This window comes from Juglans microcarpa x Juglans regia, chromosome 5S, assembly GCF_004785595.1.
Source record: "Juglans microcarpa x Juglans regia isolate MS1-56 chromosome 5S, Jm3101_v1.0, whole genome shotgun sequence".
NCBI lineage: Eukaryota > Viridiplantae > Streptophyta > Magnoliopsida > Fagales > Juglandaceae > Juglans > Juglans microcarpa x Juglans regia.
The window spans coordinates 30,180,280-30,251,552 of NC_054603.1; the positions used below are offsets into that span (position 1 = coordinate 30,180,280).

The 71,273-nt window shown below is 36.8% G+C and overlaps 6 protein-coding genes and 1 long non-coding RNA gene across 14 annotated transcripts in view; 2 read left to right on the top strand and 5 right to left on the bottom strand.

Moving 5' to 3' along the window:
• LOC121268322 (probable envelope ADP,ATP carrier protein, chloroplastic) overlaps window positions 1-2,097 on the bottom strand; it is a 4,686-nt gene extending 2,589 nt beyond the window's left edge. The window contains exons 1-3 of the mRNA XM_041172540.1: window positions 1,575-2,097; window positions 1,306-1,362; window positions 53-115 (exon numbers count right to left, since the gene is read on the bottom strand). Of these exons, the coding sequence (XP_041028474.1) occupies window positions 53-115; window positions 1,306-1,362; window positions 1,575-1,928 (474 nt within the window). The 5' untranslated portion in view covers window positions 1,929-2,097. The remainder of the gene's footprint in view (window positions 1-52; window positions 116-1,305; window positions 1,363-1,574) is intronic.
• Window positions 2,098-12,638: 10,541 nt separating this feature from the next.
• Window positions 12,639-12,980, bottom strand: LOC121267296 (ribosome-recycling factor-like). The gene has a single exon (XM_041171142.1). The coding sequence runs from the start codon at window positions 12,978-12,980 to the stop codon at window positions 12,639-12,641; it is 342 nt and encodes a 113-aa protein (XP_041027076.1).
• Window positions 12,981-24,786: 11,806 nt separating this feature from the next.
• Window positions 24,787-29,446, bottom strand: LOC121268023 (vacuolar cation/proton exchanger 3-like). 2 transcript variants are annotated; one of them, XM_041172125.1, is made up of 12 exons: window positions 28,995-29,446; window positions 28,237-28,304; window positions 28,061-28,089; window positions 27,044-27,240; window positions 26,690-26,902; window positions 26,393-26,524; window positions 26,186-26,302; window positions 26,038-26,091; window positions 25,809-25,925; window positions 25,438-25,528; window positions 25,284-25,348; window positions 24,787-25,169 (listed from the first exon to the last, which is right to left on the bottom strand). In XM_041172125.1, the coding sequence occupies exons 1-11, from the start codon at window positions 29,283-29,285 to the stop codon at window positions 25,287-25,289; spliced, it is 1,371 nt and encodes a 456-aa protein (XP_041028059.1). In that variant the 5' UTR covers window positions 29,286-29,446; the 3' UTR covers window positions 24,787-25,169; window positions 25,284-25,286. The 2 variants fall into 2 exon arrangements, with proteins under 2 accessions (XP_041028059.1, XP_041028058.1); XM_041172124.1 differs by having other exon boundaries at window positions 26,393-26,527.
• A 6,605-nt stretch (window positions 29,447-36,051) lies between these two features.
• Window positions 36,052-38,378, top strand: LOC121266736. Its single transcript, XR_005940903.1, has 2 exons — window positions 36,052-36,230; window positions 37,534-38,378. It is a non-coding gene; the product is annotated as an uncharacterized LOC121266736 (long non-coding RNA).
• A 3,171-nt stretch (window positions 38,379-41,549) lies between these two features.
• Window positions 41,550-44,943, bottom strand: LOC121268442 (protein-lysine methyltransferase METTL21C). 4 transcript variants are annotated; one of them, XM_041172726.1, is made up of 7 exons: window positions 44,764-44,943; window positions 44,605-44,666; window positions 44,239-44,372; window positions 43,512-43,657; window positions 43,256-43,327; window positions 42,216-42,320; window positions 41,550-42,124 (listed from the first exon to the last, which is right to left on the bottom strand). In XM_041172726.1, the coding sequence occupies exons 1-7, from the start codon at window positions 44,822-44,824 to the stop codon at window positions 41,949-41,951; spliced, it is 756 nt and encodes a 251-aa protein (XP_041028660.1). In that variant the 5' UTR covers window positions 44,825-44,943; the 3' UTR covers window positions 41,550-41,948. The 4 variants fall into 4 exon arrangements, with proteins under 4 accessions (XP_041028660.1, XP_041028659.1, XP_041028657.1 ...); XM_041172725.1 differs by having other exon boundaries at window positions 42,213-42,320; XM_041172723.1 differs by having other exon boundaries at window positions 41,550-42,130; window positions 44,764-44,941.
• A 1,213-nt stretch (window positions 44,944-46,156) lies between these two features.
• Window positions 46,157-51,603, bottom strand: LOC121268017 (LIMR family protein At5g01460-like). Of its 4 annotated transcripts, none has more exons than XR_005941101.1 (16): window positions 51,080-51,603; window positions 50,881-50,966; window positions 50,409-50,521; window positions 50,103-50,213; window positions 49,666-49,764; window positions 49,426-49,548; window positions 49,147-49,209; window positions 49,007-49,071; window positions 48,636-48,745; window positions 48,431-48,545; window positions 48,270-48,335; window positions 47,840-47,950; window positions 46,862-46,928; window positions 46,710-46,758; window positions 46,516-46,590; window positions 46,157-46,407 (listed from the first exon to the last, which is right to left on the bottom strand). XR_005941101.1 is itself a non-coding variant. In XM_041172118.1 (15 exons), exons 1-14 carry the CDS (start codon window positions 51,427-51,429, stop codon window positions 46,711-46,713), a joined length of 1,527 nt encoding a protein of 508 aa, XP_041028052.1. In that variant the 5' UTR covers window positions 51,430-51,603; the 3' UTR covers window positions 46,157-46,590; window position 46,710. The 4 variants fall into 4 exon arrangements, 2 of the variants coding, with proteins under 2 accessions (XP_041028052.1, XP_041028051.1); XR_005941102.1 differs by having other exon boundaries at window positions 46,516-46,614; XM_041172118.1 differs by having other exon boundaries at window positions 46,157-46,590.
• Window positions 51,604-63,638: 12,035 nt separating this feature from the next.
• The window catches only part of LOC121267921 (E3 ubiquitin-protein ligase APD2-like), an 11,876-nt gene continuing 4,241 nt past the window's right edge, over window positions 63,639-71,273 (top strand). The window contains 9 exon segments of the mRNA XM_041172023.1: window positions 63,639-63,793; window positions 63,919-64,208; window positions 64,431-64,445; window positions 64,448-64,513; window positions 64,516-64,535; window positions 64,625-64,750; window positions 64,893-64,986; window positions 70,470-70,544; window positions 70,629-70,711. Coding sequence (XP_041027957.1) covers window positions 63,920-64,208; window positions 64,431-64,445; window positions 64,448-64,513; window positions 64,516-64,535; window positions 64,625-64,750; window positions 64,893-64,986; window positions 70,470-70,544; window positions 70,629-70,711 — 768 coding nt within the window. The 5' untranslated portion in view covers window positions 63,639-63,793; window position 63,919.

Sequence of the window (71,273 nt, forward strand, 5' to 3'; positions counted from 1 at the left end):
AATTTATCAGAGAATATCTAAATCCGTACCAAGTACGGGAAACACTAAAAACCTGAGGGAGGTTGCCTTTCCAGTACCCTCTGATACCTTCTTCCTTCCCAATCAATGTAATGGCCTGCACTTTTGAGATAAGACAACATAAGAATATCAGATACAGAGTTTCAGAGGATGATAAACTATGAATCTCCAGCAAAATATACATATTATGTGCAAGTTTATCATACAATTTAATCATTTTCCCAAGAGATCATAACAAGAGTTGAACGTGAATCACACCGACGAAAAAAAAAAGCAGCATATATATGAACCGCTTTATTAGGCAGAAAGTGTTCTTCCAAATATTAAATTATCATAAACTTGCTCTTTCCTGGATGCTATCAGCATTAAAATCTGCTGTTATACGTTGTCTAAGAAATAACTAGAATCCACAAAAGGTCCAATTACTAGTGCCAGAGAAATAAAACGAAGTATTAAGCAAGGAGATAGTTAGATAGTTTAGTAAGCAAGATCTTCAATTGGTTGATAACAATGCTGCTCTTTTTTAAGGGAGTAAAACAAGAATGAGAGAAAATAAGAGACAGAGAGAGGATCCATCCCATGTGCAGTATTCAGCAAATGGCCAGCATATCCAACAGGTCTCATGATATCTATCATGGTTATATTATTAGAATAGAATCATATAACGAGAAACAAGACCAGCAACAGAGCTACCCCTTTTTTCTGGGAAAAAAAATCATTAACCGAACCAGCAATCCCTTATACCCTACCCATATGGTGTTTGCTTCGTTACCTTCTCTATCCAGCAATATGTAGAGCAGCCATTTCTTCAGGAGACCTTAGCAGTCACCATATATTTGAACAATTCCTAACTTGTAATCAGGTGTTATTTTTTGTATACTGCCTGTGTACTTGGGTGACTTACATGATTCAATAAAACTTTTTTTACTTGTAAAAAAAATTGAACAATTCATATTCGTGAAAATTTGCAGTTTCTGTGTTGGTTGAGCCACCTAACACACAACTCTACTTCAGTAAGCCCCTCTCTTAGTTTAAGTGGTACTTTGAGTCAACAGCTCATCCCAAGCCTGCACTTTGAGTCTTTGATTATCAAGCTGCACCTTGACGGGTGAATTCTATATTTTATTTTATTTTCTTGTGTCATATCAATGAAATCAGATGTTGCAATGGAAGAGAATGGAGAGAACATGCATCTAGACCACAACTTTGAATCAGATGCATGGAATCCCTGAAATTTGAAACGACTGCACGCAACAACCATGACATTCGAAACGAAATATCTCATACCTCGATGAAACCAATGGCTTTCTTCGAACTTTTTCCCCCAACTCGCACCCCATGAGTCTGCCACAAAATCACAGGTCGTTTTGAAGTACAGAGAAATTCCAATGGAACTAAAAGACACGTATTTTATGATTATTAAAGCCTATATGAAATATATATTTAGCAATCTCAACTAAAAACAGAATTTGTTATCCTGCATTTGAACAACAGTATACAACAAATTGAACAAAAAAGCACACAAACGACATGATAACAATAATCGATTAAATTACCTGCATAAGGAGCTTGATACGTTCGAGAGGAGCCGTAAAGGTCTTGGCGGCGGCGCCGGAGATGGCACCAGCGGTAAAGATCGCGGCTTCCTTGGGAACGTAAGCGGCTATAGCCAGCGGATGCTTTAGGAGCTGAGCCGGAGTCGGTTCGAACTCCCTTTGGTCTTTCTTTTCCGCCACCACAGAAACGCAGGCGAAATTAAACCGACTGCCAATGGCACCACTGCCAGAGCAGCTGAGCTGCGCGGTCTTCCATAGCGGTTCGTGGTCCGTGGTCTCGGCGAGACTGCACAGCGAATATCCGTTGAGGCTTGGAATTTTCCGGAAAACCACTACGGCTCTCTCTTCTCTCATGGTTTGGAACGGAAACTGAGATCTTGGGTAGGGGCAGAAAAGAGATAAGGCTCGACTGCGTGGTAGTTGCAGGGAAGGAGATAGTTGCAGCCTTGCAGGGAAGGAGATACGTTCGGCCTCGGCCGTTGGTGACCACAGCGGAAGACAGAAATTAAAAGGAGTAAATCTGTAAATTCATATTCTTACCTCAAGTGGTTAATAAATAACAATAATTCTATGGGCAACGGGGTGCGTCCCGACCGCAGCCTCGCGGATGACATGGTGCATGCCACGTCATTTGCCTTATTTTAATATATAAAAAAAAAAGAGCAAAAACCACAAAATCAAAGTAGGGATTGATTCTGGTCTTCGAGTCGACCCACGAAGTAGATTCAGGGAAATCCCATCCCCAAGAACACACAAGCCGTCGTCTTCCCTCCGCTCCGCTCCGCCCCGTCGTCTTCTTTGTCTTTGAAACCCACGTGGCAGTTGATCGTCTTTTCTCTATCGAAACCCCCATCCCAACGTCTTCATCTTCTCTCCATCAAAACCTCCAAGCGTCTTCGTCTTCGTCTTCTGCCATCGTCTTCGTCTTCTTCACTAAAGTCACCGCACGAAGTCCCTTCATCTTCTCCACATTCATTATCAAACCCACGAACCCACGAACACCCACGAAGCCCATTGGCCTTTTCCATGAACCCACGGAAATCCCCTCGTCTTCTCCATGAACCCACAACACCTATGAGCCCACGAAGCCCCTTCGTCTTCTCCACAAAATCCCCTCCAGATTCTCCACCTAGATCTAAAATCCTCCTTCGTCTTCATATTCTGTTGGTGCAAGGTAACCTAACTATTTTAGGTTGTTTCAATTGCTTTATTACTTGTGCTAACTTTGCATGTGACTTGCAATGCTAGTATATGTATGGTTTTGATCTTGATTCTAGTATGTATTTGTAGAATTTGGGTAATTTGGATTAGGAGCTGTCATATGTTTCATATATAATGTTAAAATTTCTTATGTTGGCTATATAAAATTTCTTATGTTAAAAGTGATCGAGAGTCCCCACTGATGATCAGTTCGAACATACTGTAATTTATTTATTTGGACCATGATTTTAGAATGATTCATAGAACATGTGCATTTTGATTAGTTTGTAAGCTTTTCAGTTTATTGGTTTAAAAGAGGATGAGAATGAAAGGCCAAAGTAACAAAGACAAACACATACATGCTTGTAGATTCTAGACCTAATTGCTTTATTACTTGTGCTAAGTTTGCATGTGACCTGCAATGCTAGTATATGTATGTATGGTTTTGATCTTGATTCTAGATTAGCTTGTAGCTTTTGATTCTGGTATATGTATGTATGGTTTTGATCTTGATTCCTTTCATATTTTTAGACTTGATTTAGTATTTGCTACTGAAATTAGGTGTTGTCATATGTTTCATAGATGACCATCATGGAGAGAGAGACTTGGGTCTGGGGAAGGTTGAGGAATTATTGTTGGTTTGTTTCTAAATTTTTTTTAGAACTGGAGTTGTTATGGGGTTGACCTGGTTGCATAGAAGCAATTTTTTGGGGCGTTCCTTTTTGGCCTTTTTTGTTTTGCCATGATCATGTGTCATTCAATACAATAAGATAGATTATTGGTTTCCTAAAACCATTAGTACCATACTGCCCACACCTGTAGAATGAGTCATATTGCCATACTAGTTCATTTAAAATAGGTTGAAGATTCTCTTGTGCAAATAATTTTTACAACTCAAGAGGAGATACACAAAATTTATAGATTTTGCAGTATTAATATTATCTAAATAATCCATGTTGGTTTTCAGATTTCTTATGTAACAAATTATAAAGTATCATGTTAGAATGTCATCATCATTAATGTCTTCCACATCGTTTGCAAAACGTACTTTGGGACAGCCATTTTGCTTCTATAAGGTCGAAGCTACATTGAGATACTCAAACACTATAAGAAATCTAGGATGACCCTTCTTAGGATGTCCAGAATATAACACAAAAGTAACTACATCATTTTTACATCTAACATTTTTAAATTATAGTTTAATATGTTGTATATCTATTTTTTTATGGGTATAGTAATTAATATGTTGTACATCTAACATTTTTTTTTTCATGTGGGCAGATAGTAATCAAGATTTTAAGGCCCAACTTCGAGAAAAAAATAATGAATTGTTAAGGAAGGAGAAAGAGCTCGATCAAATACTTGACGATGTTAAAAAGACGAAGACTGAACTCTGTAAGAGAGTGGATGAAATCGAGAAGAGAGAGATGGTGGTATCTAATAGAGAGATGGTGCTCTTGAAGCATGAAGCTGAAATAAGGCGTTTACACATAATATTTCTATGGCTGTACAAGAAACCGTAAAACCGACCGGGACCGACTCAGACCGGCCGCCGGAGCTCGGAACCGACTGAAACCGGCGTAGAACCGGTCGGCCGACGGTTGGATTTGGCCAAAACCGATGTCCAGCGGTTCGGTCTCGGTTTGATCCTGGACCGGATCGCTGAACCGACTGATACTTCAATTTTTTTTTTTAAATTATACATATATGAAACGACGCCATTTCACTTAAGTGAGTGAAACGGCGTCTTTTTGAGACTTAGTGTTTGAAAAAATATAGAGGAAATGACACCGTTTGGCTTAAAGCAAACGGCGCCGTTTCACTCTAGGGTTTAAACACATCACTCACCCTTCTTCTTCCTCGTTTCTTCTAATTCTTTTTGATTTCTCACAGCGCCGCCCCCACCTTTCTCTCAATCTCTCTCTCTCACGGCGCGAGGCGCACGCAGCCGTCTCTCTCTCGGTGTCTAATGGCACACCTAGTCGCAGCCACCTCTGTCGCCATCTCTCTCTCTCGCTCTCTCTCAAATCGCACCTCGCGGCTCGTGGCATCATCTCTCTCAAATCGTAGCCACCTTCGTCGCCACCGAAGATGCGAACGAACCGACAGGAGTTATGCCGAGACCGATGCAGACAGTTTTCTCCCCCTTCACCGGCCGGTTTCGGTCGAGATTCACACCATTTCAAGATGTCGGTTTTGGTTTTGGTTTTGGTTTTGGACCAAAACCAAAACCGAACCTTCGGTTTTCACCCCTAAATACTTTGGGTGTATTGGGCTTTTTCATTTGTAGTTGTGTGTTGGCTGGTAGTATGTAAGTAATTGCTGCCTAGTGTTTGTATCTAAGTATTGGACTCTGTATTTGATGTATGTATTAAGTTCTTAGATTATGCCCAAACTTGATGCTAACTTGTAAAATCTACTTCATTTTGGCCTTTGAGCAAATACTGACTGTAATATACACTAAACCATTTGTTTTTATACACTGAATCATTTGTATTAACGTGTTTGGCCTTTGAGCATGTATTTGGTGTATCCTTTTCAATTTGCATGTGTTTTTTGTGTTACTATGCTATCTTATCCTGGGTTGCTTTTACCAATTGATTATATTGTGAATGGATTAAATTAGATGGTTCTTCCTGGACTTCGTCTATGACCAGAGCTGGCATTGATGGTTTCTCCTACTTTTTGTCCATGGAAATTGTGTCCCTGCAAGTTTGCACCTAAAAAATAACAGAAAGTTAAACCCACCGAAGTTGGGTCCCGATAGTGTGTCGATGTTTTTTTTATTTATTTAATGATTAAGGAAGTATTTTTTAATGATATTATGAATTTTTTTAAAAAAACATTTAAAAATGTTAAAAAAATACATGTAAAAAAATCAGAAAAATAAAAAAGAAGAAATACACTTATCGGGACCCAAATTTGGGTCTCGAATCGGTGGCTGTAGCTTTACTCAAATAATAAATATTCTATCAGTTTATTATTATATATGATTTAAATGTTTATTTTTTATTATTTGTTAACAAATATGAGTTAAATGGTAAGATTTAATTTATAAGATTCAAGTTTTAAAATTTATATTTTAAATTAAATTATACTATATAAAAATTTTAGTAGATATATTCTACATATCGACTTGATAATAGAATTTTTCAACAAATATAATTATTGATTTGTAATGTTTCCTTCTCACTCTAAATGATAAAAAATAATCTTGGTAAAAACAATAAAGTTAAAAAAACCAATTCTTTGTAATTTTTTTCTTGAATTTTTTTATTTTTTATTTTATGTTTTATTAAAGTTCTTAACGTGAATATTTTTCTTTGTATTAAAAATAAATTATGTAAGACATATAAAGAAAGAGAGAGGATAAGAAAAATAAATAATAAATGTATTAATAAACAGGACAACATACATTAGGTAAGTATTGTAGCACATATGCAAATTGCATTTATTATATATGCTCTAATGGAGACACTATTTTGACATACTAGCTATTAGCCATTTTTTACAAAGGATATCAAAACTAGACACATGGAGTCTTCTCTCAACCGTTTTCTCTAAAAGCGATTGAAAGGAAGTTTGTTAGAGTCCGTTTATGATTCTGCTGAAGGAGAAGGGAGGAGTCATTGCTCGCTATTGTGGGCAAAGGTGGAGTCATGGAAAAAATGGCAAAGATCTGGGAACGATTAAAACTGAGTGAGGAAGAAAATATACCAATTGAAGTTAAATATAGTCAATCGGAGAAGTTAAAAAGAAAAAGGAAGAGGAGTGTAGTGGGGAAAGTCTGTTCAAAGAGGAAGATAGGAAAGGAAGTAGTCAGATCAACAATGGAGAAGCTTTGGAGGGTGGGGAAGCCAATGGAGTTTCAAGAAATTGGAGCTAATTGTTTTACCATCACGTTTGCAACAGAGTGCAATAAGGAGAAAGTAATGGGAGGTTGTCCATGGCTATTTGACAATTATTTGTTTGTGTTGAAGGAGTACGATGGTGAAATATAACCACATTTGATGGACTTTGATCATGACAGCTTCTGGGTCCAAATGTTAAATCTACAACTAAGTTGTATTGCACAGGGGATGGGAGAACATATTGGAGGTTCTATTGGGAGAGTTAAGGGGGTTGATGTTCAGGAGGATGGGTTGGCTTGGGGTCAATGTCTAAGGGTGAGTATACAATGTGATTTGAAGAAACCATTGGCTAGGGGGAGAACCACTGACGTGGAAGGGGAGAGAATATGGATTCCATTTCAATACGAAAAACTACCAAGGTTGTGTTTTCGATGTGGTAGAATTGTTCATGACAAGAAGGGGAGACTGAGAAACAGAGGATAAATGGTGGGGAATTCCAGTATTGTTCTTGATTGAGAGATGCGCCAATGAATCATAAATGGTTTGAGAAAATGGGAGAGCAGAAGAGCAGTGAAACTAGGAATGAGGATTCACAAGCTTCATTCACAGAATCAAAGGATAGGGATGAAGCATCTGGTGGTGGGGAAATGGAGAAGGTGGTAGAGGAGAGGAGTGTGGAAGGGGAGAAGGGAGGAGTGGTAGCTGAGATAGAGGTGGGGATGGAACTTTTAGATGAACTAGTTACAATTGAGGTTGGTGTGGATCAAATTAATTTCAGTCTCAAATCCAAAAGGAAATTCAATTGATACTAGTAGAGGTGGTTAGTGAGTATGAACTTAATCTATCTATGAGAGGTGATAGCTCAGAGGTGGTTATGAAGAAATCTCAAATTCATAAAAAAAGTCATCGGGAAGGGAAGAAAAGTAGTTGGAAAAGAAGAGCTTGAGGAAGGCCTGCATATATGCTGACTAATATTAATCCCATTTGTAAACGAGATTTTGGCAGTATGGAAGGGGCGAGAGTGGTGAAAGGTTCAGAAAAGAAAGCTAGAGTGGAGGTAGGGAAGTCTTTTGAGGAGGAAAGGCTAGTGGTGGTGGCTGCTCCACAGCCCCGTCTGGTATTATGAATCTTATCAGCTAGAACTGCCGAAGGCTTGGCAACCCTCGGAAGGTTCAAGACCTTTGCATAATGGCAAAGGATAAGAAGGCCAATATGATTTTCTTGATTGAAACTATGGTTAAAACTGGTAGATTAGAGAGTTTGAAGAGGAGATTGAGAATGGATGGTTGCTTTGTAGTAGATCCTATGGGAAGAAGGGGCGTTTGGCTTTGTTTTGGAGAAATAATGAGGAAGTGGTAATAAAAAATTATTCTAATTGGCATATTAATGTTGAGATTAGTAGAGAAGGGGAGGGTAGAAAATGGTTGTTTACTGGGTTTTCTAGGCATCCTGAGACAAGGAAAAGAAAGTTATCATGGGATTTATTACAAAGCCTGAAACCCAGAGAGCAAGAACCATGGTGTGTAGTAGGGGACTTTATTGAGATCCTCTCCCAAAATGAGAAAGTGGGGGGTAGACAAAGAGCTGAAACTCAACCAAGTCAATTCAGAGAGGTGCTAGAGAAAATTTTTTTGTATGATCTTGGCTGCTGCAGTGATTTTTTCACATGGAGTAATAGACATTCTGATCTCTCCTTTACAAAAGAGAGGTTATACAGGTGTGTGGCTAACAACAGATGAAGAGAATTGTTTATGGGAGTTAGAGTGGAGGGGCTGCTGCCAATAAGAAGTTCAAATCACTTACATGTTTTGATGTCAATGGGAGGGGTTGTTAGTAGACAGAGAAGTTGGCAGTATCCATTCAGATTTAAGGCAAGTTGGGTCAAGGAAGAAGATTGTGAGCTAAGGTTAAGGCAAGAATGGGTAGAAGGGCAGTCAATAAATGACCCTATGATGAGGGTTCAATCTCGACTGAAATCTTGTAGTGGGACTTTGGTGAGCTGTTTTAAAAGAAAAGATAAAGGGAGAGTGAATGAAATTGAGCAGTTAACAAAAAGAATTAAAGAAGTACATGAAGAGTTGGGACATCATAATGTGGAGGAGTTGAAGAGTTTGCAAAAAAAGGTACGCGATTTGATAGAACATGAGGATTTAATGTGGAAACAAAGGGCCAAAGGAATTTGTACAACTTAGGTGACATAAATACAACATTTTTCCATGAGTGTGCAAATCAAAGGAAAAAAAGAAATAAAATCCTTTCAGTTATAGATGGTAAGGTGAACGTGAGAGTAGAGCAGGATGGAGTTGCAAAGGCATTCAGAGAACATTTTGTTGAAGTGTACAGAAGTGCCAATCCAACAGCAGAAGTGATCAACAAGTGCTTAGGAGAAATGGAGAGAAGTGTAACTGGTGTAATGAATGATTCTTTGGAGAGTACTTTCATGAGGGAAGAAGTAAAGGTTGCTTTGAAGATGATAGTACCATTGAAGTCCCCAGGACCAGATAGGTTTGGGGCTTGCTTTTCCATTCCTTTTGGCATATTGTGGGTGATGATGTATGTGATGCAGTGCTACAGTTTCTCAATGGTGGAAGAATGGAACAAACCCTAAACCATACATCTATAACATTAATTCCAAAAGTGGCGGATCCTAAAACTTCAATGACTTTAGACCTATAAGCTTATGCAATGTTATGTATAAGCTTATAACAAAAACTCTTGCCAACAGATTGAAGAGAGTAATGAATTTGATAATTTCAAAGTGCCAGAGTGCTTTCATTCTAGGGAGATTAATCTCAGACAATGTAATTGCTGCTTATGAAGTGCTTCATTCTATGCAAATAAGGCAAAGGAGTAAAGGTGATAGTATGGACTTGAAGCTGGATATATCTAAGGCATACAAAAGAGTAGAGTGGGCTTACCTTGAGGCAGTGATGATAAAGCTAGGTTTTGGGGAAAGGAAGATTGGATTGATAATGAAATGCATTACCTCAGTTTCATACTTTGTATTGGTCAATGGCAAACCAGGTGACACTATTTTCCCTACAAGGGGATTAAGATAGGGAGATCCCTTGTCTCCTTATCTTTTCCTCTTGTGTGCTGAGGGTTTAAGTTCAATGCTTAATAAGGTTGAAAGTAAAGCAGAACTGAAAGGGGTCTCAGTGGCAAGATGAGGTATAAGGGTTACTCATTTACTCTTTGCAGATGACTGCACTATTTTTTGGAAGGCAAGCTGGTGGAGTGGAAAACGATAAGTGGCATACTTGAATTGTATGAAGAAGCCTCAGGCCAGAGTTTAAACAAGCACAAAACTACTGTCCTATTCAGCCCCAATGTCAAAGCCTCTATGAAAGAAGGAATAATAAAAGAGATGGGAGCAAGGTAGCAAAGTAACTGTGAAAAATATCTGGGTCTGCCAATTATGGTTGGAAAATCCAGATATAACTCTTTTAGAGTTATTAAAGATAGAGTGTGGAAGAAGATCAATAACTAGAAGAACCAATTTTTGTCAGCCTCGGGTAAGGAAGTGTTGTTAAAAGCTGTTACACAAGCCATTCCAACCTATTATATGAGTGTGTTTAAGCTTCCAAAAAAATTATGTAAGGAAATAGCAGCTCAGATGGCCAAATTGTGGTGGGGGCTTCAAGAAAGATGACAGTAAGATTCAATGGAGGAGCTGGGTCAAAATGAGAGCTCCTAAAAATGGAGAGGAGTTGGGGTTTCGAGAGATTGAAAGTTTCAATATAGATCTATTAGCCAAGCAATGCTGGAGAGTGTTGTCAAACCCTCAGTCTATGGTTGCCATGGTCCTTAAGAATAAATATTTCAAAAACTCCAAGATTTTGGATTCTGAACTGGGATATAGGCCATCAGTGATGTAGAGAAGCTTATGGGTCTCTTTGAATTTATTAAAAAAAGGGCTGGTATGGAGAGTGGGAGATGGGAAGAGCATTAATATATGGGGGGGAGGGGGATAAATGGATCCCAAAACCTTCTGCTTTCAAAATTCAAACTACAAGAACAATGCTAGCAGATGATGCAAAGGTGAAGGAACTTATTGATGTGAATACTGGAACTTGGAAAAAAGAGCTGGTCAAAGGAGTTTTGAATGAAGAAGAGGCAGAAATGGTGTGCAATCTACCTATAAGCTTATCTGGTCTGCTCGATAAGCAAATCTAGGCCCCCTATAGAAATGGACAGTTTAATGTCAAGAGTGCCTATCACATGGAGATGAGTAGAAAGAAAAGAGATAAATGAGAGGTATCTAAATGTGTTAAAGAAATATGGAAGGTATTGTGGAGTCTTAATATACCTGGTGTGGTTAAGATGTTCTTGTGGAAAGTACTAAATAATTGTACCCACAAAATAGAATCTGTCCTGCAGAAAAGTTGTGAAAGACCACCATCGTCCAATATGTAAAAAGCAGGAGGAAACATTATCTCATGCTCTGTGGAGCTGTAATGGAACTACTGATGTATGGGTAGATAATTCAAGTCCTGTTAAAAAATGGTCATCTAGTGAGAGGAATATGCCGAAATTATGGGCATGCTAAATTAAATTGAGAAGGGCTGGAGCTAATGGCAGTAATACTGAGGAGAATTTGGTTTAAGCGAAATGCTTTTTTTTTTTAAAAAAATAAATTCGAAGGGCTTGATGTGATCTTCAAACAAGCAGCTGCTAGTCTGGCAAAATTTCAGCAAGCTCAACAAAAAAAAAAAGCAGAAACCAAGAGGATGGAGTTCGAGCAAAGAGAATATGCAGATGGAAAGCTCCTATAGAAGGCCATGTTAAGGTGAATTGGGATGCTACACTAAAACAAAAAGAGAGCAGGATGGAGATTGGTGTTGTGATAAGGGATAATCAAGGAGAAGTCTTGGCCTCATTGTGCAGTCATAAAAGTTATGTGAATGACCCTCTAGTTGCTAAATTACAGGCTCTGTGGCGAACTATGAAGCTTTGTGCAGAACTAAATTTTTCAAAGGTGTTATTTGAAGGTGATGCGCTGAATGTGGTGAAGGCAGTTAATAGTGTTGAGTTAAGCTGGGAGTGATATGGTAAGATGGTTGAAGACATAAAAGGGGCTCTGAGGAACAAATCGAATTGGCAAGTTATACATGCATATAGAGAATGTAATAGTTTAGCTCATTTTCTTGCTAAACTTTTCTTCAATGTAAATGAGGAGAGAATTTGGATAGAAGAAGGTCCTGAAAGATTACAGTATCAATTCTGCTATCTACAACCGCCATTGCGAAACCGTGGGTAACCGGATGATGTAGTTCTGACAATTTGTATTTTTAAAGAAAAAAAAGTCGAGAAGACATTAGACTAGAAGAAAGAAAGAAGGAAGAAGGATTGAGATCTCAAAATAAGAAAGGACTGTGTGATTCATCGGCTTGAAATCAAGAACATTGTACAACATCCAAAGAAACTATAGTCAAAGGAAAATTAAATTCTCAAGAAAAGCGTTCTGCAGAGAAAGCGATCGAGCAAAGGGTGCAAATCATGGAGGGCGTAGATGACAGAGGGATAGAGATGGTGTTGGACTCCAAAGACATGCAGAAACAGAGCAAAGCCTTTGACAAGCTCACTGATCGCGTCGAAGATCGCCAGCTCGACTCCACTCATGTCCAAGAGGCAATGGTGTCAATTGCGGCATCAATAGAAGCGGATTGGAAAGCAACGAGATTGAGAGAGAAAGAACTGGCTTCTGTTAAGATTAGCGCAGCTGATTTTTTTATTATTATTTTTTTTAACGCCATACGAATTATTGCCAATTGCCTTTAGAATATTTTTCAAAATATAAGCGAAATTCTTCACATTAAAAAAAATTTCTACTGGATTTTTGTATTGAAACTACCATCTAAATGCAAACTATGACAAATGCGGCTTTCGAAAAAAAACTCACTTTATCAAGGAATTCAATCACCCAAAATTTTTTTATACCAAAGGGCTTCATTAAGTTGAGAGTTCCAAAAGCTGTGTAATCTTGCAGAAATGTAGAAGGTTAGACCACCTCTCAGCCTCCAGTGATCTCTTTTTCCTCCGACTTGCACATATCTTCTGCGGACTTGACAAATTTTTTGGTCAACTCATCAACCTCTTTCTCTAATTTCTTCAAATCATCCTTGGGGGCATGTGAATATAATTTCTTTAATGTATCAATTGCATTTTGGCAAGCCCTTCTTATACTTTGCCTGGCATCTTCACAAGACTTGGTAATTGCCTTACATACAGCTTGTACATGCTCTTTCGTCAATAGTGGAATTATTGCAATCAGCCGCTCACTGTCCACTTTGGGACTTAAGCCTAATGAAGATGCAACAATCGCGCTCTCTCCTCGTGGATGAACGCATCCCATTTATTTTTGCATAAGAGTTGCTTGTCATATAAACCAAGCTAGGATTTCCTTGGAATGCCATCGTTTCGGATCATCACCATTTAATGGATGATATTTCTGTCTCCATGGCTCTAGATTCGAGTTAGAACAAGAAGAAGAAGATGCGAAGACGAAGCTGCGAAGATGAAGGACTCTGTTTGGGAGGGAGGATTGAAGGATGCGGAAGAAACAGCATAGGGAGGTTCGTGCGGGTCTGTGGCAAGGGGAAAGAGAAAATGAAAGAGTGGGGAGAAGGAAAAAAAAATCTGAAGGGGAGAGAGAGTGTGTGTGTGTGTGTCTGAAACTAGAGAAAATTGAGAAGGAAGATAGATGTTCGTTGATGGCTGGGGGAAAGAGAAAATGAAAGAGTGGGGAGAAGGAAAAAAAATCTAAAGGAGAGAATGAGAACGAAACGAGAGTGAAAAAAAATAATATTTTTTATGTAACCGGTTACACAGGGGTTACTCCAACCGGTTGCAAGTAGAGTTTTTCTTACAGTATTATGTACAAAAAGATAAAATGTAATTGTTGAAGAGGAATGAAAGTAGTACACTTCGGTTTGATTTAAAAAAAAAAAAAAAAAAAAAAGCTGTTAGCCATTTTGCATTAAAAAAAAGTCTAAAATGTATGAAGTTATAGTATTTTTTTTTTTTAAAATTTTATTCTTATAAGTCAAGCTCATGACCAAATTACATTTCACCTTTAAGAACAACTCATTTATTTATTTTTAAACAAGTTTTATATTATTCTCGGTTTACTTAATTTTGATGAAACGAATTATTTCTATTATATTTTATTATTTGCGATTGTTTATAAACTAACTTTAGATATTTTTGGAAGGAACTTTAGATATTTTTGTATAAATACAGACACATTTATAATATATATATATATATATATATATTTTATAAAATTGACCACATTTCATTCATAAAAGAGAACATACAAATTTGACTTAAAAAATCAGTTACATACGTTAATAGCTCATCAGCACACTTCCGTGGCTGATATGGTCTAGTCCAGACGACAGATCACTAAAGACCTAAGTCTAAAGGATCTGTCGTGCACATCTCTATCCCCGACAGAGTAATAGTAACCAAGTGACAAAACCCATACCCCGACTACGCGGAGTAGAGTGCACCAACTCCATACACTGCCTAAGCGGAGAGGGGACATCACACCGTTCGGACCAAGGTCTGAAGGGACAAAATTTTTGAATTTTTTTATTTTTCAAAAAAAGAAAAACAGGGCACGAAATAAAATACAATGGAGAAACCACTGTAACAATAGAAAAGTACAATGCTCCACGCGGCTACGGTGGCGCGTGCAGTACACGCGCCACCCTAGGAGAAACCGCCGACCGATCTTGGAGGTTCCGGCCTCACAAACCCCAATGGCGCCACGCATGACGATGACAGAGGGCCTCCTGGCGTCACGACAGAGCCACTCGCCAAACGTCTCCGATATCTTTTGGCCGCGCATGCCAGCAACTCGCCACTCCGATTGGCGCCGCCTTCAGAAGTCTTGAAGATCGGCGACTGGGCAATGCCATGGAGAGGCGTGTGCTGATCTATAGTGGCCAGACATCCAAGATCCGCGATTCTCCCTTATTTAGCCTTCAAACACAACAAACACAAAAAAACGAAGCACTACACAAAGGGGATGGTGGGGGAGGGAGGGAGTGGGAAGAAGCCGAAGCTCCCACCCCCTCGAGACATAATTGTAATGAGGGTTTAGAGGGAGACGAGTTCGAGAGAGAGATGGGTTCCATATAGATATTATATATATATATATATATATATATATATATATAACAATCATTATATTTATAGGGTAGCCTATGACTATAATTAATATATACACATAATAAAGAATTAGATTCTATACGAGGGAATGATTTAGACATATACTTATTTCTCACCAATAATACACAAAATAATGTTATTTATTTCTCATATAATAAGTACTATAGGGCCTATATTGCAATTGTGCCGCCACTTTATTAAAAATATGTTTAATTTTATATAAAGAGAAATGCTACTTATCATCTCCACATTGCATATCAATATGTGATTTGTTATTTTTATCCTTATATTTAAACACGTATATCTATACATCAATATGTGTGTGTTTAAATAGAATGACAAAAATGACAAATCATACGTTAGTGTGTAATGTAGGGGATGATAAGTAAAAATTTTCTTTATATAAATATTTTTCCTTTAAGATAAAGTTATAAAATAGTTATCAAAAAGTTATAAATTTACCATTTATATATATGTTCGCCTGTAAAAAAGTTATAAAAGACATCTCTTGCTTGTGCAAGACTCCAAAAACAAATTGGTGCCTTAGCTCCGTTTGAATATTTCAAATATTTCAATATATTTGTGAATAGTAACAAAATAGTTTAAACTAAGATCTTTTATTGAGTTTTAAAAAATGAGAGAGAAAAAATTAAATAAAAATATTATAAAGTTGAAAAATTATTTGAATATAACTTTTTAATATTATTTTTATTTTAGAATTTGAAAAAGTTGTAATAATATAATTTTGTATTTTTTTTAGGAGTTTAGGAAAATTGTAATAATTAGGTAATGATTTGATGAAAAGTTTGAGATTTGAATTAAAAATATTTAGTATTTGAGTGATGTTTGGGAAGACAATATTTGAGAATATCTGAGAATACTTAAGAGGATTTGTATTGCCAAACAGACCCTTATTCTCTCTCTCTCTCTCTCTCTCTCTCTCTCTCTCTCTCTCTCTCTCTCTTTATGGGAAATTGACATTATTCATTCATCATAGAAAAGTTACACCTATGACTGGATACATACAAAGAAATTCTCATATCACAAGCCAACTACCCTCTACGGACAAAACGTCCAAGAGATGATTTTTTTTTTTTTTTTTAAACTAAACAAAAGGAAACAACAATGAAAGTAGAAAAATAGATATGAAAATGACGAAATACAGTATAGATATACTCTAGTAGACTTCGAAATTAGCCATAAAAGTTAGATCTAAATGATATGATCTGGTGATCCGCCATTATCTTCCCAAAGATCGGCCTAGGAAGCATCTTGTGTTGCTCGTGCCTCACAAGAGGTGCCGGAGAACTGTAAATCTGTCTTTTCAACCTTGAAGGAAACAAAATAAAATAATAAAAGAAGAGAAAGGAGGGAAGTAGAGGGAGAAGAGGGAATGACGGATGGAGATAGGAGGGAAAGAGAGAGGGAAAGGAAGAGAAATGAGGGATGGAGAAAAGAAAGAAGGAGAAGGGGAAGGAGAAATGAGAAGGAGGAGGAAGGCTTCCTCCTCTATTTGGTAACAAACTTATAAAAGAAAAGAGTAATATGATTGATATATTACAAATTATTACATAGATTTGGGAACCCATGTATCAGCTAGCTATATTGAAACTTAAAATAAAAAACCAAGTAAAACCAATATATACTTACATTGGTGATATGCCACCCATTACATGACCGTAGTATGATTTTTGTATTAGAATTTGTAATAAGTTTAACACTTTTAACCTATAATTTGTAGGACTTTAATGAAGCAATAAAGCTTTACTATATATGTTCATAATATTATTGCCTTTGGCTAACCTTGATATTATTATCTATAGTATTATACTACTAGTGCGTACAAACCTAATTAATATGTTGTCCTCATTATGTAGTAAGGCTTGACAAAGGTGTTATTATATCATGGTGGATCTCTATCTAGATGACATATAACTTATCACAACAACAAAAATAATTTTTTGGGACGATTTTTTTAGACGAAATAAAAATCATCCCAAAAAATGACCTTTAGGGACAAAATTTAAATTTCGTTCCTAAATATTGACAAATTCATTTATCATTCAAACAATCAATATTACGTCCAAACGAGATATTTAGGAAAAAAATTACATCCCCAATAAATCTATCATTTGAACACGTACTAAAACCCTCGATCATAAAAGAAATAAACATTCGAATGTATATTAGTTAGAGTCGAATGGAAAATTGGTGGGATAAGTTAATAAGTTTAGCAGGAAATTGCCTTACCATTCGAACGATTTATTTTAGTGTTCGAACATAAAGGATTTTTTCTTCGACCGATTTATATTTCATTCGACTGACTGGTTTTGATACAGAAGATGTTGTCTTGAATAATATTAAAGTTCAAACATGGATAGTAAATGCTTGATCGGTACTAGTACCTATTCAAACAACTAATATATAGTTCGAACGAAAAATATAGAGGGATCGATGAACAAATCTTTAGTGGGAGTGGAAGGTCTGTTCAAAGGCTTCTATAGTATGTTCGAACATGACTAGAATTTGTATTTATTTTAATGTCAAAACAATAAATTAATTACGGATAAATATTTGATTTATATTAAGAAATAGGAATTAAAGAATATGTAGAATAAAAACTAATAATTAGTTTAGAAAAGGAAAAGACAGATGGACATTAAAAAGCTCGATTATTAGAGAAAAATAAAAGCAAATAAATGAGATAGAAGTGATGCTTAATGATAGCAATTATGCAATGGTACAATGATTAAATTAGTTTTAAAACATATCAAGTAATGCCCATACAAAAAACTATGAAAGTGCAAATATAACAAGGCAATATGTGCCTAAATCTTTAACCACCGTCTAGGCTGCTACTAGGTGTTTCTCGACCTATGTTAGCCAAGTCAAGAATGTCACCTGAGTTGCCTGCACATCTCGACTCAACTTTATAAAGATGCTAGTAATCTAGGTACGTACGTCATTCTCTGACACTCCGGATCTCTGTACACACTGCATCATCACCTCAATTGTGTATGCGCGGAGCTCTGCACGCACTATGTCTGCAATCTCCTCATAAATAGTAATGCGTGTTGCCCCCTGTGTAGAGGCCTCACCCGATACCCCATGCCCTATCTGGTGTGCCTCTTCCTGAATCTCGACTGTCTCCTTAGTGGGGGCACGATATCTTTTATTGGAGTGTCCCTTGTTGCATGACAATGTGGAGGAGTTGATTGGCCCAATCAGCTCCCAGACACACTCACCAACATCTACTTGGATCTATGTGGCTAATAAAAATCGTGTGATTAGGACCTCAAAGGGCTAGATGTCGATCGTAATATAATGGAACTCTAATCAAATCCTAGCAAAGATATAACTCACTAAGTTGATAGGCTCCCCATGAGCGACGTGTACTATAAATTGTGCCCAATCCATGCCAACCTCAGTCTTGTGTTGCCAAGGATCGATATTGTTGGCGATGATTAAGTTCATTATCTTGAAAAAATATGATAAATCATCTTGTCTGATGCTTTACATCTCATCATAGGGAGGAGCATCTGAACTCACAACATGTTGTCGAATCTCATGGTCAAGGAAGCCATCTAGCCCATCTACATCAGTGCCGTTGTCCTCAGTCATTTCCCCATTACCCTCAACTGTAGACTCCATTGGCAGCACGTTCGAATAAGCAGTGGGCAATCAAGGAATACCAAGAAATTCGGCGACTGCGTCCATTAAAAATGTTACGAATACATCCCGAATGGAGATCGTGTATGCTTGATTATCTGGCTATCCCCATCAACCTCTATATAAAACTTAGATACAATGTCAATATAGGAGACGATATTGTTCGTTCCTTCATCATTCTAGTCAATGATTGGTGAAGACAGTTGCAAGGAACCGTTCCTCCTAGCAAAGATCCTGAAAGTCCCCCAATTACTAACTGTTTTGTGTGTAAGCATTTCGATCAAGTCATAATCCGTTCAATCAAAATAGAAAATGATCATTATCGTTCGAACATAAACTTAATTGTTCGAACGGGCCATAAGCAGTTGAACATATGTTCTAACAGATCATTGTTTATATTATAGAACATAATTAACTTGAAAAAAAGTAATACTTAAAAAAAATACATTTATATTAAAAGGCAAAAGAAGAATTTTACTATTTTATTTGATTTTAAAAACTATAACGCAATTATAAATATAATTCAAATAAAAAAACTTATCTCTTTAGGTGTTATTCATCTTTAATTGTTTGCATGTATTGTTGGTGATAATTTCATATATTGTATGATGCATCGAATAAAACTTTAGACCTGTTCAGGAGTTATCAACCCACGTTGGTTGATAACTCTTGAATTGTCCAAAGCAGATAATTTGAAATTGTAAGATCATTGTTGCAAACTTATCAACTGTGTCTATTCCTATTAGACATTGTGATTTTGGTAGAATCATCGCATATTGTTCTTCAATTATGCAATTAAGTTGATGGTGCATACAAGTTACTCGTCAATGCACTCAATGAAACGAGCATATTTGAATAACTATAAGGAGATATTGCAGAAATTTCATTAGACGTGACTAACAATAGTTGATAGGTTAGTGAGTATGATCTTACAATCTCGAATGAGATAGTACTAACTACCTGATGAAACGTAGAAATTACACAATGGATAAGTATATGCTTACTTGTTGATGCACATGCGACAGTTTGTAATAAGGTTTTAGGCATGGATAAAAGTTGGATGTAAGTTAGAGATCAATTAGGTATAGATTACAACATATATGGTGAAAGTGTTAAGAAATTCTTAGAGTTTGCACACAGTACAATTGATACTGATGGGCAAATTAGATGCTCGTGTAAAAAATGTAAGAATTTATGATCTCGTGGGATAAACTTGGTGGGCGAGCATCCTTTTGTCAATGGTATTGACTAAGGTTATACAAATTGGGTTTTACAAGGTGAACCATATCCAATATTCGAGTCTTCGCATGAAGAAGAAGACATCGATGAAGATGCTCTGCCAGAGATTGATGGTTTACAATAAGATATGGAGTGAGTGCTAGGTGGCATTAGTGCGAGAATTTTTATGGATAAAGGTGCTACAGACACATCAACTGCAAATGATGTGGGGCATAACACTTTTGCACGCTTGTGGAAGAATTCACAATGTGAGCTATATCCAAAATGTAGAAAGCATAGCAAATTATCATTTACAGTTATACTTCATATAAAATTCATGTGCTGATTATCTATTAAAGTTGTTACTTGAGCTATTTAAATAAGCATTTCCATAAACAATGTTTTGCCTAGTAACTTCTATGAAATTAAGCAATTGAAGCGAGACCTTGGGTTTGATTATAATATAACACATGGATGCAAAAATAATTGTGTGCTATTTTAGTGAGATAATAAGCATATATTGACAATGAATGACATACATTATGTTCCAAGTACTTCTATGGAGTTGACATCAGATTTGATCGGCCGGAAATAAACTTTGATATCGACTAAGCAAAACAAATAAATCAGTTTTTTTTGTGTTTTTCCAACATGAACGCGCTTGGTGTAGAGCGTGGTTATGCTTTATGTGAAAGAGAGTTTGAAAAAATTGAGTGGTATATGTTAAACAATTGTCATTGGATAGAGAGATATTTGAAGTAAGTTGTCATTATTTATTAATTAATATTGCAATCTCCATAAAAATGTAAGATTATAAATTATTTAGTAATTTTTAATTTCAATGATCATATTAACATGCTCAAAGAACAAGGAGTAATTGATATAAACTATAAATATGAAGAAGAGTTTCCAAAATGGTTTGAATAATGGATGATGATATTACAGATGCTATTTTTGAGTTATGACATTTATATTATGATGGTTTACTTTTTTTTTTTTTTTTAATGTTTATGCTCTCTTTATGATGTAGGTTGTAGAAATGAAGGCTTGTAGTCCGAAAGATATCTCGATTTGTATGCATTGGTGCGTGGACCATTGAGACGTGAAGTTTGATATTCTGCATGTATTTATTAAAAAATAAGTATTACACAATGGATCGAGAACATTATAAAAAAAATACAAAATAGTGGTGTTCTATTCGAAAAAAGTCATAAGGGAGAAAATATTGATTTCTATAGGGTTATTGTTGTTGTAATTTGCTTGAGATATTTGGGAGAGCTTATAGTATATATGTTTAAGTGTGATTGGTGGGATTTAAGCAATCATTGAATGAAAGTGTACGATGATGAATATTTCTTGAGTATGAATACATCGCAAAAATGATATGATGATGATTCTTTTGTTTTGGGTTCTCAAGTATTTCAAGTATTCTACTTAGATGGACCTGAGTTAGGAAATCAATGGCGAGCCGTACAAAAGTATTTTTCAAGAAATATATATGATTTCATCCCATAGAGGGAGGGACGAGGCAAAGAAGAAGATGATCCCTATACTCAATAAGCATACCAATAGAGTCAACCTGTCTTTAACATATTTGTGGATTTGTGCCAGTATGAGATGATTCATTTACATAGGCAAGATATTGAGACTGAAATTGTTGATACGACAGTTGAGAAAAATGTTAACTCATTTAAAATATCTACAGATAAGGAGGGAAATGGTCAACTGAAACTCATACGTATGACTAATGTGTTTTGTGTTCACATGACACTTTATGACAAATCTTTTATGTGATATATGTATCAATACTTTTAAATCATGTCATCCAAGAGGAAAGAAGTTCGCATCCCATCTCCATTCATTACTAGCTCTCCGACTGACTCACTACTGAAGATAAACTTTTCAAAACAAGGTAAAATATTGATAATAATTTTGTTTCAATTAAGTTAAATCATACATATTAAATATTTTTTAAGTATCTCATTTCATTCGTTTCTACTATAAATATGATTTTATTTAAAGCTAACTGTATAATTTCGTCAAGAGTGAGGAACTACTAGAGGCATTATACTATAAAAATATCGTAAAATTAGTAAGATTAAGGTTAACATCTATGATGAACATATTGAAGGTGAATGAGAACCAACATCTTGGCTTGCTTCACATGTGTGCTCTTATATAAACGTATGCACCTTTGGCTACGAGTTCATGTAACAAAATCCCCCAAGATGTCAGAGGCCTTATTAAGAAGTGTTGTTTGGTAATGTTTATTTGATTTATCATATTATTTAATGTGTAGGCAAAATATAGAATATGCAAATGATTTGTTCATATATATATTTTTCCAAAAATGACTTCGAACTTAATTTTGGTTGGAGAAATAAGCGTAAGACTATTGATGAGCTTATGTATAATATATTCCACAAATATAAGTTGAGATGTTATGAGCATTACAATTGAGAAGAGCGAGACACACCAACATTCTTTTTAGAATGTCTCTCTTTCGATTGGGAAAAATTTTATGACATGTTTAAGGATTTTGCATGTAAAGTAAATGATTTGTTTTACGGGTCATTTTTTAAAATTTCCTCTTATTAATATTTACAAATTATTTTCAAGAGCAAAATTCTAAATAAAACAAATATATCAAACTTGAAGATTCATTATCAGGCAGGGTCAAGATCTTTCAATCGAATCTCTAAGAAACTGGTAATGCTATTTTATATAATGAGTTGCTCAAGTTTGTTTTTTGTTGTATTCTAATGAGTTTATGTCTATAAAATATATGTCTTGTAGAAAAAATCAGATAACAGTTATGGTTTGAAAAAATTATGTTGCATCACATACTAATCATAATGTAGAGTGGACTCGTCCCAATACTCATGAAAATTATGAAAGTGTTATTATCTGTTTTAATTAAACATATTTGTATATTTGTGACAATATTAATTCATTTTCTTATTTGTAAGAAAAAATAGTTGTCTTGCGTGCTGAATTTACATCTGATCAAAATTGTTAAACAAATGATGTTGACATTTTTACAAAAAATTTTGATCCACGTTCAGGATATTTGAGAGGTTTGGGTTGTCAAGTCTTTAGCTCGTCCCCATCATCTAAGAATGCCTCCAACACTTCTAGAACTTTAGAAGAAACGAGTCTTAAGATTGAGGAATTGAGAACAAAGTAGCATAAGTTAGAGGCTCAAGTGGCACAACAAGCAAACATAGAGATACGATTGAAATAACAAGAACATCAACAAGAGGAGTTCAAGAGAGATGCAACTTCAAATGAAAATACTTATGTAACAATTTAGGCATCCAAGCAACTGATTTAATTTATAAGTATTTTACATCTGTTTATGTGTGATGAACATTGTTTTTTTTTTTTTTTTTTTGGTTTGCACTTATGAGACTACTTTTTATATTTATTGCACAAATTCTAATGCATTTTTAAAGATATTATGTATGTCTATATTTGGTTTTTATTGGGTTAAAAAAACTCCTACTATTTGAATAACTAGCAACTGTTTGAACATATAGTCAATCTAATCATTTGAACGGTTACAAAAAACATTTGAACATAATCTGTAATCAACATTCGAACAACAATCGGACATAATGAACTCCATGCTCGAATAATAAGCATTCGAATGCTTTCTAACGAAATCAAACATTACATCAACGTTCAAACGTCTTCTCCTAGTAACACGTTCAGACGTATAATAATTCAATCGAACAATTAACGTAATGCATTCAAACATAGTTGTATGGTCGACCGTACAACTTAACGTTCGAACTTTTTTTCGAGTCAATATGTTCGACCGAATTTATTTCGATCGACCACTTAACCCAATGCGTTTGAACATACTTCTACGATTGGACGTAAAGATTTGGCCATTCGAACGCTATTGAATAGTTTTGTTTAATTTTGTCCTAAAAAATATTTTGAGACAACCTTGTGATGATTTTTTTTTCATCCCAAAAGACCTCTTTTGTTGTAGTGAATATGTTGGAAGAGAGGCAAAGGAGGCCAATATACTAGTAACTAGAATGTGATGATCTACGTTGAAGATGCCATTACAAGATTATAAGCTTATCAGGATTGTTCTTTTTAAGTTTGTTGGAGAGGGATGAGGAGCTATCATCTACCAAGAATGATGCATAAATATTTAAGATGTTATTAAGGATCACCATAGAGGAAGGAGAATCCATAGCAACGTAGCATATTCACATAGAATTTTTCTAAGTAATGTGTTGAACCGCACATTCATAATCAGATTACTTTTACCGTACCTATAATAGTTAAGGTTGTTGATTTTTAAGAAAATTCACCATTTTTTCCTTTAAAATGATCGTGTAATAGAAGTGAATAACATGGCTTCCTTGCGACGTTTTGAGTTTGAGTTGCACACATGATATATGTCATTCTTACTCGAGCTATTATAGATTTAATTTAACATCTAGGGAGTTGATGTAATTGTACATCCAATTTGGCAACTAGAACACTTGTCCATATAGTTTTGGTGTGAATGTGGCAAACATGCCAACCCTCGTAAGTTTATGATACGAAGATCATATGCGAATTGGATTAGAGGTAAATAATTTTTTGATTCATATTGCAACAGGTTATATATAATGGTATGATAAAAATTTCAAATAAATGTAAATAAGAGAGTGTAACTTATTTAAGGCAACATCAGGTTAGGATTAGTTGGAGATTAGTAAATCAAATATTTACTTAATGGGCTTCGAGATTTTGGCCCACCGAAGTCCACCAATGGACTTTTGATTTCGATAAACAATTGACCCAAAATGCTCATTACAACCATTGACCCAAAATTTTAAGGGTGGTTTTGGATGGAGGCAGGAAGGGGAGAAGGGCTGGCCAGCGGCTTGAGCGAGGGGAGAGTTAGAGAGAGAGAGAGAGTGGGCAACGATGACAGAGAGGGAAAGAGAGAAACAGAGAGCGATAGAGATAGAGGGAAGGGAGAGAGTGAGAGATGAGCAGAGGGGGAGAATTTACTTTAAATAACCCTAGCATGCACGTGTAAAACTAGCTAGCATATGGAGAAAACTGTGAAACATAAAACTCATGGATTGAAAACCCAAACAACAACAATTTTCATTTATTGGTATGTTACTGATCATGGACAAGAGTACTGAAACAATCCAACTTTTGAACTATATGCCACCATGCACTCTGTTGGCATTTATATGAACAAAACTCTTGTAAAAACTAAAAAGACATTAATCTTGAGATCATATGCATGCAAGATCACCATGTATTGCCAATTGTCATCAATTAGCAAGCTGGTTCATCAGTTTTGGTAATCATGCAACATGCATATAAAATCCATCTCAACTTTAGGCGCATGAACCCACGATCAAAAATCCTGAATTGTTGTTGCTTTTTGATTGACGAATATTGAGTGCATACTTGTTGGGGATGATCAGTGACCCCAGCCGGAAAAGGTGCGCGCCTGCATTCAAATTTCTTAGGCAAGTTTCTTTACAATTATCTATAATTATATATGTTACATGTGGTTGAACTAATTATGCATGTAATATTTGTGAAAAAATAAAATTGAAATTACTTGTTAAGCGCTGAAGACTGCTTCTGTTGTCATCCTAACTCCTGGGATGATGATATTTGCTTGGTCTGGGGGTTAAAAATTAAGATTTAGATACGAATTATGGGGAATACATGACTAAATAACCTAAAACAACGGACGTTTTGTGAGTACTTACTAAGTGGTGTTTTGGATACGAAGAAGCAGGCTGCAATGACAATATAGAATAAGAGGAGAACCAATCCTTTAAGGTAGTGAGAAGTCCCATCCTACAAAATTGGGAGTGAAAAAGACTTCAATTTGAATGAAGTACAATAATATTTAATTAAGAGGAAGCTTATGCAAGAATAAATAACTGAGTAATGCTATATACAGTTGTGGAATACGCAAGTGCCGTGCAGTCGCTTCGAAAAATAGTAATATTTACTAGTAAAAACTTAATTTTTTTATGTGGGTTCTGTATTTATTTATTTTTTTTTAAAGTGATTACGCGGCGCTTGCCTACTCATGACTGCAATTATCATTTCTCTAAATATATACATGACTTACCTGCAAAGTGAAAGCTGTAGCAACTATAGATAAAGCAAGAGAACCAGTCTCGAGTACATTGAAATCAAGATTCATGTTGATTCCCATAATCCAAGCTACAATCACGCATAATGGAACCTGTGTATTTACACCGTACGTATATTAATTTGCTTAGTATTTTTTTCAAAAGTTCATGAAGAAAGCTTTAATTGATGCAGCTAGCTAGCTAGCTTCTGTTTTAAATTCTCACCACAAACATTGCAATTTGAGCTGCAGACCCCAAAGCAACACCTAAAGTTATATCCTGCATGCATTTGTGCCCAAAAGATTTCACTAATTAAAAATGGCACACAGGAAAATTAAAGCCAATTCCAATATATAATATATATAGAACTCACCAACTTGTTCTTGAAAGCAAATATGATTGCTCCTGCATGTTCCGCTGCATTTCCCACAATTGGTAGCAAGATTATGCTGAGGAAGCTAACAGACAAACCCCAAGAATCTGATGCATCCTGAAGGGGATTAATGGAATAATAATGAGTTATACCATGGTAAACAAATGCCATGTCGAGTGTACAATTTAATTAATGTTTTTTACTTGCCTCAATTGTAGCCACGACATACTCAGACAACAAAGCTATGATTAGGGTCATCCCGAGCAACCAAGTAAATCCACTCCAGAATCCTATCACGGCTGTTTCTTCTACAGCATCATCATCTCCTAGTTCTGAGTCCTGCTAGGTTATGCACCAATAATATTGTTATTACACCAAGTTTGCGTAATTGTAAAAGGAGACATTGCATGCATTCTAGTTGAAATAAAGAACTTTGAGATTTTGTAGAATACGGAATGAGACTTCTCGATCCGAATGGCATATATCAAATTGAGATAAAATTACCTCCTGGGATTCAAATAATTGGCGATGTGTCCACAATTGGAAGACAATGTAGGCAACGTATCCAATTAGCATTACAATGCTACTGGCTCTCGACAACTGGAGGGCTGGTTCGGCAGTCAAAGCAGCCGAGGCACCAGAATATCGAAATAACATCGGCAACAAGTGGCACAACAGTGCCAACAGCAGCAGGAGTGAGTTCACATCGGCTTGTCTCTGTTAAATCAATAAAGTCAATGTCGATTGAGCACCAACTTCAGCCGTACGTACGTGTGTATAATTAATATCGGACATGATGTAGTACTAGATTAATATATTTTATAATGTTTTTTCATAATACTATTATATATAACTCACTCTGTCATATTTTTGTTCTCTACCAAGGTTGGCAATGCCACCACAAAAGAGAGATGTCCCAAGAACCAGAAGAAGGTTGGAAAGAATGGATCCCAAGAGAGAATACTTGACCACGCTTATTTTACGGTCTTTTAGAGCAAATATTGCTATAATGAGCTCTGTTGCATTCCCACAAGTTGCATTTAGGAGCCCTCCCACTGCAAAATCACAAACATAAAGTAATTAACCTCTTCAATATGTGATTTATGAACTTGATCTCGATATTGATGTTAAAGTACTATTCTAACATATCATGTAAATAAACTCTCACATACAACACTCTTTCATCTCAAAATTCAAGCTTGAAGTTATATCAATCATGCACTGAAATTATATATATAATTAATTTTCTTATTAATTATATCAACCTCATAGTCACACATTCCAACCAAAAGAAATCAAGATCCTATAATTTTACAATGATGACATGATTCTATATCTTTCATAGACCTGAGGTTTTGATCAATTATGACATGACCTCGTACTCGAATATCATGTACATTTAAATGCAAAAAGACAAAGACGTTGGTATCAATCGGTTGAATTGTCCGGATTCGACAACTAGATCTGATCTACTACGTACGTTTCGGAAGAAGTTAAATTGAAAGGACATATATATGAGGTTTCAATGTTTTATTTTCAGTCCATGATCATGAGACTTTATACACGTCCTTATAATTTGTAATTGTGTATCTCATGTGTTTTGGAAAAGTCGGGGAAGGGATCTTTTTAGAACAAAAACCATCCGTTTCAATGTATATATAAGTGGATTTCTACATGCTCTTATTATGCAGTGCACCAGAAGTTGAGTAATTAATTACTTCCTTGATGTTTTTATGAAAGAACTAAATGAGTACGACCGGAAAGATTATATATTGGAAATTTTTTTCCCATTTAACGCACACTCAGTGGTCAAATATCAAAAGCTGTAATCGAGAGATGCATGGAGAGATCAGATTGCAGGCTTTTATAATATACCTGTAGGACCTGTGTAGTAAGCAATTTGTCTGCAATTTATGAGGAAAGAAAAGAAGAGAAAACGAGAATGATCAGCATCGATCCCACAGATAAAATGCTTTTTATAAATGATGAACATTAAAAACTATATATCATGTAGCTAGAGAAGTATAGAAAATTTGAATAATTGGTCTTACTCTGTGAGAAAGCTGACACGTTCAGCCAATGGTACCAGTCCAAGTAAACTCAACGCGAAAATCCATGGCTGTTTTCGATTGATAGAACTAATCAGCACACTAGTCTTGGTTGCAGAATACAAAACAATATGATATGAAAATAAATTACAATTCCAGTACTGCCTGTTTGAGCTGTTTGGATCTGCAGTTCACTCATTTTCACAGCTCGCATGCATGATTAACAGCTTCAGCCATTTTTCCTTTTGGCCAACAGATTCAGTCCTTAATTTCTTTTTACCGCACTTCTTTTTAAAAGAGTTTTTTGCAATGAAAATAAATTTATGATCAGTTTTTTGCAATGAAAATCTTATTATATAATATTAAGAATAATAAGAAGAAGAACCAGGACTCATTCATAAGAACCTCGAACGGCCATATATATTTCCATTTTTTTCAACTGATCATAAGCATCTATATATATATATATATATATATATATAATATATATATATATATATATATCTTACAGTACTCACACATAATATCTAAGATAGAGGAAGATGAAGCGAATTAAATTTACCACTTCATATGAAAACTAATGTCCAAAGTACTCATGATTACTGTAAAGTTTAGATATCATGATATGAATTCGTGATATATCATTATTCCAAATTAATTAGCCTAAACAGATAGAAATTAAATTAATAGTGAATTTAATCATTAATCAAGTCCATTATTAATTGTCATAATAACTTATAACATGAAATATTATTACTCACTCTTCCAAAACCGTAACAATTGGCGAGAATGGCCAGAGGGATGGCAGGAAAGAGAACAAAAAGCTTAGTTCCAAGAATAACTTCTTGAAGGTTAGCCAACAAGCGTCTAAGGCAAGCATAAGGAACTCTTGAGACGAGAGTGAGGTCGGACTTTTTGCGAAGGGAAGAGGATGACATGTTGTGTGCTGTCCGGCCATGCCTCATGATCTCCTTGCTCAGCCTCTTGGGGTTGCCATTTTCCAACAGCCATGGTTCATGGTGATGAGGAGGGAGTGCTACGTTTGAAGCCATGCTTGGTGCCACAAAAACAAATCACTGTACTAGCTAGTACTCTACCAAGAAAAGTACGTATACCAGGCCGGCTTAAAGCTGATTTCTTAGTAAGATAGCTATTTCTGTACGCATGTGCGTTATGAGGAGTGAGATACGAAAACGAGGCAGTTCTACTGTTATAAATAGCTAGCGCTGGACATGAATGATTATATGGTAGCTAGGTCAGCAAGGCGGGATAAGGGTGTACTGCATCTTCCTGGAAGTTTCATATTTTTAGTTGAAAAATAATTTAGATACAATATTTTTTTACGTTACTTTAAGTAATTATATTTTAAATGATAAATATTTTTATAAAATATTTTAAAAAAATAATATTATTTTATAAAAATATCTTCGTCTTGTAATATTATTGTGAAAATACATTATGAAAAGATACTCTTTATATATCATTATTCTTTTTAATTTTGTAGTCAACTGTGCGTTGCCAAGAATTTTGTTTCTGGAAGTCATGCCACGCGCGTGTAATTTTATTAATATATAAATAATACTACATACAATCATTAAATTTGTAATTGTTGCATAATCGATTTGAAAAAGAACAAAATCTATTATTAAAAAATTATTTTTTTTATATAGATCTCATATTTTATTTATTTTTTTTAAATAATTTCGTAACGGTTACATAATTTACTATTACAAATATCGATTATCTTAATATATACACACGTCTATATAAGCAGGAAAAGAAATTATAAGTCGGTTATTATAAATTAAGCCAATCTTCCATTTGCGACTGAATTAATTAGTTTGAAATTTCAATTAATATTAGTACTAGAAATCAGGTTTTTTGCGGCAACCAAGTCAAAAAGTTTTTGCGACGAAACATGAATAATAAATACGCAAAGTGGACCCAAATTAGTACTATAATTTGTGTGTATATACAGATTAGGATTATTTATACAACTAATTTCTGTCTCTAGATCAATATTATTATTCATTCGCGCGCTTGATTATATATGTTATATATATGCATATTTTTATTTACATCATGGATATCATGATCACTTGATCATGCGTGCATGTAATGTGATCTCTACCAATTTTAATACAAAATCAATGATATTAATTAATTATAAGAGATAGATCAGCATATAATATATTATAGGTAGCTAGTTGGCGGTGTGCATATTAAAAACATTTTTTAATTAATTCAAATGCAATTATTATATGTGACTATCACAAAGTCAGCTGTAAAATTTCAAGTTTAAGACTAGTATATACTGCATGTGCACGTGTTACTAATTTATAGGTACTCAAATGCATTCTATGGCCAGTCAGAGCTTTTAGATGCAGGCAGATGAAATTAAACAGTCAACATGAGTTCATTAAAAGTTTAAAAACATGAGAACTTAATTTGGCCTATTCTTAATCAATTATTGTTCAAATTTTCAATGATGAGAAATTCTCACGCATTTTGTGCCTTTGGAACAACTCTAGTATCTTCCTTGCTGATGTTGTGTTTTACAACCCAAGCAACTCTATGTGATAGGTTGCTCTGTTTTTGCAAATATGAGCGAAATGAGGGCTCAAGATGGAGAGAAACACCTCCGATGTTTAAATCAGCTTGGGTTCTCGATTTATGATTTAAGGGAGTTTCAAATGAAAGTGCCTACAGAATGTTTTGCCCCAGCGAGGGGGATATATATATATTCATGGCCGAAGTGATCCCCTGGTAAGCTCATTGTGGTTCGGCCAGACCCTGGGAAAGACCTCCCTCACAATACTTAGCGAATTCCCACTATACACGTGTGGTGAGAATTCAAAATGTCTCATTTCGCTTTTCTCAAGTAAGTTCCCCTTAGTGCACATTCAGCACCTCGCGACTATTTGGCTGCACTATCAATGACTTGACGACGCCTCAAGTTCTTCCCACCCTTTTGTTATCTGAAGGTTCAAGGTGGGGGGAGGGGGGGAACTAGCCTGCATACTGGACTATGCGTCCCACGCGCCCGTCATTTGCTCTTTATGCTTTCATGGGTTCTCGTCGGTTGGGTTCCACGATACCACTTCGTGCGTTTCTAGAGACCTGGCACATCCCTTGGATTTCTGGCTCAGGGTCGCTTCGTTGTCTATAGAATGCCAACTATCGCGTCCTCCTCTACATAAAGCCCCATCATTTCCCTCATTTTCTGCAATTTCCACTTCTCATCCTCTTGCACTTTTATCCAAGCCTTCCTTCTTAGTTCCTCTCCTTTCACTTTGTTGCTTCGTTCCTTCTTCCTTCTGGTTCCCAATGGCTTCCAAAGGATCTTCCGACGCTCGTTATTTGTACTTTGCCATGTGAAGTTGGGAGTCACTGATCTCTGCTAATGACCTCCGTGCTCTAAGGAGGACATATGACATTCCAAAATCGAGGATGCGTAACCGTGGTGGACTCCGATGGGATGGCATCTCGGGTTGTGCTCTATCCCTTGATGTTTAAAAACAGCCTTCAACTTCCGTTCTGCCACCCCATCCAAGACATCCTCAACTTTCTAGGGTTGGCCCTAGCACAGCTTCACTCGAATGCCTAGCGGCTTTTGGTTGCCAATTGTGTGATCTTTTGGAAGGTGCTCAACTCCAGTCTTGAGATGCCTGGGAGTTTCTGTCAATGTACCGGGTACTACGCCTCGACAGGAGCTTGGGTAGCTTCTAAGCACGTTCCTCTGAGAAGCACATTGCCAGCCTAGAGAAGCAGCATTCCCACATAGAGAAATGGTCCCGGAAATTCTTCTTCTTCTCTGGCTCGGGATGGGAGTATCCCGAGGGGGAGGAGTCCACTAGGAGTTCCCATTCCAAGACATCTGGTCGTACGTGCCCAATAGTAAGAGCTTGGACATCAAGTTGAACAGGAGGGAGGAGGTCAGGCTGGCGACTGTGCTAACTTGGGTGGGTACGCCCCCTCGACATCGAGATCGACGTGGTGTTAACTGTTGCCAACATCACGAGATTCTTGTCCTTCTCCAACCGTTCATATGTGCTGGGTCGGGATTTCTTGGAGGCTCCCCCTTCTCTCCAGAGTCAGAAACGCCACTCCAGCCCTCCTGCGGCAAGTGATAAGAAGAAGCGTCATCAGGTGGATCGCAACGCTGGGTCATCTAGGCATGAGGTTGGGGGTTCCATTTCCCACCCCATCCCAAGGGGTAACACGATTTGCGAGGCTTCCGGGAGTGAGGTTGGGGGTTCTCAATCTTGTGCTGGGATCCTCGTTCCACCTTCTCGAAGGGCCACTGTGCAGGAGCCACAACGCCCCTCTTTGTACCACTTATGGCCCTGTCATCTTTGAATCACGTCTTCGTAGAGGAGGAAGGTGACAATGGCCTTCGAATGGCCTTCTTCAATGCCTTAATCAAACTTACAACCTGCGAGCTTGTTCTGGAGGTCGGGTCTTTCCCTTCCTTTGAAGAATCACTCCTATCGGAGGACCTCATTCCTCCGATCGTAGGGCAGAAGCCCCCTCTGCCCCCTCAAGTTCCCGACTGACTGATTGGGAAGAGGTCGGGCCAAGTTCTCTTTTCGTTGTGGAGTTGAGCGACGACTGTGTGTCCATTCCATCACCTTCCCTCGGCTACTCTCCAGAACCAAAAGTCGGTTCCTACTTGGCTTCGGATGAAGTAGTGCCGCAGCCTTCTCCCACCTGCGAGCCAGACTTTCCTAAGGTGGAGGTCGTCTCCAGGATAGAAAAAGTGGCTACACAGGTTAAAGCTCATGTGACCACCGTAGCCCCCCCTTGGGGGTCCGTTGCCTTTAAGGAGACGGTTTTGGTGGAGCCCAGGCTCGAGCAGACGAGATTCAAGGTTGTGGGTGAAGCGTCAGAGGATTACGATGCTGGCCCCTCCTATGAATCTATTATGGACACGCTCGGGCCCTCTTGGCAATTGGGGGATGTTGGGCCGCCCCCACACTCTGAGGCAGAAAGGCCCCAAAAGACTGGTCTGGGCTTCGAGAGGGCTCGAGCCAAAGCAATTGATCGGGAGACTTGGAGGTTAAAGCCTCTCTTCACTCAGGTTCCTATTGTTTGCACTTTGTTTGATTTTTCAAAAATTCCCTTCTCTTAACATTGGTTGTGACGCAGACTGCGGACCAACTGGCCTACATGATTGTGGAAGAGTGTGGGGAGCTTGAGGTGGAGAACAGGGCGCTTCGCTCGCTGGTGCTTCTCGCCCATATAGAAGTCTACAAGGCAAACCGAGAGGTGTAGGAGGTGACCCTCGAACATGATGCCTTGGTGGAGGACCTGGACACTTTGAGGGAGGGTAACAGGCTCTTGCAAGAGAGAGGTAGGAAGTTCCGTGAAGGGAAGGCCCTCGTGGAGGGTGAGTTAGGCAGAACCAAGGAGGGGAGCTTTTCCAGGTCCATTCAGAGTGCAAGTGTCTCAAGGACGAGCACGTCAAGGTCCAGCGGGACTTGCGGAGGCGGGAGGAGGAATTGGTCGTCTGTGGTCATACACTCTCGATTGAATCGGGAGAGGTATGACTTCAAGCTTTTGTCGTCAAATTGTTTTACTGTTAGGAGGTAGGCGGCTGGGTGCCTCCTCTTTCGGCTTGCCATAAACTACATTAGAAAGATATGGGCCAACTCACCAAACCTGATGGTAGGGATCCAAACAAGGCTCTCGCAACCCCCTTTAATGTCAATGGGAAGGCTTGGCATGCGACCTCTCCTGGGAACCCATGAAGGTTCATGTGGGCCTTGAACATCTTGAAGTGGTCCTTGGGCCTGTCGTACGCTTCCATTTGAGAAACCTTGAACTTGGTTGGGAGAGGGACGGCCATGACTTTTACGTTGTACACTAGACCCGTGCTAGTGAGCAGCTGGTCTACAGAGGATGACGTGCCAATTCGCTTAGCTAGTTCTGCATACTTGTAACCGAGCTCAAGGTGCATCCTATGTCTTTCTTTTTCAGCCATAACAATCTCTGGGGCTCGTCGTGATTCGGCGTGCTCGTTGTGGCTGAGTTCTGCTCCTTCTGCCAGTTCTTCGTTGGTTATTCGTAATGCGGCTTTTTCTTGCCAGAGGGCTCCCACCTCCTCCATCAACTTCTTTATCGTGACTCCCATTTTGGTGAGTCTTGATTTCATCATTCTGAACTGATCTTCTTCTCTTGATGAAGTCTAGGAATGTATCTTTGCCCGCATGTGAAGGATGTGCTTCTATAGGATATATCCTAGAGATGGCGCGATTGTTGATGTCGTATTTCATAGCCCAAGCAACTCCCCGCAATGGGTCGATTTGTTCCTGCGAATATAAGGGAAATGAGGGCTCGGGGTGGTGAGAAACACTTTCGATGCCTAAGTCAGCTTGGGTTCTCGATTTATGATTTAAGAGAGCTTCAAATGAAAGTGTCTAAAGAGTTTTTTGTCCCAGCAAGGGGGATATATATATATATATATATATATATATACACCTAGTCGAAGTGATCCTCTGGCAAGCTGATCGTGGCCATGTTGTTTTGTACTCAGGTCGTGCCTCCTTCCCACGTTCTACAACACAATAGTTTGTCCATGCCCGATCGTGGCAACCATTGACAGTGTAGGGTGCACGACGTGGTGTGCCCGCCCCCGACCTTCATTAAATGCGGCATGGTCTCGACCTGGCACGCCCACCTTCTAGGTCTGTCTAGCCATCAGTGTCCAGAGACCAGGGTTGTTCTTGACACTGTGTATGGGATTGTCAGGTAGTGGTGTCAGACCTTCTGACCCAAGGATCCACGTTCCATGCATTAGACTTCGCTGCCCTTCTCTGGGCCTCTTGGGCTATCCTTGCACTTCTCGGCCCGACCCATCCTATCCTTCCATACTAATTTCCTATTGTCGGGCTACCCTTAAGCCCATCGGTGCCTTGCGGGTTGGAGCTGTGTGATTCAGCTCGATCGACTCTAGGAATGGTCTCCCTCACATTAATTCTCATTAATGAACACAAGTCAAAAACTCTAAAGATGAGGCCATGCAGTTTCACCGATTGAGTCATCATGAACATCATTCTCTAAAAGGTACATGCAGGATACTGTGATACAAAATTATTCTGAACCAAGAGAATTCCAATGTTTCTTACTACCTCGCTACAGGAGCCACTTGACCACGCAAAAAATCAAAAACAAAAGATGCAACTTTTTCTATTTTGTTTGGGTTCAGATGTTAACTTGCTAGCTGTTTTCATCCACAAAAGCATCTCATGGTAATGGGAGTGACCGTATCACGCTGTAATCTTTGCAATGATTCACCTCTCAATGCTTTGTTTGTATGTTTATGTCACTTTCGTATTGCCGTGATGCGAAAGATCAAGACCAACTTGCATAATTTACAGCCAAAGTAATTAATTTCATGTGGCCATAGCTAGCTAGCTTTGCTTGCGTTATAACCACGTACAGGATCGAGCTACATAAGAGAAGAACGTACAAATCACCTCCTCCGTACACGTAGCACTGTATTATGCATGGAAACCCTTCCTGGAAACTTCCCAAGTCTGTCCGTACAAAACCAGACGGTTATGATCATGACCCTAACATGTCACATATGATGATCTTCTGTCGACGCTCGAGAAAACATATAGAAAGGACAAAACTGCTAATTAACATGTTATGGATGAGCCTATAATTAATTTACCAGCTTCCTTGTTACATGATCAGTAATTTATTATTAACCCACTAATGTTTAAATTAAGGCATATTAATTATGGTTTCCCCGCAAGAAAATCATGGCATGCATGAAAACTGCACAAAGTGCCAAGGAAAGGAAAGTAGAAAGAAGCTTCGCTAGCTATATATATATATGTTAGAAGTAGATAAAGCAAAATTAGCCTTCAGGCCGGTGTCTATATATATATATATAAGATCATATTTGCAACACCAAATTGTGGCCATATATATATGGATGAAATACTTGGCATCAGCAGGAGTTTTTTTGGGCATTCTACTCAATGAAGGTTAGTGCTTAATCACGGGTAATATTATATGTTGTTTTTTCAAAATTGTTGGAATAGATGTCTCAGATATTGGTTATGGTAGCATTCTGAAACAAACTATTTCATCAGATCCATCCAAGCAAATTGTTCGTTTCCATTCTGGAATTTAGAATAATGCACATCTTAATTATAGTACTATTAAGAAAGAAATTTTATTTATAGTACTATATATATGTATCTCTAAATTTCAAAGTGATTTGTTAAATAAAAAATTCTTATTACGTATTGATTGTAAAAGTGCTAAATATGTTTTAGAAGAAGATATTGAAATTAAACATCTCTTCTTATATATATATAAATACATATATATATATAAATACATATATATATGTATTTATATTTATATTTATATATATATAACCTCACCCACATGCATTCACGTTTATATCTTGCTATTTGATACATACATGCGTGTTTGCAAACCTGCCCTCAATTATTAATTTGGAGTCTGATATTCTTGGGTAGGTGGATATATAGAATTTGAAGGGCTTGTTCATTTGTTCACGTACGTACGTACGTTCGATCCACATTTTTAGTCAATTTGCAAAACCAACTGCAAAATTATTTCAAGTACTACGCTTTTGCGTTGTTATAGCTATACATGTGGTTCAGTGGTTGTTGATGATCAAGCATATTGCAGGATCTCGCTTTCTTAAATCATCCAATTGGTTTTGCATAATCAAATCTGTTTATATATGTTAATGAGGAATGCTATGCATCAGTCATTATTTACTCTCGCACTCTACACCTATAGTTTTTTTATAGGATACTATGAAGGTATTTTTCATAAAGTGTAAGGATGTTTTTTATAAGATATGGAGTATGAGGTGTGAGGTGGAGAATAGTAATTGATGAGAAAAAATTTTCTATGCTAATATCTTTGCCGGCCCCAACCAGCTGGTTAATTTATAATTAGGTCTTATTTCCTTAATTTGGATCTCATTTATTCGGTTTCTCAAAAAAATTGTCCTAAAGCCGCAATATTCATTTTTTTTAGCCGAAGTTTTGTAAATAGCCTAAATTTACACACAAATATATATATTAGAATTCTATGCATCAGTCACTATTCACCACTTTCATACTCCATCTATAGTTTTTTTTTTTTTTTCTATAGGGTGTGGGCCGGGTGTTTTTCATAAGGTGTGTGAGTATTTTTCATATGATGTAGGGTGTATGATAATGAATAGTGATTGATGGGAAGAATTTATATATATATATATATATATATATATTATATCCTTTATCATCTGTTTTTTGGATTCAGATCATCATGCATGGCGAGTTTACAACCATTTTCTTGCCGACACACATTATTCGGTGCAATTTTGTTTGTTTTCATCTTTTTGGGTAATGCTTATATATATATAGTTTTAAGCTTTTGAATCTTTGATCAGGTGGGAAGAGGTGTGTGCTGTTGTTACAGGCGATTTGCATGCATTCGGCTCCCGTGTCATCAAGAAATGGCCAGGGATCACAGGCGAGCCCACTGCAGATTTCATGTGAAGGGCATGCAAGAGATCAAACAGATTTTTTGTCGTCCCCATGCATCAACATATATATATATATATATATATATATATATATATACATGCCACTAGAAGGCGTGAGATAACTCCGAACTGATCCCCACCTTTCCTATAATTGATCTCTTCGCCTCTTTCATATATAGATTATGATCACTTGAGTCCAGAACCAACCCACATGGAAGGTATGGATGCATATGCAGTCCCATCCCAATCTAGGTTAACGTTGAGCCTGAGCACCAAATTCCAAAATATATTTGCCCCCACCCTATAATGTGTTACGCAGCTTCCGCGAAGCTTCGTCTTTCTACCTCAGCATTACCGGACGGTTCTGTACGGACAGTTGCTATATGTGTATTTTTTTCACTTCCATATAGATGATATAGCAGATGAAAAACATATATAAACATAAATATATATATATGTAATTTGTGGTGTCAAAGAGTAAATATGATTCTGAAAGTGTATAACTTGATTGCTTGGTCGAAGTCCTGATCTACTCTTCAGAACGTTGAAACGTCAACCTTGTGGTAGTGACAAAATGTATTGATCTTTTGGGGATTAATGCAGTTGATCACGCAATACTTGAAACCCTCTGATTTCCTCTTTCCTGTATATATATAGATAGATAGATATATATATATATATATATATAGAGAGAGAGAGAGAGAGGGGGGGGGGGGGGGGGTAACTGGGTAAGCACTGGTGACACGTGACTCGTCTTTTGTTTGCATGCAGTACTGCTGGGGGTGTCGATGTATATATATTTCTACGCTATAGAAACTCTACTTCGCTAGGATATTATCCCCATGTGTGATTTAGAACTTGACATTGGTTCTCTCTGTGGTTTAATTAGAAGTTAGAACTTGATATTAGTTCCATCTTAAGGATTTTGTCTGATTAGGATTTTGTATGATCCCTCCTCAATCCATTCTAATTGTTGAGTGTACGGGATTACTTGAGAGGAAGAAATTTTTGTTCGTTACAATAGTTTTAGGCCCCGTTTGGATATAGAAACGGTTTTATCTCATCATTAAGACTGTTCATTCGGGCCAAATTTTTTCCCGGCCCGATCCAGAACCTAGATAACCGGATTTCGGTTACGGTTTTCGGCCTGGGTCAAATCCGAGCCGGAACCCCATTGTGAAAACCGGATATAGCCGGTCCAGATTCGAGTATAAAACCCGGATACCGAGTTTGTATAAAATAGAAAATAATCTTCAGTCAAATTTTGATTCCACTCTCCAAGGCCCCAACCACGATCTCTCTCTCTCACACACACACGAAACCCTAGCCGCTGCCGTGTCTCTCTTTCGTTCTTCACTCCCCACCAGTGACCATAATCTGTATTGCCATCGGTCTTTTAGCAAAGATTTTCCCGATTTGCAAGGTGCTCTGTTTGGGTTTGCTGCGTAAAGGGTGATCTTGTGATTACTCATCCTTTTCTTTTTCTTTTCTGAGATGTCAAAACCCTAGCCTCCTCTGCCTATCAAAGTGTCATCTTCATCCTCGTGTCGTCGTCTTCATCCTTAGGTATGTTTTATTCTCTCTGTTTGTTTTGTTCTCTCCTTGTTGATTTTGAGTATGTTTTGATGAGAATGTTTGAGGAGTATTTTTATGAATTAGATCCTCATGCCGTCATCTTCATCCGTGGGTATGTTTTTTTCTCTCTGTACGTTTTATTCTCTATTTGTTGATTTCGACAAAGGTCTTGTGAGATTCAATGTTTTCCCTTTAGCTTTTTTTTTTTAGAAGATCTGTTGTTTTCAGTGAAAATTTTGAAGTTGAATTTAATAGATAACAAGTAGCTACTCCATATATATTATAAACATGATTATTCGATTGTGATGGGTTTTAGACTTTGGGGTGAAAGTGATGGATTAATATTTTCTTAGATCTCCTTTTTTGTCTTTAACATGGGTCATTTTTCACTATTGATCTGCCCATATCTTGAGTTTCTTCAACCAAAGATCTAGAAAGAAGCAAAGGAGCAAATACTGCACATGACCTCGTAGACCCTTTCCTTGTTCTAGCACGTCTGGGTATGGAACTCTCTCTCTCTTGTGTGTGTGTGTTGGTATGGATTGTTTTCTTGAAAGCCAAACAGAATGTCTTCTACATATATTTTTGAAAAGTTTGAATTGTTATGCAGCAGTACTAATAGAAAAAAATATAGACTTTTCCTATCTGAAAAGTCTTTACAAGGATTACAACTTCCCATTATTGATTTAAATATGGAACTCAATGATCAATATCTTTTTTTAAAGTCCATCACTAAACAGATCTTTAAAGATATTGTATCTTAATACAATTTTATACTGGAATCTCTCGTTAGCATTATCACAATTTTCTTTTACAAGTATCTATTTTGCAAAGAAAGAGATGAAAGGTAACCCAACTAGGATGAAGCAATTTGAGCTAGGCAAGCTTGGAAAAGCTCCTGATGAAATGTCAGGAAAGGCTTCTTTAGAGAGCTTCTTTGGTGTGAGATTAAATCATTGATGGGAAGACTGTGCTGCTGATTTTGTAACTCATTTATTGTAATTTTGTGTTTGGTAATGTAATTTACAAATACCAATAGTGTAATATGTAGTGGATTGCATTGTGATGCATGCATAGATGAATATTGGATTTGTTTTTTTTGTTTTACAACCCGAAACCCGGATTTCAAAAACTCGAATCCACCCGAGTTCTGACCCGGGTCTGACCCGGACCAACCCAGTCCAGTTTCTGACCCGGGTTTGAAACCCGAGTCCCAATCCGGGTATACCTGGATTCCTGGGTTGAAACCTAGATGAACACCCTAACTCATCATTATAACTTTTTCAAATTCCCACAAAATATAATAAACAATTCAACTTTTTTGAATCTCAAAATAATAGTAATATTAAAAAATAATATTTTAGCATTACATGTTTGTGTTTGAAATAAAATAAGATCTAATGCATGTCACATGCACTATGCTTGAAGCAACCAAGTCGAAATAGGAGCTTAAGCCAATTTCCAAATCGTTGATATCTCCCTAATCAAGCAGTACTTTTTTAGGTCAGACTCTCAAAATACATGCAAACTACAAAAGAAATAGGTGCAAGACAAACTGAAAACGATAGCAACAACCTAGTCATCGATACAAATGTTAAGGAGACGAAACTTATGTCGACTATCTTTGTCCACTGATTTAATATCAGTCCAGGCTAATCTTTTCACAAAGGAATTTCATTGCCCATGAAGAATGCTTGTTTCAATTTTTGTCGAGCTTGAGCCAAAGAGTTCAACGATCAAACAATTAAACAGGCGGCCATGTGGTCCAAGCAAAATAATAGCAGTACTAGCAATCAGCTACCAACAATCATTGATAAACGACAGCCATATTATTTGTGGGACTATTTTTATAATGACTAGCTGGGTGCTTTTCCGGACTAAACATTCTCAGAAAGCCTGTCTACCAGTCACATTCCAAGATGATGAATCGTTCAAGGGCATCCAAGGAGTAAGGGGAGGAGTATGATATTATCTTGGCCCAAAAGAAAACCTTTCAAATTTGTCAGAACTCAAAGATTCTACGTCATTGGTTCATTCAACTAGGGTTATAAGAAACCAGAGCCAAGTACAAGTTCGTGTGAGCTGGCCTGGGCTAGGCTTATGGTCGCAATGTGAGCATAAGTTGAGAATATAGACCACATTGCACATGCTACATACTGAATATCAGTACTATGACAGCCTAGCTAGTTGGCTCCTGACAATTGAAAATAGTACATCCCCAAGACCATACAATCGGCCAAGATCTATATCTTCAGACAAGAGTTATGGTCCCCCGTCAACAATTCTCCCTCTCCAATAAGGTGCCATTACAATATTTGATGTGGTCGTAAATGATGGGTAATCTTCCAAAACAATGGCAGTCATTTGTGTACATGAGAGAGGCCACAGATGATTTTACATGAATAACGTTGTTCACAAAAGCTAAAATAATGAAAATGCTGACCAAAATTCATTTCAAACTCTTGAATGACATAATAACTATTGTGCTCACGGAATACCAAAACACTCCCGATGTAAGCATATCTACTGAAAATTCTAGAAAAGAAAAGGCAGAGTGCAAAGACCTTGTTCGACTCAACTGATTGTAATTTCTAATTTCGGCTTCAACTATTAACTATATATTGTCTCCAGAAACAGTAGCATGCCTGGGTTTGATGCAATACACACGGGAACCAATGTGCTTTACTTCAAGACCACCATTCTCACAGCCAGTGAAGAAGAGGGACTCATCCTCCTTACCAATTCTGCGCCTCCAGCTCATTAAAAATACTGGCTGGGGCAACCTGACCCCTGCTTCTGCAGGTAAGAGGCATAACAATATCAGCAAGATTAGCAATTCAGTCCATCACATGTGTATACAATTTTTTTATCACTGTACCACCATTCTGTTCAATCTCCATCCTTTTAACTGCTTTGTTATCCTTGGGCTTGTAAGATTTGAGAAGAAAGGACAGAGTCTTGATCAAGTTTGTGTACTGTTTCACATCTACAAGCAAACAAGAAAAAAACACATTAAGACCTATTTTTTCTTTTTTCGAAGAGGGATATCGAGGGCAAACAGGATGGGGCAGGGGATACAGCGCTAGAAGTGTGTAATCAACCCCTAGGGGTTCACTCAAGTAACCTGGGTTGGCTCAAGTGGTAAAGGCCTTGGCCTTGGTGGTATGCTCCCTCCAAGATCCAAGGTTTGAATCCCACTGGTTGCAAACAATCTCTAAGGGCCATCGGATTGGGGGATTTTTTCCTTAAATTACCCAAAATGCACTTGCGGGAAACTCCTTGCTGAGGGCCTATGCATCCTCGGGATTAGTCATGACGCTGTTCTCAAACACCCGGTGCCAATAAAAAAAAAAAAAGTGTAATTTCCTGTTTTCCAAGCACGAAGACAAGAGAAACACCAGCTCTTTCCCTCTAAGGTGGAAATTAATTCAAGGTTTTCTACAATAAAATTCTCATCGATTTACATTGTTCATAATCAAGTTGAAAAATTAATCCAAGAATCACAAAGCCAAAGAGTCAACAAATATTGTGAACATACTTTAGCATCTTACCAATGCTCAGAAATCTTTACAAAACTACTAAAACCATTGAAGTAATTATGTAATCAGGGAAAACTTGGGAAAGAGTTCTTCACTGGAAGAGCCATATTGGTTTTCAACACCAATATCTCAAGAAATGCCAAACCTCCAGACATATATGGAACTTGTAGCTTTGGATGGTGGGTTTCTCCCCCACTTTGCTGGTCTAATTTTATGCATGGCTTTTTTTCTTTTGTTTTAAATAGCCAATTTCTGTCAGTGCATATCGTGAAAAGTGTTCGTTGCATGAAAATATCCATTATCTCCCCCACAAAAAAAAAAAAAAAAAAAAAAAAAAAAAGGCCAGTTTAATTGAGTGAAATAAAAAAGATCAGAAGCTTACACAATAAGATATCACTAGCAATAATCAGGTCCCAATCTGGGTCAGTGATGGGAAAGGTTTCTCCCCATGTATCTGTAAACAGAAGCATGGTCTGGTATTAACGACAACTACACCAAAATAAAATCAATTATGAAAATCCAATAACAGTGAATGAGAAATGCCACATTCTACAGAGTGATTGCATTAAGAAACTTGTACTCCTCAGTAATTGACCACATATGACTCACAAGTTAGTGGGAATTAAAAGAGAACCCACGCTTTATGTGAGGAAGGACAGGAGTAATCCCATTAGCCCTGCAGTTATGAGCTACGTTCTCTTCAATTTCCTGGTCATCATAGTCTGATGTCGTGATGTCAAGACAAAAAGACTTTCGGAGATATATGGCCAAAGCACCAGTGCCACTGCCATTAAAAAGAATACTTAGAATCTACAGACAAACACTACAGCCTTTACACATCAAGTTTAAACAGAAAGAACTTACTATATTGCACACTAATCAAGAATAATTAAGTGTATCCTATTTTTTTTTATCGGTAATTAAGTGTAGCCTATTTAATATAAGCAATAAAAAACAAGTATCAGAAGATAAAGAAACCCAAAATGTGCAGTAACCACGATTAAAAATTCAATAAGACATACTAGGTTCATATCCCAAGCCACTGCCTCAATGAATTCGTGCTGCAGAAGAATGAGTCACCGATGCACAAACCTCATACATAAGCACAAGGTTTGGGTATTGACATGTATTCATTACCCATATTGCTCCAACCAGGCTAGAGACAAAAGGTACATCCACATAATAGATAGAATATGGAGTAGTCGCAAATAAACAACAAAAAAAGATTTTACTGCACATAACAACATCAAGGAGCAAAAAAATCACTATCAACAGGAGTGCCAGTCACATGCTAAAGACTGCCAAGAATGAACCAATACGGTCACAATGTCATCAAATACTAACAACAACGAGCAATAGACCCACCTGCCCAATTCAATGCATCGCCGGCCTTCTATCCATGAACGGTGCTGAACCAAAAATTCTGCAAAAGCAAATGTCCCAGGCCAGAGTAAATTGGCATTCAACTGGTGAAACGAAAATTCCCGGATGAACAACTCCTACATACAAGCAAACGCATGGGTAGTGTAAGAACAGGAATATAACCCCGTTTAAATGCCCAGTTGGCTAGCTAGCTCTATGGAATTGCAGGTTTGCATTTTCGCTTATGAACTCCCAAAAAAGGAAAAAGAAATGCCCTTATGGGTAGAATTTTCGCACAAATAAACCAAACACAATTTAGCAAATCAATCCAAATTAACAGTATTGATCATGTAAAGGAATAAGCTTTACCATTCCGGGAAATTCATGCCTCCTCTCCTCGTAGCTTTGATGAGCCTCTGTCTTCTCATTATCTACAAGGAAATGGGCAAGATTTGTATTTGATATGAAACGAACAGAGCGAGAGAGCTATATGCAATCATTAAAAATAAAAAGAGCGCGACAGAGTACGAGAAGAAGTGTCATCTTCGTCGGGGAAAAGCGAAGATGGAGAGAATAAAGCTATGTCCATTCTCTTGCTTGTTTTTCGTTCTTTTTCTTTCAATCCAGGCTGCCGCTACAGACCAGAGAGACCAGACCTAGCCAACGCTTCCTTGTCTGTTTCCTTCCTGGCCCCGCACGCCGTGTATTTGTCCCCAACGCCGAGGAACCCAGTGAACGAAGTAACTACTAAGCCTTCGTTTGGATCATCAACTTATCTCAACTCATCATTATAATTTTTTTAAATTTTAATACAAAATATAATAAGCAATTCAACTTTTTCAAATTTTAAAATAATAATAATATTAAAAATAATATTCTAACAATATTTTATCATCTCAACTCAACTCAACTCATTTCAACATCTAAACACCACCTAAAATGACGTGACGTCTCGCCACCACAGTTCTACCCTTAATCCGAACTCGTCGTGATGGCGTGATTTTGTTCTCTACTTTCAAGTTTCATGTTCACTGATTTTGTAATTCATCCGAGTGAGTTTAAATTATGATGGCATTCGCTGTGAAACCGAGTAGGTTTGAGTTTAATAGTTCAATTTGAAATCTAATTACTAGATAAATAATGTTACATACAGTCGTAAAATATGTAAATATTATACAATCACTTTAAAAAAGAATAGGATTCACTATTAAAAAATTAATTTTTTTTTTAATATGAATCTCGTATTTACTCATTTCTTTCAAAACGATTGTATGACAATTGCACACTATACGAGAACAAATATCATTTGTCATAATAGATTGGCTGTGAGTTTTTCATTTAAGCATTGGCTGGTCTTTTTGGTTGGTTCATATCCGTGCTAGGCATCAGTGTTGCATGGAAAATTGGTATGGAAGGAATTTTTTAAAACATTCATTGATGGTATGGGTCTATTGGGTTTCTATTGAAAATAAGATTGTGGCCCTGGAATTTTGAAGGAAATGCTAAAAGAATAAATTGATAAAGTTAGGAACTTTATGTAAGTCACAGTGACTAATTTGGTAATTGAAAAAAGTAAGCATTGTCAAAAGCAAAGGATTGCTTGCAATTCACAAATAAATTATATCTCACAAACTAATATAATTTCATCTTATTTGTTAAATCTACTTTATAATAAAAATAACTTTATAATTTGACCAACCACATCAAGCCACATCAATTTGTGGAATTGTTTATGTATAATTCCTTTGTTGATAGAATATTTCCCAAAATTTAATATATAAACCAAACAAGGGATTTAGATTTTAAGGACTCAAATCCAAATTCGCCTTCTCAAGTCCAGCCATCCAACACACCATAAAGGTAATATTTTTAACTGGATAGTGATAAATGCAACTTTGGGGAAAAATAAAAAGATAAATCATTTAAGCTTAAAACAAGACCCGGTATGCTGAAATCCAGAACACGTTAATCAAATCAAACAACTTTCATAATCTTCCTTAGCACGCAAAGGCTTTTCTTCTGATCAGCCTTTCTAATACTTTTCGAACTTAGTACAAGACAATATAAACACAAAATTATGAATCGTAAAAACGGATGGCTCTTACAACTTTTTTGTGCTCGATGGCTATATTACATCAAGGGTAAATTATCAAAACCCTGTTCCCACGTGTGCAGCCCAAGCCAATATATAACACAAGTTAAACAAAGGAATAATACATACAGAATGAGAGAGAGAGAGAGAGAGAGAGAGTAATCAGTAGCGGCATTCGCAGCACTCACCACGCCACTCTCACTGCAGCAACCCAATTCAACTTGGATGATATCTGCCTAGTTTTCTGACCTTCCAAATCAGACCTTTCAACGTAGAACAGAAATAGGCTATACACTTCCGACATGAAATCGCTCCAAAAGAGAGAATTAACTGAAAATCTGACGCCACCAGGTGGGTGCATGCTCTTCTAAGCAAAACATACCTCAAGTAGAAAGTTGAAACCTGCCACTGGGTTTTCTTCTTCTCCATCCCTGAAATTTTGAAGGAAACATGTAAGATCCTCAGGTTCAGGCAAGGCTCAACACGTGCTTTCAAAACCAAGGAAAAACAAAAATTTCAGCGCAGGAAGCTTACAAAAGCAGCGTAATACACAAAGGTCAATCCCGCAAGACAAACAAAGGCAATTTGAAACACGTTGTACCTGCAAATGCAATGATTAATATTCCAAGCAAAACAGTGGTATGCCTGCCAAATCAGAGTTAATAAGTGCTAGAGGTGTAATCGGTTTGGTCCCCGTGGGTGTCACAAACCGAAAATTTCGATCCACCCTTTTTTCAGACCAGACCGTTAGCTATCGGACCGATTTGGTCCCATATGAACTAGGAATATTTTTTCCTTTTTTGGCAGATAAATTAATCAAAAATTAATTAAATTAGTAAAATTAATATTATATGAGCTCTTTAATGTAGATTATGTAACTAATTCATTAAAAAATAATAAAATATAATTACATTTATAATGTTAATAATTACTAACTTATTACTTTAGTATTCATAATGACCTATATTAAAATTCTAACATTTTATATATGGTTAATGAATATTAAATAATTTCATTGTCCATAGATTATTCATGCTCACTTGCAACATAGGTATCTTAAAAAAAAAATTACCTAATTACTTTAATTAGGTGTAAATAATAGAGTATGTATCTACATATAATAACATATATTATCATATAAAAACAAAAACATATATTATCATATGATATATTAGTTAATTGATAGCATATATTATTTTACATTTTATATGGTCAATGGTAATAGATTAGATAAAAATTACATAATTAACTTATACAACTACTATATAAAATAATATTATATATATATGAAATATTAAAAATATTTATAAGTAGACATTTCGGTCAGTTCTAGTCCGGTCCGATCCAAAAAAACCACACCCCAGGACCGGACTGAAAACCGAATTCCTCAGACACCGTGGAACGAGACCGACCAACATGATTTTTGGTCCGGTCCAGTCCGGTCGGTTTTTCCTGTTGGGACCGAAAAATTTTCACCCCTAAACTCGGTGCATTATAACCATTATAACTCACTTGTACAAATATCTAATTCCACGAAGTGATTGCAGCGTGTGGCCAAATATTTCCTGTGCTGCAGTTGCTTGAGCATAGTATGCAAATGCTGTAGAGCAGAACTGTATCACACTGAGATAGGAGAACAAAAAAATTAAGACCATTTTCCATGTAACTGCCTACAGGCATTTTAGAGGGTAGTTATTTCTTTAAAGGCATTTCTTACCATGTCAATTTGATTCATGTGAAAAAAATATGACATCTAATCTTAAAAGCTAAAGCGAAATTACAGATTCAACAATGTTATACAATTGATGGAGTTAAAAACAATACGTGGAAAGTTTCATGGTACACAGTAAAATACTTCAACAATAATTGGGATTAGAATTGGTTATTAAAGTTTCTACTTCAAATATACAAGTGGAAAATGAAAAGGATCAAAGATACTAACCTGATGGAGCAAAGAAGAATAAGACCAACGTTAAATAGAAAAGAGTTCATAAGAGTGGCTCCCCACCTGTGAACAGATTATAATTAAATTGATGAGCCACAAGTGTCGGGCTACAGAAAAATAAAACAAAAGCAAAATGCTAATTCTGCAAGAGTCATTACTTCATGGGGTGGATAGTAATGAAAACTAATCGCAGACCAAGCATCATTGCCCCAGCAATCACCGCAAGCAGAAGGTAAAAGCAGAAGAATGCAAATGCTGCAGTACCCAGAAGACCTGAGGAAGTAGCAGAGTATCATAATTGAAAATAGAATGTAAAAGGAAATTGATATATTTAATATTTTTAAAATAAAAATCCAAAGTTACCCCAGATATCATCCAGCTTGATGAAAACCTCATTCAGAAAAGGAGAAAGAGGAGGGTTTATCAACAGATATATAACAATATGTGCAACCCAAACAACCGAAACAATCAACCTGATACAAAAGCAGTAAAAATCCTTAGGAAGACTAAGACGTATCATTGTCCAAATCATAATACTGAATGAGCATCACAAAATATGCATACCAGAATATTTCATCTCAATCGAGGTTATAAATCCTATGATCACCGGATCATTATCTATTGTCCATCATATGAAGCTCAAAAATTAATATAAACATTACATAAAGTTTTTGCTCAATACCATCGGCAGTTCTGTATTCATCCAGATGATAACGTATGGTACAAATACTTACCCCAAAATTCCCAGCACAAGTTTAGCCAAGTACCCAAGAATAGTCAATGCCCACGAAGTCTCAGCCTGAATCAAAGACATAAATTACCAGCAGTAGAAAAAAATCAAAAGCAACAGGTCAAAAAAATTGAAAACCATCACCTTTTCTCCTTGAGGGTACATCTCTTCAAGAAGCTTCACATCCTCTTCCAACTGGAGCAACTCCTGCAGATTCCCAAAAGAGGAAAGAAATCCCTCAAAAGTTTAGTACATATTTGTTTCCCCTAGCACAACCAGAATAACATGCATAGAAGCCTTGTACCTAAAGCTTGGGGATTCCCAAGGATCCAAACATGACATGTGGTACTTACTGCGTAAAATATAAACTCAACTGCTAAGTGTGAAAACAAAATTTTATAAATACCAAAGGTTTAGATCTACCTTTTCTACTGCCTTCACATTTTTACGCCACTTTCGACCCTTAGAACCACTTTTTTCTTCTTGACGGAGGTTGTCAGCTGCTTTCTTCATTTCTCTCGCTTTTTTACCTAATTCTGTTGCTTCCTACAGATATATTAATAGAACTATCCATAACCAACCACAACCCAGAAATAAATCATGGAAGTGCTTCACAAACCATAAAAAGTAGGCACATATAGACAATATATAATGCACGGCCACCTTGATATACTGTGAGCGAGTGATAACAGCCTTTGGACGCCTGATGAATGCAAAGATAAGTCCCAAAGGCAGACAAGCAATACCAACTCCACCAAATATCTGTATATATTAACAGTAGTAAATGTTTAAACTATTTGTAAGTACATAAAAGAAAGAAGATGAAATGATCTTGCTCTAAAAAAGGCTGAATTTGATTAAATGTGACATTTGTTCCTAGGGACCACTAAAAAGGTAACAAAACTTGCAGATAAATCATCAGAGTTTAATGAGATTCTTAAAGTGTATAAACAACACAACTCATATCTCAAATAATCATAGATGATAGATATAGAAACATGATGCGGGCAGTTTCAACTTTAAAATTACATCTATGTCTAATTACTAGAGACAGTTTCAATAAAGAGCAATGCATTCAAAATTTTAAGGAATGAGCTTACAGCAAAAAGTACAGATCCGACAATGGTAGCAAGAGCAACAACATATTCTGGAAATGTAGTGCGCATAGTCCATGTTTTCTCTGAAGAAGCACTTGCAGAATATGCAGAGCACTGTAAAGAGCGGGATATAAAGCAAGGACAAAAAATGCACCAGAATGAGAAAGAGGTTTATTAACTACTGCACGGAAGCAGTATGCCATATTATAACGTTAAAAGCTGAAAAAGAATTAAGAAAAAGAATAGTTTCTCAAAAAAAAAAAAGATAACTAATCCAGTAAATAGGAAGCTAGACAAGGGAAGCAGAACCTGGTGTGTGCCTCCAATACACTGTTGACTACTAGAGAAGTCCCACGTACTAGGGAAGGAAGTAGTGGTTGAAGAAAGGTGCATAACAGTGAAGTCCACCTTTCCAATCAGTCCTAATTATCATCAATTGAAGGTTAGATGGTTGGAAGAAATCCACACAGACCGTTGCAACTTTCGACTCCACACTAACTCGCGACAATTTTCAACCTGGCCTTTTTCAAGTGAAACACAATGCATTGAAACAACGTACATGCACAAAAATAATGAAAAGGGGACCTAGAACCAAATAGAAATGAATGTTATTTTAACAATCATGGTACAAACGCTGAAAACCAACCAAATTCAAGAGTGCCAGACTCAGATAGCTTTAGAAAGGCTTGCAATAACTTAATTGTGATCAGAAATATAATCGTCAACTATCAAAATTCTATCAATGTAGCTCAAATTAACAACCGCTTCAGTTTTGACTAACCGTATAAAATGCCAAGTACGAGACCGCAAACGATCGCCGTCGTCACAACCCAGAGCAGCGCGCTTTTGATCCTCTTACCAACAGTCCTGCACGCATATACCAACATCGCACCCAAAAAGACAAAAAAAATATAATTAACGAGATTTCCTCGAAAAATTATATGATATAATATGAGCATTTGAAGCCCTAGAGTACCCACTTTTCCTGATCCCCTTCGTAGTAGAACATGGCGAAGGGAATAACGAAGAATACCAGCACGGCATCTAGAATGTAGACAGCTAGCCACAGATCCTTCATTGGCAGGGTGAGATTACAGGCGCCATTGTATATCGAGTGCCGACACGCCTGCCTATTCGCCACGTCGGCCGGTAACATAAGTATCGAAATCGCGGCGACGGAGAGCCCCAAAACGACGACGAATTTGGGGAAATATGCCTGGTTCGCGTCGTCGGGATGCTGGTAGTTGACGAGAAGGTAGACATTGAAGATGAAGACGAGGATGCACACGACTACGGCAACGATTACGAGAGCGAGATTGAAATCGCCCATCGTTTGGAGCTCCCGAATCGAAGAGATCGAGACCTTGGGGGTTTTCCTCTTTTTTTTTTTTTTTTTTTTTTTTCTATTTGGAGCTTTGTAGATCTGGCTTTTTTGTTTTTTATTTTTTATTTTTTGGAAAACCAAAGGTTACGAGAGAGAGGCTCGGGAGAAGAAAGGGGTATGGCTCCGGTGAGCTGTAAGAGAATATGAATTATGAATGACGTTTTATTCTTATTCAATTATAAATTATTTTATCATTAAAACTATATTTTGATGTTGAGTTGAGTTGAACGGAATTAAATTTTTTTATGAATAGTAATGAGTTGAGATGGTAAAGCGAGTTTTATGAGATCTACTTAAAATAAGTTTAAATGTATTTGAATGTTAAAATGAATTTAAATGTATTTATGAGAAGTTAAAAAATGTTATAAATCCCACATGTAAAGAAGTGTTAAATTAAAAAAAGTTATGGGTCCTACATGTAAAGAGGTTTTGAGTTAAGATGAGTTTAGTAATTTGAAAGTTGAGTGTTTAGATGTTAGACTTAACTTAAAATTAGACTGAACTAAGTTGAACTCCGATGAGTTTAACAACCAAATAGAGCTTAAGGGTTTTGACTTTGAGAGCTACTAGGAACAATCTGTATACCCAGGCCCTACACACTCTAATGGCCTAAATGTCCTACTCCCAACATGCCCAAAAATCATATACAAACATTCAATTTGATTTTGCCGCTACCCAGCTCTCGCATTCTCGTTTCTCTCTATGCCGTTCAAAATCTAACATCTTGGTCAACTCCTCCACCATCGGCGTCGTCCTCAGTTCCTCCACCACCACCATCGATAATGTAGACCCAACCCAGTCCATGCGAGGTTCCTCTCATCCTATCTGTTCGAGTTCCAGCTTCGTGGTCAGCATCTCCACCATCAACGTTGTGGTATGTTCCTCCACCACCATTAGAGGTAACGTAGACCTAAAAATTTGTTTGGTTATTTTTTCACCTAGCCCACTTCCACTTGATTCAGGAATTATTTTTTTCCTAACACAGCACTCACGTCTTGGCCAAACCACCCATCAACTATTTTGTGAAATTACACACTTTGTGAATCTGTTCCTCCCTTAGAGCAAAACTTCAAGACCTAACTTACGTTGAGATTGTTTTGGGTCAATACTTTGCTGAATGTATTTGGTGAAATTACTTGCTTTGTAGAAGGTATGCATCGTTAATTAGTCTCTGGTTATAAGTGCTTAGTACCCAACTTTGTTGAATGTTTAATAAACACTTAAATGTGTGTGGATCCAAATTTTTTTGGGTTAAGGGTACATACTAGTTTTGACTAGAAAGGAGTACTACTAGGGCAACTGTTGCAGAATGCATGTGCTATTGTTATGATCCACTGCTAGCTAGTGTAGCAACATATATATATATATATATATATATTAATTATCTAATGCTAGCTAATTAAAGCTTCACATTAATTTAAATTAGCATAATTATTATAATAAGCTCAACTATAATATATTGTTGGCATAATATCACATGCATAAAATTGTTTTGCATGTATAAGCTAGCCACAATAGGGCCACACATTAATTTCAACATTGCTATTGATGGAATTTATTTGCAACATTTAATAAATTAATATACACATAATTATTTATTTATATAATGATGATATTAGATGATAAATGTGAGTCCCTCTCATAAAAAAGGCTCGCTTAGCATAGTAGTGCAATGTATATGCTTCTTGAGTAATAGTCAGTGGTATGCACATTGAAACTTTTGAATCTAAGATTGTTCTACTGTTAAAGAGTACCAGATATTTAGTTGATTATGAGTAATTGACAATGAGCAAACTAGTTGATTATGAGCACCACACAAATTACAACACCAGCCTAGTGCAATTCAATTTTTTTTTTTTTTTATATTGGAGCATTACTTATTAAATATTACATAGAGGTGGGTCCATTTTAAGTGGACAAGTCGATGGAAAATGGGAAGAAAGCACAAGGCCTACCAGTAGTGCTATAAGGCCTACCAACACTATTGGATTAACTCAGGTATTCTTTTTCCATCCAAAAACCATGTTATTGGTGTGATTTATAATTTATTGATAAATCATTATTCGATATTATTTCAGGAAATATCAAAGTCATTTTATCCAGATTGGTCAGCGTATAGCTATATGCATGGTTACCACCGGATTATGTCATCTACATTTTTCTCACGGTTTGCACCTCGTCCAAATGCCGACCCTTATCCATAGACAAACAAGGTGATAAACTTTATGATTCGAAAGTTTCAATGTGAATTCTACATTTATGATTTTTTATTATAAATTGCAGCAGCCAATGGGAGTATCGTTTACTAGGCAATAGTTATTTTCTTTTGAAAGCAATACTTATCAGGATAGCTCAAATGTGGGAGACGAGTTCATTGAACAACAATAAGTATACCACAAATTGTTACTTTGGGTCTATACCTTCATTGCCATGATCTGTGTTAAGGTATATTACATGAGGCTGATAATGCACTGGTTGAGGAAGTACCATCGATAGTTGAGGAAGTAACACCGAATAGTCATGGAAATGATGATGATGGTGTTATGGAGCCAAGGTTGAGGATGTCATTTAAAACTGAGGAAGAGTTGTTGGACTTCTACAGGCAATATAGAAAACAGACTAAATTTAGCGTAATGACCCAAAGAAGTAAAAGAGAAAATAATAAAAGTGTTAGATATTTAACATTTGGTTGTGCTCGTGGTGGTAAGGCAAGGAACCGTATTACAAATATTCCTTAATGGATTTGGATGACGATGGGAGATTAAAGAATGTTTTCTAGGCCGATGCACGTAGCAGAGCAGCATATAGGTATTTTGAAGATGTTATGACATTTGATACAACATACCTAACAAATAGATATGGCATGCCATTCGCCCATTTTGTAAGAGTGAACCACTATGGACAATCTATACTTTTTGGAGCAAGTCTGATTTCAAGTGAATATACTAATACATTTGTTTAGCTGTTTGAGACTTAGTTGAAATGTATGGATAGGAGAGCTCCAAAAGCTATCATCATTGACCAGGATAGGGCTATGAAAAATGAAATAGTAATTATTTTCTCGAATACTCGACACAGATTTTGTTTATGATACATTATGCGAAACTATCAGAGAAGTTGGGTTCCCATTCACATTATTGTTGTAGTTTGAAGAGTGCATTGCAGAAATGTATTTATGATTGTCAGACTTCTAAAGAGTTTGAGAAGTGTTGGGAGGTGTTTATCGGTATGTATAATTTACATGAAAATGCATAGCTTCAAAGTCTATATAGTGAGAGAGAGCATTGGGTTCCTGTACATCTGAAAGATACATTTTAGGCTGGAATTAGCACAACTTAGAGAAGTGAGAGTATGAATACATTTTTTGATAGTTTTGTGCATTCAGGGATGATGTTAAAAGAGTTCGTCGTCAGTTTGACAATGCATAAAGGAAGAAAGCGGACTTTCACTTATTCAACTGTATAATTCCATGTATAACTCATTTACTTGCGGATAAGCAATTTCAAAAATTATATATTAATTCTAAGTTTAAGGAAGTACAGTCTAAAGTAATGAGGATTATTTATTCTCATTGTATTCCCATCAAGACAGAAGAAGCAATTTCGACATATAAAGTTAATGATCAGTTGAAAGTTGAAGAATGCATCAAACGAGTTACATATCATATATACTTCAATGAAGATGAGTGTGAGGCGACGTGCATGTGTGGACTATTTGAGATTAGAGGCATTTTATGTAGACACATTCTTGTTATTTTTTCAGTAAAGGATATCTGATCGATGACTTCGAAGTACATTATGGACAGGTGGAGGAATGACATTAAACGTAGGCATGCTCTAATTTAAGGCAATTATGATGATTTGAGTGGTAAACCAACTACTGGTAGGTACTCTACTTTGATTAAGTTATGCTATGAAGTCACCACAAATGAAGCAGAAGATGAAGATAATTCAATAGATATGTCGTAGAAGTTACGGGTAATGAATTTGATTTACACAAAAACCAAGGCTTAGCCTGCACTAGCAAATAGTACTTTGGTCAATGAAGCTGAAGTTGGAAGTTCCAAAAAAATGTTAAGTCCTCGCGTTGTGAAAGGTAACTGGAGGCCCCCATTGAATAGGATAGCACCTACAATAGAAAAGGTTACAAGGAAGTTACAAACTAAAAAAAAATAGTCTGAGACCGGTACCAAGAGGAAAAGAAAAAATGTATTCAATTTGTTTCTCATACAAATTTTTTAGTTTGTTTCCCAATTATATTTAATTTAATTTTTTGTGGTTGAAATGTAGGCAAGTAAACTTTCGAAAGATGTCTTGAACACAATTGGCATTGCAATAACGATAGACGAGGTTTGAACACAAGTGGCGCTACAGCAACGACAGAGGAGGTCTTGAACACAAATGGCGCAGCAACAACAATAGATGATGTCTTACTTACTAGCACACAACAAAGTGTTATTATATAGGTATGTAGTACTTCGTTTGAACTTTTAGCTATGATTTGGATGATACAACTCAGGTATTTTTTCTAACTTTTTTACCCTGATGTTACAGATGGATCATCAACATCATACCTCTCTCTAGAACAAATGAGGATTCAAAGTCTGGTTGTTTATGCTCATTGTTGGCATTATGGTCATGCTTTGATTTGGACTCTAGTTGTTTATGCTTTAGAAGTTGGATGCAACTTGATGTATTATTTTTATTTTATACCTTGATGTATTAGATTGAACTTTGGTTGGTTATTCCTTGATGAAATATGGTTGTTGATATAGGTTATTGATAGAATCTAGTTGTTATTCTTTGATGGAATCTACTTGTAACTCTGATTGTTAATTTAGTAAGAATGCTTTATGTTTCACATTCTCTAGATTTTAAGAATTCAACTTACTTATTTGATGTAAAGTATGTTATATTGAAGGGATGATAGGTCTGGTACAATTGAAAACATAAGCTTCATGATTACAAATTGAAAACACTGCATATTAATGAAAAAAAGATTTACAAGTTACTAGTCTAGCTATACTAAAACTCTAACAAATTTAACAAACTTGATAAACCTATTAACAACATTCAAAAAATTCCTTAACACAAACTTAATCCTCCATTGATCTTGATCATATCAAATAACATGATATTAGAATTTAAAGCCTCCAATACACGTAGAGTAGCATGCGTGCATGACTAATATCTTTAACTTGATTTTGAATCTCTTCCCGATCATTAAGAAGAACCAATACTCTCTTTTGGATGTCCTCTTCTATTTTATGAATCTCTTCACTTGCATACTAGAGTTATTCCTCTCTCTGCTAGACTTCTCTTTCCCTCACAATTGAACTTTCATTTCCTTATTCAAAACCTGCCTATAAAAAATAGTTGCAATATGCATCTTTCTATAGCAAACAACTTATAAAAATCATTGTAGGAAACTAAGAGGTTACTTCAGTAATATAGGAAAATAAAAGTACACAGACAAAAGTTGTTAGTAATGACCTCCTTATTGTAATTTAGACAAGTAAAAAAATGTTTTCTTGGATTTCTTGAGTTGTTCGAGACTTTGAGACGTGCTATTGACTCGCATAAATATATTGGGACCTTTTTCAAGCAACGATCAACCAAAGAAGACTCAACATGCAATTGCAATGAAGACATTGCAAGTCGGCAACACAAACATCCTTGAAACAAGTTAACTGTTTTTCTTTCTAAACACAAGCCAATATACAACACCCAAATGAGAGAAGTCGAATTTCTCTAGGCACATTTATTCTTGACACCTAACAACTGGACTTTCAATCTCAACACACAAACTTATTTGCAAGTTTAGTTTCTCAATCTCAACACACAACTATATGTTAATGCAAGATATAGGCCAAGCAAACTTTTTTTTTCTAAACACATGCCAACATACAGCACCCAAGCAAACAAACTTTTCAATATATGTGTTCTTTTTAGCATTTTCACTAACACCTTTCAACCATCTCTTATTTCCATTACAACACCCATTATTAGAGCTCCATTTATTTCCTTAGTTACATCACAACAATTTCTAACAATTCGTTGAAAATTTCTAACAATTAATTTGAAGTTTCGAATCCGAAGTACCCATATGAGGGAAAGATTTCCAAACCTCAAAACTGATACCTACTAATTGACGTTGGTGGAAGGGGACAACAGCTTGAAGGAGAACATCAGTTCGAAGGGGACGGCAACACAACTCAAAGGGGAAAGAAATGGAATGGCTGGTAGCTTAGGCAACTCACACTATCGTCGCCCACCTCAAGATTTTTGCTAGGATTCGTCATCGCCCACCAATGCGTCCTCAAGAATTCCTTGAAGCCACTGAAGTTAGCTCCCACTGTTTAATAAAACGAACATTTTTTTGCCAATTTCTCAAATGAATCATTTTGGCCATGTTAGGGGTGCGCATGCAAACATCTATTTGGGGACTGTAAGAAGAGTTTCTCTAAGGGTTTTATATAAATGATAGTGCTACATGCAAGCACACATGCAGAGATACCGTGCACACAATGTCACATCAGCGATTATGTTATTTCAAAAATAAAATAAAAAATAAAACGAAGAAAAAACCACAGAATACCATTTTGAGCACTCTCAAATCTCAATCATCTGTCTCAGATCGGCTTCTCTTCTCTTCTCGTTTCTCTCTCTCAGATTGGCCAAGACATTCCTCTTTCTCTTAAATCGACCTGCCATTCCCCACTCTTTCGCCAAGTTTGAATTGAGCGTTTCCAGAAACTGTCACTGAGCCCCGTCATCAGGTTGAGTAATAGGTATGCACTCATCGACTGCTACCCACTCCTCAGGGACGAACCCTGTAGTTCTGGTACGTAAGAGCTTGGTTCTCATTGAATTATAATAGTCCAAAATATTAAACCAAAACTTATCATGGTTGTCTGAATTTATGAATTAAAACGAATGAAATTTATAAAATCAAAGTTTTCATGCAAACAAAGGGTTGCTAAAAAGAAAAGAGTGAAAAATAGAATGCTTTGGGTTGCTAAAAAGAAAAGAGTGAAAAATAGAATGCTTTTCTTATTTTTATAAAGCAATAATATTCGTAAACTTTAGTTTCTACACATATTTAAGGGTGTATGAGTATATGAGAAAGGTTGTGGGAGCGTTGGTGCTAATTCAAAGAGAAAGAGGATGATTTAGTGAGAGATAGAGAGAGATAGAGCATTCAGAGCGTTGTTGGCTTTTTGCACTTGTGTAGCTGTGGTGATTGACAAAGATGAGGAAATTGAAATGTTATTGAACTCCAATTTCCAAGCTAGAGACAAGTGAACAATTTTCAGATCCAAGAGAACTACAAAGCTAAAAGTGTAAGCATTTTTTTTCCATCAACATTCACATGATTGAATATTGAGTAAACAGAGTTTCAGAAGATAAAATTTTGCATCTTTGTTTCCATTCTTGTTCTTGACAACCACCATTCTTGCATTCGTTTTTTAGTTCTTTCATATTTCGGTGAAAAAAGAACGAGGAGTAAAACTATTAGTTGCTTAAGGCTTCCAACACATGAATTTGTTTGTAGAGGTAGTTCTATTTGGGATGGTCTAGATGAGGAAAGGTAAAGAACATGAATCTCGTCTAACATCTCTTATAAAAAATCCATCAACCCAGGTATTGTAATATTATTTCAATAGTTGTTATGTGTTTATTTTATGTGTATTTTTAGCACTTAATCTTGAGTTCATTAACATTATTGTTTATATGTTAAGATAGATCAAGACTACTTTATCCAAACTTTTCAAACTACATGCATGGTTACTATGGACCAGTGCCTCATGTGTGGTTACCACCTTTTCTACCTTCTCCAAGTGCCAACCCATATCTATGAAGTAACCAAGTAATGTGTTTTATAGAAAATAGTATGCTTTAAATTTTGTCGAGGAATATTTGTTTCAATTATTGATTTTTTTTAAGTAAATTGCAGCATACCTATTTCACTCTAGTTCCGTTGCCACGTCTAGTTCTGCTGCCTTGTTTAGTTGCGCAGCCTTGTGTAGTTCCACTTTACTAGCATTTGTTCCTTTTGCAAATGCCAACCCATATCCATGTAGCAACCAGGTGATCTGTTGGATTTGTAGATGATGTGTCTTTTACATGTTTCACAAGAAATATTTGAATGTTGAGATTTTTTTTGGTAAATTGCATTAAAATACAGCACAACCATCACACTTTGTTGTTAGCTCTCTGACTATGCACAACGCTACAAGTTCAAGTGTCATTGAAGAAATTAATGAGGCCACACTAGATTCGGTACAAGTTGAAGCGTTGTCTACTGCCTCTTTGGGTAATACTGTTGAAACCAAAGATGATGGCTGTTCTAGGACATGTAATGTAGGGCATATTGATAAGGGTGATATCATTGAGGAGCCAAAGGCAGGAGTGTGTTTTGAATAAGAGAATGAGTTAATGTCTTATTATAAATAGCATGGAAAACGATGTGGTTTTGGGGTGACACAGAGGAGTAAAAGGAACAATGATGGGGTTGTCAGATATGTCACGCTGGGTTGTGCCTGTGGTGGCAAGATACAGATTTGGATGTCAAATGTCTCTATGCCTTGTCCAACAACAAGATAGATTGTAAGGCAAAGATGAATGTGGTATTGATTGAGGGGAATTTGCGTGTCACATCGGTCCAGAACACACAGAACCATGTGCTAAGTCTATGAAAATCCAAATTCTTTCAATATAATAGAGAAGTTAACGAGAATATTATGAGGGTGCTAGATGCAAATAATCAAGTTGGCATATGAATGAATAAAAGTTTCAATCTCTTATGGTTGAAGTGGGTGGGTTTGAGAATGTGCCATTTAAAAAAAAAAAAAAGATTTTCGTAACTATATTGACAAGGCAAGACACATACGCCTTAGTAAAAGTGGTGGTCAAATGCTCATTGAGTATTTTGGAAGGATGTAACACAAGAATGATGACTTTTTAACCTCATGGGTTTGGATGATGACGAGAGGTTGATGAATATTTTTTGAGTGGATGCATATAGTAGAGGGTCATTAAAGTATTTTGGAGATTTGGTAACATTTGATACTACATACCTGACGAATAGATATGGAATACCCTTTGCACTTTTCGTGGGTGTAAACCACCATGAGTAATTAATATTTTGGGCACAGACCTTATTTCAAGTGAGGATACAAAAATATTTGTATGTTATTTAAAAACTTGCTGGATTACATAGATGGAAAACCGTCGAATACTATTATTACAAATTAAGATCGAGCAATGAAAAATGCGATCACAAGTGTTTTCCCTAACATACATCATAGAGATTGCTTGTGGCACATATTGAAAAGTCCTTGAGAAGCTTGGTGCCCATAGTCAATACAAATATGGGCTAAAAAATAAGTTACAATCGTGTGTCTATAACTCCTTTCGTATCGAGGAGTTTGAGAACTCTTGAAAGGTCCTAATTACCATGTTCAATTTACATGAAAATCCATGGTTGCAACGTTATATGCGAAGCGAGAGTTTTGGGTGTCAATATATTTGAAAAATTCTTTTTGGGCTGGAATGAATACAACTCAGCACAGTGAGAGCATGGACTATGTGCATGCTAAGACAAATCTAAAAGAGTGTGTTAATTAGTTTGGGAATGGAGTGAAGAAAAAGATTGAAAATGAAAATGTTGTAGATTTTCATTCATTTAACTTCACAATTCCTTGCGTTTTACAATTGCCATTTGAAAGTAAGTTTTAAGAGTTGTACAAAATACCAAATTTAGGGAGTTTTAACAAGAGATCATGTGGATGATATCTTGTCATTGTTATATCTAGAAACAGGATGAAGTAATTTCAATTTATCATGTAGATGATGATGTTACTGCTGAAGATTTCATCAAAGAGGTTACTTATATTGTCTATTTTAAAGAAGTCGAGTGTGAGACGAAGTGTGTATACAGATTGTTGGAAATGCGAGAGATAATATGTAGACATATTCTTGCCATCTTTTCAGCTATACGAGCCCGTGGATTGCAGAAAAAGTACATATTGGACCGGTGGAGGAAGGACATAAAACACATATATACTTTTTTTTCTGAGCAGTTATGACATTACTGATTAGAGGTGAGAAACTCTCAAATATAAACGTCTATTGAATATTTGTTATGAGGTATTAACAAATGTAGTGTCACGCGATGGGTATACTAAATATATGATTTCAAAGTTGTATGCGATGAATGAAGTATACCACACCTAGAAGCCCCACCTTATAATTTCCAATGTTGGAGTAAGTACTGTAAATGCAACCATTCAATGAAGTTCTAAAAAAATATTAAGACTTTGTGTTGTCAGAGGCAAGGGCAAACCCCCGTCTAAGATAAGGGTATCGAGGATGGAGGAACATGCGAATAAAATAAAAATCAAGGTTAGAAAGCACAGTGATAACCTGAGTGGGTCTTCAACCACACTAAATAACGGGTTTGTTAATTGGTGTCAACCTGTTTGAAAGCTACCCACTCAGCCTTCTTCACTCACTCAGCCTCAAGCCTTTCGAGGACCAGCTCCATGTCCTTCTGGCCAACATGGATGCCAAATGGCAATGGCACAATCGAGTTCGACGAACTCGTCTAGGTGTCTTGCCCGATATTGAGCACCACATTCCCTATTTTGCTAATAACTAGCGTGCGACGTCGGCAAGTTTGAACAAAAAGAAGAAATTCACAAAAAGGAAAACACAACGAAATAGAAAATGGTGATCTTTAACTGTCATATTCACCTTCATCTCGTCCAACCCATCTAGGCACGTATTCTCGTCCGTTATTGCAACACTTACCCAAGTCTTTACACTATCTATTTGAAACTCTGCATTCGAACCCCCAAATTGGCCCATCACATTATGAGAATCTTGGAGCTCATATATTGAATCCTTCACATTATCAATGAAATCCTCAATGATTGCCGCTTCAGTACTCAACAATCCTGTTTGTTCATATATCTTTGATACTGTGGAGGATTTATTTTGCACAGCTTCTAGTGCAACTTTTAGGGCAGTGTTGCAAAGCTTTAGAGGATCTGTTTTGATTTCGGAGGCGTAGTAAGAAAGAAGCAAAAAAGGATTGGCTTTTTTGAGTTTCCAGCCGAGTGGCTTACAGATATGTTAACTCAACTTGCCACACGTTCTGCCTTTAGCGTAGCATTGCTCGAACTAGACACCATTGTTTACAGATCTGTTGCCGTCGCTGCTGTTGCTGGGTTTCATTACCTTCGTAGTGTATAGTCTTCTTATTGACGAGTTGGTGCTGGGAGTGGACAGGTCGAGGCTTGGGGATGCCTCACCTTCTCAGCTTTCTCCTTCAATCCCAGATTCCCAAGACCACTTCTCTCTTCCTCTCCCGTTTGTGACTATTTATGTTTTTGGAAGCATCAAAAGTAAAAGTAAAGCGTGTTTTCAAAGGTCGGATCATACATGTTTGACCCGATTTGCTTTTGTTCGGATCGGGTCGGTGTGATGTCTTAAGTAGAACCAAACGGGTCGGGTCGGGCACAAACCCGACTATAACAGACCAGGTTGCAGGCCTACTTTGGAGATGCCATCAGATTTTATTCAACTTACCTAACTAATAGGAACAAGATACCATTTGCACCATTTTCTCGGTGTGAATCATTATAAGCACTCCATACTTCTAAGTGCAGGTTTGATATCGAGTAAAGATATCAAGACCCAGTTTGGATAGTGAAAATATTTTATCTCATCTCATCTCATCTTATCATTACAATTTTTCTAACTTTCTACATAAATATAATAAATAATTCTATATTAATGTTACTATAAAAATTAAAAATTCATTTGATTTCATGGAATGCAATTTTGAAAAATAATAATCATATTGTACCATATTTGAAAAGGATATTCTATCATTCTCGAAATGTGAAATGAATTAGTCGAATGAAAAATTATTTATATAAACTTTTTTGAAATGTGATTTGATCAAATTATCCAAAAGTAATCGAAGGTGGAAGAAAACCGTTTGGTCTTCTAATCGAGTCAACGTTACATGCCAAGACGGCATTTGATGGAGATTCTATTCTTACATGCCTAGTTTACACAGCACAAGATATCGCCTATTACCATTGGTCTGTCCGGTGCAGAAGTCAAAGACGGAACGACAGAGAAGCGCACAGTGACAACTAAGCTCTATTAACCGTCGCTCCTCCCAACTACCTTTCCTGCGTAGAAGACGACGACCGACTGGTGAAATCTACAGCTTTCTTTCTTTCCCGCTATGTGTCTCTCTTGTTCCATGGATCTTGCTCTTCCGCGACGCCAAGGTTCCCTCCTTTACCATCAATCCCTAGGGTTAGGGTTAGGGTTAGATTTTCAATTTTCCTCCTCCAATCTCTTTTCTTCATCTGAATCTCTTACTCACGCTATCTTTCTTTCTATCTATCTCTAGAATGGCAGAACCAGATCAGGGGACAAGTACAGCTTCCTCTTCTTCTTCGGCGATTCGTAGGGAGTCTTCGAGCAATGCGGCGTCGTCCTCGAGCTCGTCGCAAGTTCGCGTAGCGGAAGATTACCGCGACCAGCATCAACTTCAATTTCGACACCCGGAGCTAGAGCCTCCACAAATTGGCATGTCTTACCGAGGGAACACTAACCCATTGGCTTTTGATGACGCATCTACGGTGATTGGGGACGACGCGTGGTCTTGCATCATCGTCCTCCTTACCTTCTGGTTCTTCGGTTAGTCTTTCTTCCTCTTGATAGTCGTCCCATTAATTTATACGTTATTTGAGTTTTGTACTCCAACGAGTCGTTACTTAGGTTTTGTCCTCCGTATTTGATATATTTAGATTGATTGTGATTCTTAAAGTGATAATCTGATCATGTTTTGAGTATTTCACACATTACATTTTAATGTTCTGGTTGTTAGCTAAATAATTTAGTGAAACCTCCGTGTTACAGTGTCAATGACTCTGATCCTGGGGTTTATGGGCCTGCCAATTTAAGCCTCGGGCCTAATTCTTCCTTGCTTCTGCAACCTAACCCATTTTTGTGCAATCTATAAAGGTAACTCGCCCCATTTTGTACTCTCTCAATTTATCTTTCTAATAGCTTTTCTAGGTGATGTGTGGTAATCTTGGTTGGTTTTGTAATAGGTGGAAGAATTAAATGAGTCAGCCGTTGGGCCAATGTTATATGGTTTTTATAAAACTCCACCGCTTGATTCTGTTACCACTTGGTCTGAAACTCGTAATGTCTCAATTCAAGTTGATTCTTACCAGGTAAGCGTGCTTTTTCAAAATGTTCATCACCATTATCACCTTCTTTTCCTTTCCTCACCAATACACAAACTTTGTAGTTTTGTCTTGAACCTCCATATATTCTTGTTGATCAGGTGGACTTAACTTTTTTCTGGTTGTTCAGGAGTGGGTATATTTCCTAAATGAGGGCTCTCAAATAAATATTTCTTATAGCGTGAACTCCCCGAGCTCCTCTGTTTTTCTCATTATTGCCGAAGGTAAAATATTCTTCTAATAAGTCTTCAAGTTTTTTTATTGGCCATCTGAGTACTTTCCATTGTTGGTTCAACTTTGTACTGCATGTATAAAATTCACTCATATTCTATGATAATGGAATATCTCTTTTCGCTTTGTTTTTACGAGCTTGAGTATGATTATGTTTGTGAATGGGGCCGTTAAAGGAAAAGTTGGTCAAAAACCTAGGAAAAACACCATGAGTGGCTGGGTACTGAGTTCTTGATGAGTTTGGTGTGAAAGATTGGATCTTGTACTAATTTTGATGACAAGATTTTAAGAACGATATAAAAATCCATTATAAGGTTTGACATCTAAACTCAAATCTTGATGAAAAGAGTTGAGAAGACGTGAAGAAAACCCACGTAAAGCTATGGGAGGGAGGAGAAGGGCCGGGATTTTGTGAAAATCTTTGAGTTTGGGGTGGCGTTATCAAGAGGAAATTGTGGCTGGGTTGAAATAATAGGGTCCTATTTATAAGAAAACTTTAGAAAATTTCTTGGGATATAACAAGGCTGACGAATATAGTGTTTCAACTCCTTATAGGAATAGGTTTCCACGATATAAATATTTCTAACCAATCCTAGTATCCCTATGACAAGCTGGTAGCTAATTAAGAAAGTGGAAAGTCCAAACTTTTGGGTTTTCTTGCTAGAAATAGGGACTCAGGCATCCTGGCCCTGTTTCCATACTAGGAGTACTCTCGGAGTCTCAGACTACTTGATACACGATTCTAGTAGGTGTGGTGGTGTATCGAGGATTAACTCCCTAGGGGTGGGGCCTTATGGACCATGCATTGGTGAGGTTTCACGTCATCAAAAAACAAAAAATGTGGCAGATCTGATCCAATTTATGTTTTCTTGGGTTCTTTTAGACTAATCCTAATAGAACTAGGTTTGGGTTTTGTTGACCCTTAATTTTTGGCTCCAAGTAACTTTTTAACACTTCTTTAAAGCCATAAAAATAGACCTACAAAAGTTTTTTTTTTTCCATAAATAAGATTTTATTGATCATAAGAATAGGCAAAGCCCAAGTACACAGGTCATATACAAGAGCAACGCCTAGGGACCTACAAAAGGTTAAAAAAATACAGAATAATAATATTCCTAAACTACCCCTTGGTAAAGTCTTGTGGGTACCAATGGCCACAAGAGGAGCTGCTTTTTAGATGAAAGCGGTGGACTACACCTTCTTAACTTCCTTCACTGTGGCTTGCACATCTGCCCTTTTTAGCTCTAATACCTTTGCCTTATCATCATATGGCCAAAAAAATTCTTTCAAAAACCATAATTCATTCTTCATATTTACTTTCTTCCCCTTTGGTTTCATTACTTTTCACCATGGCATAAACTTTTCATATCACATAGAATAAGCATACACATGAAGCATTTGCAAACGTCATATTTAAAAAATACCTTATAGTAGGCACATAAAAAGAGGCTTACAAGAAAGACAAAAAATATAGCATATGACTTTTTTACAGGTAAAAGTAAAATTGTATTGATATAAGAAACTTACCCCAAGTACATTGGTAGTATACAATGAACATGCCTAGTTACAACTAAGCACTAGTGAGTGATACAAGCAAATCATGAAGGTTGTCCATATTACAAATAATGGCCAAAGCCCAGGAGAGTAAGGTATTGTAAAAAAATCGCTTCAGCTCATCCACATAATGCTCCATGTCTTCAAAGCACCTCTCGTTTCTCTCCAGCCACAAGCACCACAAAATATAGCATATAACTTGAAGATTCTTTGAGAATATTTTTTTTTTTTTGATAAGTTAGAACTTTATTAAACATAATGAAATAGGCGAAGCCCGAGTACACAGGAAGTATACACAAGAAACACCTAGTTACATTCTAGAGCTTAGAGAAACGACGACAAGAACTCATTTACAGCACCCCCCCCCCCCCCCCCCCCCCCCCCCCCCGAGTACAATAGCAGAAAACCAGCAAAGTAGTGCGCTTATAAAAAACTTCCATAATGCATCACTATTGCGTTCCCGATCATTAAAGCACCTCTCATTTCTCTCCAACCAAATACACCACATAATACACAAGGGTATCATTTTCCATGCAGCTGCCACTTGGGAACAAGTATGCATTTGAAAATTAAGAGCATGATCATTTTACTTACCGTTCTTCCTTAAGTTGCATAATCAACTCTTCCTTAGCAACCTAAAGAAATCATTCTTAGTTATCACTATCTGTTCTTTCAATTATACAAACCCTTCACACTAATACTCGAGCCCTTCTATACATGCTCTTGTTTACAAAGTCAGATATATTCCCTTACCTTAACATGGATGGTTTTTTTTAAATAGTAACACCATTTGTCAGTGACGGCGTTACACACCTAAGGTGACTTAGTTCTCGTTAAGTATGAAATATAGCTGTTTGGTCTCCTTAGTGCGTCAAACTTAACTCCACCTAGTCCTAACCCTCCTATGGTTGTCAAGTCTTCGAAGGGGTCACTTTGGTTACTGATTTATGCCTAAAGACTTGCTGTCATCCTCTTTAAATTCAGCCCCCTTATTTGAATGGTGCAAGTTGTGTGTGTAGGAAATTTCCAGCATGCATGCACGAACTTGGGAAGGCCTTTTAATGCAGTGATCTGTATGCATCATTCCTAGGGTAAGGTTACTTTAAATCCTATTGATTAGGTCTGCTGTGGGCTCCAATGGTGATCTTAGGGACTCAAAAAGTTGCTAAAAGTGTTAGCGTGTGTGTACTGTTGTTCTAGCACTGAGTCAGTGGGATTTATAATGCTGTAGCTTTTCCTTTTTTCAGCCTCTTGAGTCTTGACAGAAAAATAAAAGTACTTGATGCAAAAATTTCCAGTATGTACATGTTGAGGTTTGAGGTGCTTAATGGCTGCTTAATCTTGGGTTTTCTTGCCACTTTATGGTCCCTCGGTCTGGTCTGGTTTTGGGCCGAGAGGTAAATTTAAAAGACTCATAGTTTCTGTTATGGTGTTGTGTGCTTGCTATTTTACAGCAATTTCTCAGCTGATTTTGCTTCGCTGTAAATGCTATGATTGTCCAACACATATGTGATTTGAGTCATTGAAGAGACAACTCATTTAGGGTTATTTCTTTGGTTCTCAAGTCTCAAATCAATTCCTTAGGAAAGCTAAACAGAAGCATCTTGTGATGGCCTCTGAAACTCCCTTATTACTTTAGCATGCATAACAAGACCTCATTGGCACCAATAATACACAAATTTATGGAAACACATAAGAAAAGGGTGGGGGGTCTTCAATCGACACTTTAGACTTTAGGTGGGTGCAGGAACTAGGATTAGATTCTGGAGAGATGTTTGGTGTGGTAATAGTGCCCTACAAGAGTTATTTCCTTCACTTTTCCAGATTGCAAGTGCCAAAGATGGTAGGGCGGAAGTTATGGGGGTCTCGAGAGGGCAGATTCACTGGAGTTTTAACTTTAGTAGGGTGGCACAAGATTGGGAAATGAGCAGTTTTGTAGATTTTTATAGCCTAATATGCTCCATACGACCGAACATACAGCATGAAGTTGGTATGTGGTGGATACCTACAAGGAAAGGCGTCTTTTCTGTTTGCTCATTTTATAAAGCTCTCACACAAGAGCCTGACACTCAGTTTCCTTGGAGAAGGCTCTGGAGGCACAAGGCACCCCTTAAAGCCTCATTTTTTGTGTGGACAGCTTCATTAGGAAAGATTCTCACCCCCGACAACCTGAGGAAAAGGAGGGTAATTATAGCATATTGGCGTTGAATGTGTAGAAGAGGGGGTGAGCGGTGGATCATCTTCTTCTACATTGTGAGATAGCAAGGGAACTCTGGAATGCAATGTTTAGTAGATTGGATCTAGTGTAGGTTATGCTGGAGACCGTGATGGCAGTGATGGCAGTGATGGCGTGTTGGACAAATATAGGAGGCATGCAACAAATCAAAGCGGTTTAGAAGATGATCCCTATATGCATCATGTGGTGCTTGTGGCAGGAGCGAAACGAGCGGACGTTCAAGGACAAGGAGAGATCGATGGAAGAGCTAAAAGTTTTATTTTTTAGAACTCTTTGTACTTGGGCTATTGCTGTGGACTTTAATGGCTTGGACTTACATGATTTCCTTGCTTCTAATGCGCCTACTTAGCTAGGGCATAAGAGCCATTAATGTATAATGTGATCATTCCGTTAGTCCGTTAGACAACTTCTAAGACTAAAATACAAGGGAAAGCATTTTGTCCTCACTTTGAAAAGCATGCATAGTAGGTTAACAATTTAAAATTCTTTATATCTAACTCATAGTCCACCATACATTCATTGTATAATAATAGTCGCGGCACTTAAACACCATAGAAAGTCTAAAAAAGTCCTTACGTATTATGGGTTTTAAGCCATGCACTAAGGGATGAGTGAGGAGGCAGAATCTTTCCACTTAATTTCTGTGCACAAGAACCGAGTTCTTGCACTTTCTTGTGGTTGATTTAGGTTCCCAAAATGGAAATTCGAAAACCTGCCATCCAACAGATTTTGGAAACTCCCCAGGTCCTATTTCCAGTGATAAAACACGGAATACCTTCCTTATTTAAGCAAAGTCTGAGAGCTTAGGATTGCTTGCAGTCCTGTAAATATGTAAAAATTCTGACATTTTGATTGGCGGGAATCATTCCATAAATGTGTCAAATATTCTAAATTAACTTGGGCACCAAGCTGGCACCACAAAATGCCCAGTGGGCTGGACAGCAAGCCCACTAGCCCAATACACTAATATGGATAATTAAAAGCCCAAACATCTATAAAATCAAACAATAGCAATATACAAAAATTAATTTTTTTTTATAAGTTGCAATATAAAAAAATTTAATCATAGAAATTTAATCAAAATTCAATTAATCTGGCCCATGGGCCATAATTGAAGGTCAGCCCAAACTTTGAATCCAATGCTTGGGGGTGACATTGGCTGTGCATAAATCTTGACTATCGGCAGTTTTAGGGATTGCTATTAAGCGTCCAAAACGTATTTTAAAACATTGAAAGGCCTAGAAATAAGTGGCTGCAGCCAGATTGGTATCCAAGCTCTTCTAGGGCTTTTACTCTTTCCTTATTAGCTTGTAACTCTCCTCCTAAATTTGCTCTACTATCTGTTCCTTATCTGGCAGCTTTTCTATTTCTTTAAAAACAATTTCCTTCTATTTTCTTTCCACAAACAGTGTACTAATTAAAACAATCTATCGTGCAACTCAAAATATATATCTCCAGACATAAAATTTAGAAAAAAATGACTCACTAATAATAGCTTGCAATCAGAAATTAGTTTCCTAAAAGGGAAACCTTAGGTTTTGGGTATGAAAAACTTCTTTTCTCACTTTTTATTAAAACTTCTGTGTGCATAATGTGAAATCTACCTGTGGTTTTTCTCAGTTTTCTGTACACTGATTGCAATTATGCATTTGCTTCTCCATTTATTCTGAAGCCGGCACATTGCAGGGAATGAAGGCCTTGCTCAATGGCTTGAGGACCCTACATATCCTAATACCACCTTATCATGGAACCTCATACATGGTGAGATGGAAGTTGGAAAGTATGCATGTTCTGTCCTTTTTTTTTAAAAACTTGTACTGATGTTGAGAACTTCTGCTTCACCAGGAAATGGTATGATTACACAGGAAATATTCAAGCCTTCTAGTTATTATGTTGCACTGGGCAACTTAAACACAGAGAAAGTGGAGGTAATTTTACAAAAATGCATATTGTTTGGCTATAATTTAAGGAAAAATCTATTTATCATCCTTTTTATCATCATCCTCTCAACATCCCTTGATGTGGTATTAAATGATAGGCCCACAAGTGAAACATAATAAATGGTTTCCAATCATTTAATACCACATCATATATGATGAGATGATGATGGTAAAAGGCATGATGAGTAGCATTTAAAGGTTCGATAAGTTCATGGACTCCAAATTGATCTATCGTAGAACCATATATGATAATAAGTCTACTATTATATTTTTCGATTGGTTGGTTCTGTCATTATGATATGTTCTGCTCAATTGAGCGAGCTTAAATAGTAATACATAAATCATTTCGAGGGAGAACCATTTTGAACCAAGCAAGGTCATTGCAACATCCAAGGGATATGATATATATTTTAGACAATTAGTAGAAAAGATTGCTTTTAAATCATGGTAAATGCCATAGAATTGGTGTGAGATGGTCGCTATCCTTCCAATTATTTTTTATCAATCTACAAGAATGTCTGATTCCATAGTCTATGCTTGATAATCAAAC

Excerpts from the sequence above, each read along its gene's own strand:
- LOC121267296 (XM_041171142.1), bottom strand. The coding sequence starts at position 12,980 with ATGGGATGCGTTCATCCACGAGGAGAGAGCGCGATTGTTGCATCTTCA.
- LOC121268023 (XM_041172124.1), bottom strand. The coding sequence starts at position 29,285 with ATGGCTTCAAACGTAGCACTCCCTCCTCATCACCATGAACCATGGCTG. Across the intron at positions 26,092-26,185 it reads TTGCTTTCAAGAACAAGTTG|GATATAACTTTAGGTGTTGC; the intron begins GTGAGTTCTATA and ends AAATGCATGCAG. Across the intron at positions 25,926-26,037 it reads CTCAAATTGCAATGTTTGTG|GTTCCATTATGCGTGATTGT; the intron begins GTGAGAATTTAA and ends GTAAATACACAG.
- LOC121268442 (XM_041172722.1), bottom strand. The coding sequence starts at position 44,824 with ATGGACATAGCTTTATTCTCTCCATCTTCGCTTTTCCCCGACGAAGAT. Across the intron at positions 44,373-44,604 it reads GGCATGAATTTCCCGGAATG|GAGTTGTTCATCCGGGAATT; the intron begins GTAAAGCTTATT and ends GCTTGTATGTAG. Across the intron at positions 43,328-43,511 it reads TGTCCTTCCTCACATAAAGC|ATACATGGGGAGAAACCTTT; the intron begins GTGGGTTCTCTT and ends TTCTGTTTACAG.
- LOC121268017 (XM_041172118.1), bottom strand. The coding sequence starts at position 51,429 with ATGGGCGATTTCAATCTCGCTCTCGTAATCGTTGCCGTAGTCGTGTGC. Across the intron at positions 47,951-48,269 it reads ATTCTTCTTTGCTCCATCAG|TGTGATACAGTTCTGCTCTA; the intron begins GTTAGTATCTTT and ends CTCCTATCTCAG. Across the intron at positions 46,759-46,861 it reads TTGTGTATTACGCTGCTTTT|GGATGGAGAAGAAGAAAACC; the intron begins GTAAGCTTCCTG and ends TCAAAATTTCAG.